This window comes from Balaenoptera musculus, chromosome 11, assembly GCF_009873245.2.
Source record: "Balaenoptera musculus isolate JJ_BM4_2016_0621 chromosome 11, mBalMus1.pri.v3, whole genome shotgun sequence".
Classification (NCBI taxonomy): Eukaryota; Metazoa; Chordata; class Mammalia; order Artiodactyla; family Balaenopteridae; genus Balaenoptera; species Balaenoptera musculus.
Window position 1 is genome coordinate 102,743,176 of NC_045795.1, and position 72,089 is coordinate 102,815,264.

General features: G+C 45.2%; 1 protein-coding gene and 1 non-coding gene across 2 annotated transcripts; one reads left to right on the forward strand and one right to left on the reverse strand.

The window, feature by feature from the left end:
• Positions 1-545: 545 nt before the first annotated feature.
• Positions 546-57,541, reverse strand: KBTBD12 (kelch repeat and BTB domain containing 12). Its single transcript, XM_036868537.1, is given in 7 exon segments — positions 546-3,619; positions 3,621-3,760; positions 18,051-18,248; positions 41,546-41,696; positions 43,776-44,046; positions 47,775-48,956; positions 57,455-57,541. Coding segments are annotated over 6 exon segments (1,872 nt in total). The 5' UTR covers positions 48,845-48,956; positions 57,455-57,541; the 3' UTR covers positions 546-3,577.
• On the forward strand, positions 29,149-29,251 carry LOC118904622. Its single transcript, XR_005022070.1, has one exon. It is a non-coding gene; the product is annotated as a U6 spliceosomal RNA (small nuclear RNA).
• Positions 57,542-72,089: the final 14,548 nt, after the last annotated feature.

The window sequence follows — 72,089 nt, forward strand, 5'->3', positions numbered from 1 at the left end:
TGGAAGGGGACTTGCCTGGTGCTCCAGTGGTTAAGACTCCGAGCTTCCAATGCAAGAGGCGTGGGTTCAATCTCTGGTCGGGGAACTAAGATCCCACATGCCACAGGGTGCAGCCAAGAAAATTAAAAAAAAAAAAAAAGAACAGCTGGAGGAAACAATGGAAACATCCACCACTTGGTGGTTTGTTAAAGAAATTATGCTGCATCAATGATGGAATCCTATGTAGCTGTTAAAAAGGGAGAGCGTATGAAATAGTCTCTGTAAGACACGCTGTTGAATGAAAGAAGAATGGAATAGAACCATGTTATATATATTTATATATATGTAAAATGTTATATGTGTAAAACTAGAGGAATATGCGTGTGTATTCCTTTATAATTTACATATTCCCTTAGCTCAGTATTTTTCCTCAAGAAAGTTTGATGGAATACACCAGAAGTTGGTAAACTTTTTCTGAAAGGGCCAGAGGTCTGTACTGCACTTCCAGGGCCCTGCTGTTGCAGTGTGAAACCAGTCACAGACAATACGTACACAGTAAGCATAACTGTGTTCCAATAAAATTTATTTACAAAAACACGTGGTGGGTGGGATATGCAGTAATCAACAACGTGTAAAGGTCAGAGAGAAAAGAAGTATCCTAGAGATAGCTAAGAAATGGCTCGGGATCGTGAACCACGGGCACTCACCAGGCGTGCACACCTCTCCTCACCGCAAGAACCAAAGCACCTCATCACCAGACGTCCCAGGGACCAGGGCTGAGCCCTCCCCTTTGGCAGAGGTGACATGTGTCCTCCCAGGAAAAAGCGACTTTGGCAGAGGAAGGCTGGAGTATCGTTCGGAAATCGCAGGCTGCAAGTAACTCCAGGCAGCCTGAACAATAAGGAACATTTATCCTAACAGTGAGCATCTAGCAGGAAGTCCTGTGGCTGGTTCATTCTGTGGCTCTGCTGTGTTGCCCAGGACCGGGGCCTTTCCATCCCCCGTCCCGCCTGGCTCTGTGGACCGGCTGCAGCCCGCTCCTCATGGCGGCGCAGTCTCTGCAGTTCCAGGGGGCCCGCAGCCTAGAAAAGTCTCAGCGGAAGAGCCCACAGAGCCTTCTCTGTCAAAGAGCAAGAAGGCCTCTCCCCGAAGCCCCTCCGTAGAGCTCCCTTATGTCTCCTTCCCTGAATGGTCCACGTGTTGTGCTAAGCTGACCGCCGGAGACGGGAACGGGATTGCGATGGCCAGTGAGCTGGGAACAAGAAGAGCCGGGGCCCCCCGGCGGGGTGTGCTGGTGTTGGCGGAGAAGTGGGGTGCCTTGACTGTGCACCCCGCAGCTTTTCTCTCTTGGCGCTCCAGCCGGGCCTGGGGTGGACAGCGTAGGCCATCCGGTCGGGGCTCTCTCTCAGGAGCCCTGGTGGAGGGGGCGCCACCCTTTGAAAGATTTTCTGGTCTTTGGGTTTGGCTGACCCACTGTGCTCTTGTGCTCAAAGTGCCGGCATCTCCGGCTCTGACTCGCGGCAGACTGCTGATGCCCTCCATCCGGCTGCACTGGCCCTGCACGGCTCCCACTGCTATGGGGCTGGTTCAGCTGAGACACGGGCTCCCGCGAGGCCTCCTGCCCATCTGCTGTGTCTGCTGTCATCCTGCTCGAATACACTGGACTGTGGGGGACGGTCTTAAAGGACTTCCTCACCGGGAGGTGTGTGGCTGACACACAAAGGCCGGGCTCTTGGGGTGGCCTTGGGGGTCTTCTGTGTGGCCCCATCTCCTTGTCTTGGCTTCTTCCGGTGCTTCAGCCACCCTGGGAACCGCACCCCTCCTGCCCTTGCCCACCTCACACGTCCTGGCCTCTGGGCCTCGCTCCCGATGTCCTTGAGGCTGGTCATCCCTGACTCTGGTTCCTGCCCAGGAAGTGCTGAGCGTCCCCTCCTCAGATGAAAATTACATTGGATTGCAGTACGAAAACCAAAATGAAAGCGATCTTCCATCAGTGACATTTTATTTAATATTCATTTTAGAGCATTTGCTCATTATGAAGTCAATCAGTGAGAACAGTGACGCCTCCTTGACGAGCACAGACTGAGCCGGCGTGACTGGCAGCTGCAGCTCCTGTCAGCATCCGGACCACTTCCCCCGTGCCCCCTGCTCAGCGCCTAACCGTCCTGTCTCACAAGGAGCAGAACTAGCAGACAGTCCCAGTTTTAGGAGTCCCCCGTGCCACATTGGGACAGCCTTCAATTAAGGTGAAGACAGGGAAGACAGGGAAAAGTTTGAGGCAGAATCTCTCACGCTATCCAACAGCAGGAGGGCGGAGTTACAAATACGGGTCAGCCGAGCAGCATCCAGGGCCGAAAAGAAACCCTGGGCTGTCAGCACCCCACCTGGACCTGGAGGGGCCGGGGCTTCAGAGCGAGCTCAGGCCCCACGCACGTCTCTCCCTGGAACCCCAGGACGCCACGCCAAGCCCGGGGGTTCTGGGCACTGCGCTTCGGGAGATGCTGATTACGACGATAATGAGAAGGAAAGTAGCAGCAGCTAAAGAACGCTTCCTGTTTCGCGTCTCACGGACAGTGTGCTCAGCGCTTTCTCACTCAATGCTCCACCAACCCTAGGGAGCACTTTCCTTCCCATTCTGCACGGGAGGAGAATAAGGCTTTAGAAGGGCTGGGCTGCCCAGGATCATGCAGCGTGCTAAGAAGCAGAGCTGGGACGAGAGCCTAGATCCCGAACTCAGTGCATCTAGAAAAGTCACGGCCCTCCTACGAGGCCCCCCCCCGCCGACGCCATCCAGGGAGACTGGCAGCTTCCACTGTGGTCACATGACTGGAGCAGGGGCATCCCCATGCTGACCACCCAAAGACCCACGCATGTACCAGGCACTGCCATGGGCACTTGGGATACACCTGCAAAGACACAGGTGTGGCCCTGCCTTCTGAGGGTCTAGCCTACTCGGGATAGCCCGCCCTGGGTCTGACTGGTCCTGTTCTGTGGTGGCAGAAGCAGGTTTCCAACTGGCTCCAGCTTCCATGGATCTGTCCCTCCTGCCTGGGTTAGCAGCTGGAACCTGGGGACACGGGGAGCGGTCATGACAGTCACACAGCTCTGCACTGAAGAAGTGTCTCAGTCTAGGATGGTCTTCCCCTGGAAAGCTCTAGGGAATTTACCGACCGTTCCTGCTTAAACAAGAGCCTTGTGCCTGTGAAACTCCTGGGAAATTGGTGAAGAATAGCTACCAAAATGCATTCTTTGAATCCACTGGGCTTCCAGAAGCATAGACAATAAGTAAAATAGATGGATTTCTATGTGTTGTTTAAATGTCATCCCTAAATTATATTTTGGGAGCAGCTGTTTTCTGATTCTGTTCAACTGTGGGTGAAGCAGGCGGTTCCATCCTTACCCTCCAAGCTTGGGGAAGACACTGCAAAGCCTGGGTACCGGAGGGCGGACTCTGCACACACCCCCTGCAGCGCCCAGCGCACGCCACTCTGCACAGGGTCGCGACACATGCAACGCACACGTCCCACACATGCTGTGGGCTCTCCATCCCTAGTGCCTCCTTGGCAGACACCTCGGGGGTCCTACAGAGGCACAGACCTCAGTGCCCCCCACCCTCCTCCACTGACTCTGAAGGCGGGGGGGATGAGGTCGCGGGGATTCTTCCTCGCCACCAGGCAGACATCATAGCTGTCGTGCATGAGGGCGTTGACGGCTATGACATTCCACTGGTTCTCCCAGGGGTCCAGCTCCAATATCTCTTTGGAGATAACTTCGTGGCGATCTGAAAAACAGCAAAGGAGGAGGACAAAATATCAAATATCACGCAGTATTAAATTCAGAGGTCATCATTGCTATTAAACAACTTCCTCTAAAAGGTATTATGCAGCAGAAATTAATTAACAAACAGACGAATACTGTACTGTGGAAGACACAGTGTTCCTGATGTTTAAGAAACCAAGAAAGGCCACGTGACCACTCACATTCAGGAGTTATTCAGACACACTGACAGGGCATACTGTTGTCTAAAGTGGAAGGGGTGTACCAGGGTCGTGCTAACGATTTATTAAAGATGCCAGCAAGCGGGGAGCCTGTCCTTAATTCTGCACCTGTGAGAGGAGGTCTCACGACCTCGTGTGAGTCACTGGCCTCCCTGCGCTTACGTTTCCTTAACTGCAGACAGGATGCTGGGGCACAGGCAGGGTCCTTGCCGGAGACAGATAGCACAGTCTAACTGGGCAATTTAAGAGAGTTTGGAAAGGTGTGGGTAGCATTTAGGAAGACCCACGAGGGATGGCACAGCCCCCAGGACTAAGAGCAGCTGGGCCATTGCCACCTGGAAGGCCGCAGGGGGAGGGGTGGGAACAGGAACTTGGAGAGGGCAGCTGCCTGGAGCTTAGCCATCCCCAGGGACCCTCCCGGCAGCCCCGCAGAGGGGTGGAGAGAACAAATACCCTTATTCTACCCTTCTTTCTCCCAGCAATTCTGGCTAGACCCAACCAGAGGCCAGAGGGGAACGGAGCCTGTGAATGCAGCCCACACAGGTCGGCTTTGCAGGACACAGAGTAAGATAGAGAAGGGGTGAGTGGGTTGGGAGGGCAGATGGGAGATTTCCAGCCCAGACGACTGTTTCACAACTTCATGATGATAAGAGGATATAAAGTATGGAAAAGTGCCCAGTCCTGGCATATAACAATCAATACTTGAAAATGGTCTATGTGCGCTTGTAAAGGATGTGGGTTTTATAGTTCATATATGTCCATTAGGTCATGTTATTCAAATCGTCTACATATTTACTGCTTTTTGTGGGCTTCTTCTGTCTGTTACTCAGAGAGCTGTGTGAAGCTATCCCACTAAGATTATCGATTTGTCTATTTCTCCTTTTAGTTCTGTCCATTTTTAGTGTACACATTTTGAGATATTAAGTAAATACAAATTTCATATAAAATATTTCATATAAAATATTTCATATATTTGTATTCATACAAATACAAAATACAAATTTTATCATTTATAAATTTATCATTTAATTGACCCTCTTACTCTAGAATAAGTTCCATTAGAATTCTTTTGACTAATATCATAACTAGCAAAAGGTACAATTTTAAAGAACATTCTGATAATTTTTGTCTTTTAACTGGAACATTTAGTCTATTTACATTTAATGCAATAACTGATATATTTTGGTTTAAATCTAACATCCCATTTGTGAACCGTCCTTGTCTCACTCGTTCTTTCTTTTCTCCTTTAATGCTGTCTTTTAGACTGAGTGTTTTTTATCATTCCATTTCTTCTCCTCCACTGATTCAGAAATTATAAACCCCATTTGTATTCGTTTTTTTTGGCCATGCTGTGTGGCTTGCAGGATCTTAGTTCCCCAACCAGGGATCGAACCTGGGCCCCGGCAGTGAAGGCACTGTGTCCTAACCATTGGATCTCCTGGGAATTCCCCCCATTTCTATTCTTTTGGTGGGGGTTACCCTAGATTAAAACTTGCACACCCAACTTACCAAGATCTGATTAATCAATACCTTGACTGTCCTCTTGGAACACCTTAGAATAGTTTAATTATATTTACTTCCCTCCCAATTTATTAGCCTTTGTTGATGTGCATTTTCATTCTGTCTGTAGACTGTGAAAGACATTATTATTATTGTTCTGTACAGTAAATGCTCACAGAATGACCCACGTATTTACACTTGCATTGCTCTTCATTCTTTCCTGCATCTTATACTTCATCAGGGACAATTTTCCTTATGCCTGAAGTACATACTGTAGGGGATGTCTTCTTACGGCAAACTCCTTCAGCTTTTGTTTGTCTGAAAATACCCTTTTTCACCTGCATTTCCTGAATGAATCTTCACTCCAAAAACACGAGAAAATAGTCGTAGCTGACACTCAGTGTGTGCTTACAGTGGGCTGCGTGTGCTGTGCTCACTGTGCGCCGGCTGCACTGAGATGTTATGTCATGTCAACCTGTGGGGCAAGCCCCCGTTTACCCCTGTTTTCAGACTAAGGGTTAAGACTCAGAGGACCTGCCTACAGGCACATGGTTAGAAGTGGCAGAGCCGGAATTCCCACCCAGATCTGCGAGCCTCAAAGCCTGTGCTGGAGACCACTGAGCCCTTTCGAATGAAGAAGGACGTGGTGGGACTGTGTTTCCTGAAGCTTGTTGATGAGGCGGGAGGAGACAGGCTCTGTGGGACCCAAAGCTTATATGACTTGGGAGGCCCTCTTTAAGGAAAGTGTTACAAAATTAGGTATGGAAGTGAGTATTTACTTTTTCCAGCTCTATTGGGGCACAATTGACAAATAAAAATTGTATACATTTAAGGTACACGATGTGATGATTGAGATGTGCACACGCTGTGAAACCATCACCCACAATCAAGCTAATTCACACACCCATCACCCCGCATGGTTACGTGTGTGTGTATGTGTGTGTGTATGTGTTGAGAACACTTAGCAAATTTCAGGTATACAATACAGTATTTTTTTTGTTTTTTTTTTGGCTGCGTTGGGCGGCTTGCAGGATCTTAGTTCCCTGACTAGAGACTGAACCTGGGCCACGGCAGTGAAAGCACCGAGTCTTAACCACTGGACCGCCAGGGAATTCCCAGTATTAACTAGAGTCACCAGCCATATATTAGATCCCCAGAACGTCTTCACCTTATAACGGGAGGTCTGTAGCTTTTGACCAATATCTCCCCATTTCCCCCTCCCCCAAGTCCCTGGCAATCACCATTTCTACTCTCTGCTTCTGTGAGTTTGATTATTGTGGATTCCACATGCAAGGGAGATCATATGGTACTTGTTTTTCTGTGTCTGGATTATCTCACTTAGCATAATGTCCTCCAGGTTCATCCTTGTGTGGCAAGTGGCAGGATTTCCTTCTTTTTTATGCTGAATAATATTCCATGGAATATAAATATATTTATATCACATCTTCTTGATATCAGCTCCGTCCAATACAACTCTGTGATAAAGGAAATGTTCTGTAATCTGCAGTGTCCAATACGGAAACCACTAGACACATTTGAAGTGTGAGACTGAGGAGCTGATTTTTAACTTTTATTTAATTGTAATTAGCTTAAATTAAAAACTTACGTAGACACGAAGCTCAAAATCTTTTTTTCCTTTAGTTTTTTTAAAAAAAATCTTTTGGGTCTGTGACTTGCTGAGACAGGTGTCTCAAAGTCCATGCAGTTCTTGAGGATTTATCCATTTATCTTGTGGTTTGTGTAGTTTCTGTTTTATATGTCTCTGAGTTGTGTTGTTAAGTGCAAAAGGAATCATGCTTGTTGAGTCTGTTAGAGTTCCTGGCGGCACCAGCAGGCACGAAGTTTGTCCGACTTTAGCAAAGTGGGGATTTACTGGACGGAACGTAGCTTGGCAGCTTTAGGGCAGCTGAGAGGGGTGTGGGTGGCCCAGTCAGGCTGGGGCCGCCACTGGCCTTCTCGCTGCGGCTGCTGGCAGGCGTCAGTGCTGGAAACCACCATTCCCCCAGAGTCCTGGCGGTGTGAGAGGCTGACGGGTCTGACCTGGGGCTGCCCATCGAGGGGCAGACGTCCAGGACGACCGTTTCCTCTTCCTGCCCGTCCTCCTGTTGAGGTGGAGGAGCCTTCTCTGACTCCTTTACTGCCAGTGTCTTGGAACATGTGTTTTACCACTCACACACCTGGGTTTCTGTTTCGTTTTGTTTTGGTTTAGCTGGATGAAGACTTGCAATGTCTTTATTCAAATTAATGCAGGCTGGGGCTTGTAAAATTTTAGAGTAGACAGAGTTTTCTTCGTTAATTTTGCTTCCTTTCGCTCATTTCAATGTTTATTGGGGAGATGTATTTTTTTAAACGATGTATGTAGAGATTTCCTAGAAATCTCTAGTTTACATGGAATGAAAATTACCGCATTAGTGCCAAAGAAGTAAAGAAGGTAATGAGTGAGCTTTCTTGACTGGGACGGGAGAGTGTACTGAGTCGTACCAGACTTGGGTGTGGCTGGGGACTCAGGAAGAAGGCACCCCGGGGGTCCGGGCTCCCGCCAGGACCGCCCTGACAGGGCACAACCACGGTGGGCCAGCCCGGTGGTCTCCTAAGCTCCCACCCTTACGGAGCTCAGAGAGCGAGCTGTGTACCTACCCATGTGTGTGAGCCTGGGCTCCTGAAACGCTGTCCTCTTACAAGGAAGAAGAAGAAACTGGTGGGCTTCCCTGGTGGCGCAGTGGTGAGAATCTGGCTGCCAATGCAGGGGACACGGGTTCGAGCCCTGGTCTGGAAAGATCCCCACATGCCGCGGAGTGGACTAGGCCCGTGAGCCACAGTTGCTGAGCCTGCGCGTCTGGAGCCTGTGCTCCGCAACAAGAGAGGTCGCGATAGTGAGAGGCCCGCGAACCGCGATGAAGAGTGGCCCCCACTTGCCGCAACTAGAGAAAGCCCTCGCACAGAAACGAAGACCCACACACAGCCATAAATAAATAAATAAATAAATAAATAAATAAAATTAAATTAAAAAAAAAAAAAAGAAACAGGTGGCCGAACTCAGTGTCAGCTCGTTTCAGTTCAGTTAATTCTCCAAAAACAGACCACTTAATGCAGCAGCATCTTACTCACTCGAGGAGGTCAGGAAACTCTCCCTGAGGTCGGCCGCCTCCAGGGGTCAGCAGTTGAAAACGTTATTTTATATGAAGCAAATGAAGAATTCGCGTGAGCGTTTGAAGATGAGAATGCCAAAGGCATGCCGTGGGTGTGGCAGACGCCTCAGCTGTAGCCCCACGTGCCTTAGGGCTGCTCCCTGTTATTGGAGATACTCCAGTGGACAAACTTGAGAAGCACCACCTTAGTCTAGATCTCATTGTTCAATCAGTGAGACTGTCAGAAACTGAAAGCGTGGGATATTTTTTAGTCCCTTATAGAGGTTTTTTTTTTTCTGACGTGCTCTTTGGTGAAAATGCTGACTTGCATTTTATTTATCACAGAAATATTACTGAGACATTTCCCTGTGCCCTATATGAGGCTACGGGGAGAAATTCTGCACGTTTAAAAGCTGTGCCCCTCTAGCAGTGGTTTGTTCCCTCTGAGGACACTGCAAATCCATAGCTGGGCGTGTGGGCCTTTCAACCCTGGCCTCTAGAGGGACCAGAGAGTGAACTGTGGTCCTTATACAGCCAGTGCATGAGAGCGCGGGCGACTTTACCCCCATCTGGCTTGCTTTTTTTTCCTCTTTTAAAAAAATTTTTATTTTATATTGGAGTATAGTTGATTTACAATGTTGTGTTAGTTTCAGGTGCGCAGCAAACTGAATCAGTTATACACACACATATATCCACTCTTTTTTAAATTCTTTTCCCATATAGGTCATTATAGAGTACTGAGTAGAATTCCCTGTGCTGTACAGTAGGTCCTTGTTGTTTATCTGTTTTATATATAGTGGTGTGTATATGTCTTTATTTTCCCTTCATCCCATTTCCTGATTTTTTTTTGGCTGCGTTGGGTCTTCGTTGCTGCACACTGGCTTTCTCTAGTTGTGGCGAGTGGGGGCTACTCTTCGTTGCGGTATGCAGGCTTCTCATTGTCATGGCTTCTCTTGTTGTGGAACACGGGCTCTAGGCTCGCAGGCTTCAGTAGTTGTGGCACGTGGGCTCAGTAGTTGTGGCTCGTGGGCTCTAGAGCGCAGGCTCAGTAGTTGTGGCGCACGGGCTTAGTTGCTCCACGGCATGTGGGATCTTCCGGGACCAGGGCTCGAACCTGTGTCCCTTGAATTGGCAGGCAAATTCTTAACCACTGCGCCACCAGGGAAGCCCCCTGATTTATTTTAATTTCTATCTTATTGTGTGCCTCTCTATAAGCCATCTCAAGTTCCATTGCATTTTGAATGAATAGGTATGTGAGTCAATCATAAATCATAAAATGGGTTACCGAGCGCAGGCTGACCTGGCCTGTCCAGCTGGTGGGCTTGTCCTCAGGCGGGGGTGTTACCTACCCTCTCTAGTGAGGGGGAGCCAACGGTCAGCAAAAAGGGTGATACAGCTGCCCCCGACTCAAGCAGGAAGGAGAGGGTGATGAGTGTCACCAAGGCACGGCCGCAGTGAGCACCTCTTAGAGGAGGGACCCGGTTTGGGCAAAACCAGAACCAAAGCCACACGACCGTCTGAGGACGTGCAGTTGCCCCTGCGAATGAGGTGGGATGGGGGGGGAGTCCTTTGCAGCCCGCTGTGGTACATCAGCGTGCTGTAAAGTCACGTGGCACAGAAACAGTCTTCCGCTGTCTGGAAATTCAGTTAGTTAATCAGAGATTTTATATTTTCCACCGATTGAAGGAATGGATGTACAAAACCACTTTGATCAAGGGGTAATTGGCATCCCAAGTAATGACTATAAACAAACTTCTGAGTATTCTGGGCCTTTTTTTTTTCCTTTGGCCGCGCCGTGCATTGCGCGGGATCTTAGTTCCCTGAACAGGGATTGAACCCCTGCCCCTGCACTGGAACGTGGGGTCTTAAATACTAGACCACCAGGGAATTCCCTGGGCTTATTTATAAGAAACATAGAATGTTGTTTTACCCTTCAAGATACACAGGAGTTCAAACAGGAAATGGTGCTTTCAAGAAAATTAGTTTTTTATTTCTTTTTCTTAAGAAAAATACTTAAAAAGATGAGATTAAGTAAGTGGAAGGTCTGTGAGGTGAAATGATTTGATAAAGACCACTGTATTGGGACTTCCTGGTGGCGCAGTGGTTAAGAATCCGCCTGCCATTGCAGGGGACACGGGTTCGAGCCCTGGTCCGGGCAGATCCCACACGCCGCGGAGCAACTAAGCCCGTGCACCACAACTACTGAGCCTGCGCTCTAGAGCCCACGAGCCACAACTACTGAAGCCTGCAAGCCACAACTACTGAAGCCCGCTCACCTAGAGCCTGCGCTACGCAACAAGAGAAGCCACCACAATGAGAAGACCATGCACCGCAACAAAGAGTAGCCCTCACTCACCACAACTAGAGAAAACCCGCACACAGCAACGAAGACCCAACGCAGCCAAAAATAAATAAATAAATTTATATATTAAAAAAGACCACTGTATTTCATGTAAATATCAACACACTGGGATTCAGGTCCACTGTTTTATTATTTCTTTTATGTTTTGCTCCTCTGTTTCCCCTTCCCTTCTTCTTTTTGGATTACGTGAATATTTTAAATATCCCATTTTAATTTATCTTGAATTTTTAAGCATACTTCTTTGTATAGTTTGTTTTTTGGTAGTTGTTCTAAGAATTACAGTAACTTTTTAAAAAATATATATTTATTTATTTATTTTTGGCTGCATTGGGTCTCCGTTGCTGTGCACGGGCTTTCTCTAGTTGCGGTGAGCGGGGGCTACTCTTTGTTGCGGTGCGTGGGCTTCTCATTGCAGTGGCTTCTCTTGTTGCGGAGCACGGGCTCTAGGCACGCGGGCTTCAGTAGTTGTGACACGTGGGCTCAGTAGCTGTGGCTTGCGGGCTCTAAAGCGCAGGCTCGGTAGTTGTGGCACACGGGCTTAGTTGCTCCGCGGCATGTGGGATCTTCCCGGGCCAGGGCTCAAACCCGTGTCCCCTTCATTGGCAGGCGGATTCTTAATGACTGCTCCACCAGGGAAGCCCAGGAGTACAGTAACTTTTAACAGACAATTTCACTGATACTTCATCACTTCAACGTGGGTGCAGGAACCCCCCTCACTCCCATCTAGTCCCTTAACCTACCTACCCCCATTACGTTTAATTGTCACCACAAGGAGACAGTCCTCTCTGTGTAACACTAACCCACACTGAGAACACTATCAGACAGTGTTAAAATTTTACTGTCGACTGCCATTCATGTGCTAAAGAATTGAAGAGGAGAAAACGTCCATTTATATTACTCGGGTATTCACTATTTCTCTTTTGTCTTCTTGGATTCCTGAGGTTCCAAGTTTCTCAGTGATACCGTTTGCCTTTCATTTGAAGAATTTTCTGTAACTTTCCTTTTTTAGAGCAGGTCTGCCTAATACAGTGTATTACACTGATTAATTTTTGTACGGTGAACCAACTTTTCATTCCTGGCATAAAGCCTGCTTGGTTAGAATGCATAATTCTTTTTGTATGTTGCTACATTCAGCTTGCTAGTATTTTACTGAGCATTTTTGCAACCGTATTCATAAGGGATATTGGCCCGTAGTTTTCTGGCATGTCTTTGTCCAGTTTTGCTATCAGGGATATTCCGGCCTCATAGAAAGAGTTGGGAAATGTTCCCTCCTCTTCTATATTCTGTAAGTGTGTGAAGAGTTGGTGTTATGAGCTCTGATCTTTTGGAAACATAATGTTGGCTTCCTCACTCTGTGCTGGGGTTCGAGAACAGAGTTTTTGATTCTGTCTTTCCTCTGCTGAGTCAAAGAACTCAACAGTTCTGTGAAGAACTGTGAAGAGTCTTAGACTTTACAACACGAAACTCCTGTCATAGAGGAAGGACAGGGTCACTCGTAGCAACAGCAGCAGCCAGCGTGTCTGCATTTTAAAAGTACAGTTATTTGAGCCGCACATCCCACAGGGCAGCATGGAGAGTGTCAGGCGACACCTGTACAATCAGTGGACTGCCTTGTAGGAGGGGAGCCTTAAGCTTAGGAACCGGAAGCTTTTATAATGGCCCTTGCAGTGGAGGGAGACACTGTCTCTCTCTTCTAAGGTTGTCTGCTGTACAGACACGCTTGAAAGGGTCATCCGGAACAAAGGCAGGCAGTGTCTCTGCTCCCAGATGCTCAGAGATGCATGAGACCCACAGAGGATTACCTCCCAGCAGGCTCACCTGCTAATATTTTCCTTAATACTCCCCTCGTTGTTCCTCTCTTACATGTACTCTATTTCTGTATCTCAAATTTGCTTTTGTTTTATCAGTTATACACGCGCACGATTTAAAGAGCCAAACAGCCTAACAAGGTTCAGGCCTTAAAAATGGTTGTCTCCTACCCACCTCCCCATTTTCTGCCTTTCAACCTGGCTGATTCTTCTGGCACTGAACACTGTCATCTATAAATAACATATTTTATACTATTGCAACTTCTTTTTTTAAAAAAAAAATTTATTTTCTTTATTTTTATTATTATTATTTTTTTTGGCTGTGTCGGGTCTTAGTTGCGGCACACGGGATCTTCACTGAGGCACGCGGAATCTTTAGTTTGCAGCACGCGGGCTTCTCTGTAGTTGAGGCGCTTGAGCTCAGCAGTTGTGGCACGTGGGCTTAGTTGCCCCGTGGCCCATAGGATCTTAGTTCCCCGACCAGGGATCGAACCCGCGTCCACTGGACCATGAGGGAAGTCCCTATTGCAACTTCTAGATTTCTCAGATGAAGCCATGCACTCCTGACTTCCACTGTAGAAAATGTGGTTTCAGCTTTCTTCCACATCCCCACCGTGTCTGCCCCACTCCCCCGAATGGTTGAGGCTCCGTGTTTACCACTGACATGATTAGATGTGATTGTTATCAATGCTATTCACACATGAACAGGTGGCACACTCCTTTCCTGCACAACTGCTTGTTTCCTCTCAAGTCAATTGTTTTATTTTTGTTAGTTTTCATTGCTCTTCTCCAAGTGTCTAAATCTTGCAGAACATTAAGATTTGATCAGTTTTCTCTTCTGGAAGTCCCCCCCCACCCAGAGCCTTTGACCAGCTGCCTTCTGAACTGGCTGTTCAGGCCACTGTACAAGCTGTCATCCCCGGATCTCCCCTCAACATCCTTCCCTCCACTGTGTTTAATCCTGTCTCCTGGCCCCCTGTCCACTAGTACTTGGCTTAGGTGTTCGTTTTTGGTGAAGCAAAACCTAACAGAAGGGAGCACAGGAGATAAATTTTGGGAACATTGCATGTTTGAAAACCTGCTCCCACACTTAGAGGTTCAGCAGGTACAGAAGTGTAGGTAGAAGATAACTTTCCTCTAGGGTTTTTGAAGGCCTTAGCTTAATTTTCTTCTAGCTTCCAGTGTCATGTTTCCTAAGTGTGGTGCTATTCTGATTCCTGACACTTTCTACGAGATGAGTCCTTTCTCTCCGGCAGCTTTTCAGGATCCTCATTTGTCCCCGGCATTCTGTGACATTGCAGGGATGTGCTTTACTTCGTGTCCGTTTTCTTCCATGCTGCTGGGGATGAGGTGTTTCCTTTCAACTGGTAACTTTAGTTCTGGGAAATTTTCCTAATTTATTTCATAGATGTTTTGTCCCTCCATTTTCTCTATTTATTTTTCACTGAAACTCCTATTCAACCATTGGACCTCATGGACTTACTTTCTCTTTCTCTCATTTTCTATCTAATTGCTTTTTTGCTCTGCTTCCTGAGAAGTTTCTTCCACTCTACACTCCAAGTTTTCTATTGTATATATAATTTCTGCTATCATATTTGTAACTCAAGAAATACTTTTAAGTATCCTTTTCCTGTTGCGCTGACAGACGTTTTCTTTCGTCTCTCCGAGGACGCTTCTCCTCCTGGCACAGCCTGTTTCCTCCAGGTGCTTTTCTTCTTTATGTTTTGATTTCTGTCTTTTCTGTACATGCTTTCCTCAAAGGTCTGATGAGCCCCAGCTGTTTGCTCATCTTTTAAGAGAGGGATACCACGGAAGCCTTTTCTGTGAGGTTCTCTATGGGGTGATTTGGCTTTGCCTTATTTTGGGGCTGGTCAGATCCCCAAAGAAGAATCTTCCAGTCTCCTGCCTGGAGGTTATGGCTGCCCACGTCTGGGAGCCAGAAAAGGAAGAAAGCTAATGATCTCAAGATTCAGTATGTAGCTGTTCTCTTCATCTCCCTGTTGTTGGTACTGATTGCCTGCCCCACCCCCATCCTTAGCTTCGGTCTTTGTTGGGGTGCAGGAGGGGCTTTATCTCAGGGTCGAGGGAAGGGCGGGAGATGGGGGTCTTCCTGTTTTGCTGCTGTCCTCGTGTTTTCAGCGTCACCCTCATTCCCTCTTCCAGACTTGTCGTCCACCCCCAAGACTCCCTGGGGTTCTGTGGTTCGTGCTTCCTTTCCTGTTGCCAGGTTAGCACTGAACTGTCTCATGTCTGGGCAGTTACTCATCCATCTGCTTTCCTGCTTCCAAAACTGTGTTGCTGTTGCCTTTTCTCCTCTTCTCTTTGTCTGGCTGTGTTCATTCCATTTACTGTCATTTTCGTGGGACGTGGGAGAAAATGAAGGTGTTCAACCTACTATTTTAACCAATATCCAATTACTATGTTTATTACGTGTTTTGGTGTCTATCTGTCCCATCAACCGTTGAGTGTCTCAAAATTGTAGCCCAAGTGCCTAAACAGTTTGTTTCAATACATTTTTATGGAATTAACTAAACAGATTAAAAGAGTACTTTCTTGACTGTGGTTTTTTGAGTAAATAAATGGGATGAGTAGGTTTGTGTCACACAAGGAGAGAAAATTCAGTGCCTGTTTTTAGGTCTGACGGTGAGATCTCTAGTTCGTAATGGGCACGCTATTATGCAATTGTTCTGTTTTCCGTAAAACCCCATTGACACCTCACTCAGCTAATCCCGGACAATCTTCTGCCTTAAAACCAAATAATTAAAAGGGACTTTGAGAGCTCGCATAGTAAATCCCTTTCCCTCTGGCTGGAAGCATTATTAGTCCATTAGAGTTCCAAGAAAAGACATTGGCTCAGAGCGTGAGTTCAGACATTCTTGAAAAACTGGGGATATCAATTCTCTAACTCAGTATTATACAAAGGAAGATAAGACAAGGAAACAAGACAAAAGAGAGTATCTTCTAGATCCTTAGACAGTAATTACCCCCCACTGCTCTGGAGGTCCTGAGGCCGCCCTCTGTATTCTCTGCCCTTCTCTTCTGGTCAAGAGAAAGCCCGCAGCCAGGGGATGGAGAGCAGGACCCTGGTGGGAGTCGGGGTGGAGTGGGGGATGGGGGGCGAGTGGTTCAGCACCTGGGCGCTCTCCTGTCTCCTCCAAGGCCTCCTCACTCATGGGGCTCCAACAAGGGTCTTTACAAGATCTCCATGCCCTGCCAGGTTTCCTGCTACTGTGACAGGTTACTACCTTTACACAAGCATGTGATGTGTAATATAAAAGATATTAGAACCGTTAAAAAAAAAAGTTTTGGAAAGTTCTCTGAAGAACAAATAGAGAAAGAAAAATTGAAGCTTCTTATCATGGGGACTTTCAAGAATACAAAAATCAGTAAATAAGGAATTCCCTGTCAGTCCAGTGGTTAGCACTCCACGCTTTCACTGCCAAGGGCCTGGGGTTCGATCCCTGGTCAGGGAACTAAGATCCCACAAGCTGAGTGGCACGGAAAGAAAAAAAAAATCTAGTAAAGAAAGCCCCTGTAGCCATTATCCAGCTTTCACAATGATCAACATTTTTCCAACGTTGTAAAATCTATTCTTGCCCCCCATCCCCATTCACTTTTTAAAAAATATTTGCTGGAGTAGATTAACACAAGTTCCAGACAGCATATCATTTTCATCCATGAAAACTTCTACACAGTCTCTCATCGTTCATAACGTTTTTCCTTTTTCTTCCTCTTTCATATAAAACTACAGTGCCATTATTATTGTGACCTGACAAAATTAACCATCCTTAATATCATCTAATACTCCAGTCCACACTCAGATTTCCCAGATTACCTGAAAAATATCTTTCTCCAGAAGATTTGTTTGAATCAAGAGCCAAATAAGGTCCACTCATTGTACTTGGTTCAAATACCTCCTAAGTCTCTTTTAATTTCTAAGGAAAACTTTATTCTTTAACTTACATATAATTATGTGCTTTAAAAATGAAGGGAGGTGTATAGCAGGCTTGGTTTTGCTGCAGGGACAGCTCTATTTTAATTGGGCATGCTTCCAAAATTGTAAGTACTCCTGGGGCATGTTTTTCCTGGATATGTCCTGGCCTAGTACTTCTATTAGGAAGGTTAGAATTAAACTGTTCGTCATTTTTACTGTAACTGCATTCTGCCTTACTTACTGATGCAACTAATCAAACTTTGGAGACAGTTACTTCTTAAATTTGTGCATATTTAAAAATCTCCCTGGACTTCCCTGGTGGTCCAGTGGGTAAGACTCCATGCTCCCAGGGCAGGGAGCCCCAGTTCAATCCCTGGTTGGGGAACTCGATTCTGCATGCCACCACCAACAGCCCGCATGCTTCGACTACAAGATCCCGTGTGCCACAACTAAGACCCGGCACAGCCAACCAAAATAAACAAATAAATAAACAAATATTAAAAAAAATAAAATAAAGAATAAAAATCTCCGTTACTTTAAAAAACTATAAATCCGTACTGTAGATTGCAATGATGGTAGCAATTAGATATGTGGAAGCTGAGTTTGGTAATAAACACGTAGATTAGGTATTATCTTAGAAAGGTCTTTCAAGCAATTTATTTCTCGTGTCAGTAATGGGGAGTAAGAGAGTTTTCCGAGGGCAGGATTTCAGTAAAGATCAATAAATGCAGAGCTAACCCCCCGCGTTTCTGGTCATTCCCCTATTTCCCTGTGTTCTTTATATTTTTATTTATTTAAAAAAAATATTTATTTATTTATTTTGGTTACCCCAGGTCTTAGATGCGGCAGGCGGGCTCCTTAGTTGCAGCATGTGGGCTCCTTACTTGCGGCATGCAAACTCTCAGTTGCAGCAAGCATGTGGAATCTAGTTCCCCGACCAGGGATTGAACCTGGGCCCCCGGCATTGGGAGCACAGAGTCTTATCACTGCCCCACCAGGGAGTCCCTCTTCATATTTTTAAATCTCTCCTTTAGTCCCTACAATCTGGCATTAGCTTTCCCTCCCCCATTTCTCCTCTTGTCGTGTTCAACTCATATTTATTGTGTGTCTGCTGTGTGCCAGACACATTACAGACCAGATCTCACTAATTCTTATGACAGCCCGTGAGGGAGTAGCCCCACTTTGTAGACGTGAAAACCAAGGTCAGAGGTTGGTGAGTCGCCCAAGGTCAACTGGCTTCTGCCAGTGCCCACCCTGCTCTTAGGATTGTTCGTTGGGTCAGTTAGGGAGGTCAAAATCGACATCAAAGGAGGTTACAAAACATTAAAACTCGACCAGTACCTGCTCCGTGGAAGCCCCCGCAGACGTACAGCTTCCCGTCCACGGCTCCTGCATTGGTAGAATTGGTGCGAAGTGAGAGCAGGGGGCTGGGCATGGGTGGGCCCTCCCTCCAGAAGTCCCCGTCCGGGTTGTAGATCTCCACCACGTCAAGGCACTTCCGAACCTGACCCTTGTCTCGACCTGTGCAGCCGATTCCACCTGCAGAGGGTGACACAGAAAGGAGGTGACCAGAGCTGAGACGTCCCCGTGGGCAGTGCCCCCTTTCTGCAGGGTCTGTGTCTCAGGCTCATGGACCTTGGTGTGCTCCTCTTGCCTGGTGCTTCTTCTGAGATAATTTGTAAGCAATGGTAATGTCTACTGTGCACTCCATAGCCAAGACTAATCTCGTTTTATCCATAGTGTTCTGTTTGTGCTCACCCATGAGGCTGATTCCAGCACAGGCTTTATAACCTACAACATCCAACACTGGCTCACACAATGACCCTCCCTTTAGAGGAAGAATTTCCGGTTTGAATGTGAGGGTGACCCGGTTCTGACATCTGCCTTCCTGTTCATTATGATTCCACAGACCTGGCTAGAGAGGCAAACATCCTTTCCATCCCCATCATTGCCAGCCTGTCTCTCCTTCTCTTCTTGTTTATTTTATTTTATTTTTTATTTTTGGCCACTCCGCACGGCATGCGGGATCATAGTTCCCCAACCAGGGGTCGAACCCGGGCCCCCTGCAGTGGAAGCGCAGAGTCCTAACCACTGGGCCGCCAGGGAAGTCCTTCTCCCTCTTTTCTTAAGTGGCAGGAATTTTTCCCCATTAGAGCAGGGCCAATCTTTGGTAAATTTCTGGTTTGGGGGTCAGAGGGAAGCCCCAAACACAAATGCGTGATGCGTCTTCCATTTTTGAGTGACACAGTTCATTCAATAGATATTCCCTGATTACCTGTTACACGCAAGGCAGCATGCTCGCGATGAGGAGCTGAGAAAGATGAGTGAGGTATGTTTCTTGCCGTTAAGAAGTTAATGGGGTGGGGACTTCCCTGGCGGTCCAGTGATTGGGACTTCGCCTTCCAGTGCCGGGGGTGAGGGTTCTATCCTTGGTCGGGGAGCTAGGATCCCACATGCCTCGCGGCCAAAAAATCAAGGCATAAAACAGAATCAATATTGTAACAAATTCAATAAAGACTTTAAAAATGGTCCACATCAAAAAAAATCTTAAAAAAAAAAAGAAATTAATGGGGTGCAAAGGGCCATATACACAAATAAACAGATAGCGACATCATGACAAGTACCTTAAAAGAGATACAAATTACACTCAGAAGTCCAGAGACTGTCACAAGTAGCAGAAATATTATTTACATAATTGTGACTTTTAAGTACAACGCTCCATGGGAAAGTAATGGCATAAGAATTTCCAATCCACTGTAATAAGAAGCACAAGTTTGTAGGTGACCTTTTTTGTACCACAATGAAAGGTCTTAAATGTCAGGGCTATATTTCCTGATCTGAAGCGTGGCTCCTGGGATGGAGGTGAATCCCTGGAAGGAGAGACAGTCCTCTCATTGGTGACCCTCATTCCATGCAGACCCAATCTGGTGACTTGTCTACACGACCAATCAAAGTTGGGAGAGTGCTGGCCTCAGGCTACCCGTGGAGGTCCTGGAAGGGTCAGTGCAGTGGGGTGTGGGTGAGGGCTTGGCTCTGTTGTTTATAGCACACCAAGACCAGAACCGAGACTGCTCTCATCACATGGCCTTTACCCAATGTGTCACTTAGAGATTAATCACGTGACACCTCATGGCATTTCCTCTTTTGTGTTATTTAATTCCTTTCCCATCATCATGCTGGTCGGATGGTCCTTCCGTCCATCATCATATGGTTTCCTATCTTCCTTCAGGGCTGCACCCCAGGACCTAGCACAGTGCCTGACATGTGCGGGTCTGGAATGAATGAACCAGAAAGTTAACTTCTCCTCAGCTTCCTCTGGCCTAGTGGATGTGTTACAGGCTCACTGAGGGCAAAGACCACTTTTCATCTGTCTTATATCTCACAGTGCCTGACACACGGTACTCAGTGAATCCGAGAAGATTGATGGGAACAGCTTATTTTCACCCTGGTTGGGACTCATGCAGACATAAGAGGACTTCAGAGGGAACCTTTTTGTTCTCTTTGCCTATGGAGCCTGACCTGTTTCCTGTCTCAGTACGAACCCAGGGATCAAGGCTATAAACTCGGGAAGCTCTTAGCTGCTTTCCCTCTTTTCCGCCTGGATAAATAATTTAGCCCGTTACCGTGCCAAGTCTGAGCAGCAGCGTTTCCAAGGAGGGGACACGCCGGCCTCAGTTAACTGCACACTCTGTTGTTCACAGGCCCTCTTCCAGTGTGGCACTGGGGCGGCTGGAGGCTTCTTAGTCCAACAAAAAGTGGAATTTCCTATCTGTGGGCCAGGATGGGCTTAAAGAAGAGGATTTATCTGTAGCAGTTGACCATGGCAACCACCCATCAGGTAAGAACAAGATGATTTAGCTACCTGCTCCGTAAGAGATACTATTAGGCTGGTTTATATTACGAGCACTTTAGAAGACCAGTCAGTGGGGGCAAACATGAAATGCAAGTCGCTCAGAGCCAGTCTGGGCACACCCAGCAGCCAGCAACCTGGGCGTAATCAGAAGTTCACATAAAAGCCCGTTAAGAAAGCTTCCCCAACGTAAAGCATATAAAGAATGGGTATTATTCTCTCGGTTGTTGAAATAATTAGAGTGCTTGTCATTTTCGGTTCCCTTTTACTAAGTGTATTTAATTATAACGTTCAGCCCTTACGCTACAAAACTAAACTTTTACGTAGGTGCCCTTTCTGTTTGGTTGTCAGGCAGTTCACAGGCTCCACTCGGGTGACACGGGCTTGCAGGCTCTGCCTTTGTTTCTGACCGTCCGCCCCTGAACACACTCTCTGTCTCACTTGGATGTAATTCTACCACCAAGTACACTCTCAGCACCACTCTGTTACCAGCGACTTAATGAGCTTAAACTGAAAGTGAATGCTGATTAGATAAATAATCAAATAAAAGCACGGTCTTTATTAATAAGTCAGCACCAGCACTACAAGAGAACTCTTTTGATCCTGGGGTAGGATCAGCACATCTTTAGAATTTCAATGAGATACCTCATATCTTTAATTTATATGCCATCAGAACCTCTGAGCCTGACTTTCCTTTATTCAGAAACAGGCAAATAGAAGTTATCTTTGCAAGTCATACCCCAGTGGACCTCCAGTGCAAAATATATACTTTAGTTTTTTTTGGTGGGGTCGGGGGGTGTGGATCATAGAAGAAGATGCTTCTCTCTCCTCTTTCATTTCTGCCAAGATGAAGACCTGCTCTCCTTGTGTTTGGTGGTCATAGAGTCTTTCCCTCTGCAGGGCGTGGGAGGAACCGTCTCCCCACACCAAGCCTGGCCGGGTGCTGACCGAGGGCGGGGGCGTGGTCCTTCCCTGGCATCCTCTAGGACTTGCTGTCCATGGGGCCTTGAACACAGCGGGGCTGGTTCCTGACATCCTTCTCCCTGCAGGCCTGCCTTCAGGTGGCAGGCTTATTCTTTCCTGCCTTCAGGTGGTAGGCTGCACCCCAAAGGGGAGGGTGAGTCTGGAGCAGTTCTGCCCAGCTCCCAAAGTTGCTTGCATGGCTCAACAAGCTTTAATAATATATTCACTGTTGTAAGCTCCCATGGGCCAGGGAAAAAGCATGTGGGCTTTTGGAAACAGACCATGGTTCATATGCCTGTGTCACCACTTATAGCTGGACAACTTTGGTCAGTATAATTTCTCTAAGTCTCAATTTTCTCATCTGTAAGTTTCGGATAATAATTCCAATTTCATAAGTTGTTGCAAAGGTTAACTTAATAGGTAACTATGTAAAGGCGGAGAAGGCTGAGGAGGATGGACATGTGCTGTAAACTATTCCCAAGTACTATGATAGGAATTTCCTTTTAGTTCTTCCCATGCACTCCATGTGATGGTCATTCTTCCTCCTTCGTGTTCCAGGACATTGTGTAAGTAAAGCAGGGCTCACTGAAGCCGCTGGTCTTAGGTTTGCTCGCTCTCAATTTAATTGTCCACTACATCTATGATTGATGGCTGTAGGGGCGAAGCTCTCTTAAATGTTTCCTTTGAGGTTGGATAGAGCTGATCAGAGGCTGAAGGGCTGAGAAATAAGCTGAGCCTTCAGGTGGGGAGAAAGTTTCGCTGACACGATGGATCAGAGTAATGCACTGGTCAAACACTCGAGAGGGATAGGAGCTGTCAGGTGGCAGCATAGGAGACAGACAAGGAGCCTGTGGGCTTCCAGGAGTGAGGCTGCCCCCGTGTCTGGGTGGAGGGGCCGCTCTGGCTCACGTGTGGAAGACGGTCTCTTCACGCTAATATAATGCTCGCGACAATGTCCTTCGCACCCTGGTTGTCTGTTCTCTGGTTTTCTTCTTCACTCATTTCGGAGCTCCAGATTTGGAGCCTAAAGCCCTAGAAGACATGACCTAGCTTCTTGTCCCTTCTTAGTTAACACAGGGCTCTCTTGGGTATTTTCAGAAAAAAAGCCCTTCAGAACAGGGTGGAAAGTAGGCTCATCTGCCTTTTACAAACTTCCGGGTCACGCCATAGGCCTGTCTAGGTGTGTTGGGCTCACAGGACACGGGTGGTGGCACTCTCTCGTGTGCGCGTACCCTTTTCACCCACTAACCCCTCCCTGTCCTTCGCCAGCCTTTTCTTGCTAAGAAAACGTCCATCTCCCTTCTGTTTGCTCCTCAAAACAGACGACCAGGAAAATCAAATAAAAGAGCCCAAAGGGCAGACCAAGTTCCACTGGTTAGAGCCTGGATTTGCTTGATTTTGGAGGGAAACTCAAGTGCTTGAAATGTCGTATCATTTCCAAGAGGAAATGTAGACAGTTGACCAGAAAGTTCTGGCACTGAGCCCTGGGTGCCAAATAAGCTGCAATTACAGAAGCGCTGTCCCATCTGTGGGATTCCACTGATTCCGGATGACCCCTGGGCTTCCGTCCGGCCCAGCCCTGGGCCTCGGATTTCAACGCGCCTCGCCTGTCAGTTCTTTCCAATTCTGGGCCCATCTTTTCCTTGTTTCTTCCCAATCCCACTTCCCCAGCCTGTCCTGCAGGTCCAAGAGCTGAGCCCACAGTGGGGAGGGAGAGCCTGGGGCCGTGGTTGGGAGCCCGAGTGTGGATGCCACAAGCTCAGACTAGTGTCACACTGTCCCCACACCTGCTCGTCACCCAGTTCCGCCAACAGGACCCCTCAGACATCTCAGGCCTGTCCCTCCCCCGTAGGTGTACAGAGCTTTGACGACTGGCCACCGCACTGCCCAGTCCTCACCTTCCTTCCCCTCCCATCTCCCCCCGCCCCCTCACCCCCAGCACCCTGTGCTCCAGGCTCTCCCAGCTTCCTGCAGTTCCCCAAGCAGTGAGGTTATTCATCTCCAGGCCTTTGCTTAGGCTGGTCTCTGCCTGGACTGGCCTCTCCTCCCCAACGTGACAAACTCCTCTTTCAAGGCTCAGCTCAGTAGCCGCCCCTAGGAAAGCCTTCGTACCTCTGCCAGCGGCCATTCCCTCCTGGAGCCTCTGCCGCCCTCTGAGCAGAGATCAAGGTTCCTATAAGTAGTGCTGCTCTTACTTATCTTCGTGTGCGTTTCCCTGTTGATGAGGCTGTGAGTCACTGGAGGGCAGAAGAGTGTCTAATCCACATCTGTGCGCCCCGCGCTTTGCACCCGGGCAGACAGGCAAGAAAACATAACTGAGTGCGTGAATGGACCAGCTCCTCACCTGCATTCCGGGTACTTTTTTTTCTTCTTACGCTCTTTTGTCAAAACAAAAAGCGATGACTAGCTTTCCAGAATGTGTCAAGTGCTGAGTCCAAACAGCTGAAAACTCACTTCCTGTCAGATTATAAACATTATCTTCTTAAGTATATAGGACTCTCAGCCCAGATATGGAGAGAACTTGTTGGTGTCTGTTGTTGGGCTCCTTTTTCCCCCAGGTCTGCCTGCCTGAACAGTCATGAACCTCCCTTAACTTGGGCTGGACATAACCTAACAGGACACAGGCCAAGTTTATACTAATACTTCTCTCAAGTGACCCTGCAAAGAACCATTAATCAAATATATTCCACCCCTTGCAAATGTAGACACACAAGATGTAAAGTACGGAGGCAAAGTATGCATCCTTCTGTTCCCTGAGTTTCTTCTAAAGGAGGCTTGACAGCATGTGCTGAATAACTACTGCAGAAAAAAGGTCTTGGGACTTCCCTGGCGGTGCAGTGGTTAGGACTCTGGTGCTTTCACTACCGGGACCCAGGTTTGATCCCTGGTTGGGGAACTAAGATCCCACAAGCCGCATGGCGTGGCCGAAAAAAAAAAGATCTTAATAAGTCTTTGGTGTATTTAGCTTGTGTGTAAATAAAATGATTTACAGAAAGTGATAATTTGTGCTCATTTCTATATTTACCCAAGAACAGGTGAAGGAAGGGAGTGATTAAAAAAATGATCACCTGTATAAGTTAGGATAAACTAGTTGAAGATAATACATTTTACTCAAAATGACAGGATTTTAAAATAATTGATATCTTCTTCAAAGCATCAAAGTTTTTCCATTTCAAGTCTTCATGCTGTTTTAAAACATATATTATGTTATTCCCTGCCGTAGTGAATTGACGATTCCAGAGTTAACATTTTCTTAAGGATTCAGAAGTAACAATACGATCTGTTTTCACAATATGCTATGGACATAGATGGTTCTATACACTAGGCTACATGGAGACATACCTAAGATTTGCTTTGTTGAACAAAATTCTTGCTATCGGTGTGGCTTTTAGCAATTTACCTCTTTTCATAAAAGCAAAGCATAGAACGTGTATTAGCACAAGGCTTTGGCTGTGTTGCCTTATGCTTTTCTGCAAACATAAACAACAAGTCAGAGGCCTGGACAACATCCTCCTAAGACATTTCTCGTCTGTTCTCAGTAACATTATCTTCTCTGTCCGTCAGGGGTTTTTACACTGTAGAAGCTTCCGAACATTCTCTCATTTCAGCATCAGAAACACTTTAAACTTCTAGTTAGTTTTAAGCAATCTGTAAGCATACTTTGGCTATCCACTTCATATCCGTACTACGTGTTAGAGAATAACAAGTTTAAGGTTTTTTTTTTTTTTTTCCGTAAGACACAGTCTACCGAGAAATCAAAGACAAATATGAAACCATTATAATACAGCATTGCAATTACACATTGATTCAATAGAGTGCAATTTCTCACTAATTGTCACAATGAAATGTGGAACTGCCCACTCTCTGTGAAGTTGTAGGATATCAATGATGAAAATGACTAAAGCTAAGTGGCGATTTCAGAGCCATAGGCAAACTTTGGCCTCTGAGAGTACTTATTTCTGGGTTCCCCACTGAGGGTGCCAGATAATCAAGGTGAAAATCCTTCATAGGATTAACTGCAAATACATTTCATGGACACTGACAGCAAAAACATGGTGAGTCATTCAGTGTAGTTCAAATCCAAGTCTTTTCTCAGAATAAAGCAGACACTGGCATTCCCTGGAGAACTTCTTTGGCCGTTGAAAAAGTACATTTCTTTACTTGTTCAGCCTGAGCTTAAGAAGTGTGTCTCTAAGCCCAGAACGCTCTTGGAGTGAGTTCAGAACGTACCCAACAGCCTGCTCTGATGACCTGTGAGTACAGGATGCTCTGACCAATGGCCTGACCTAGCTTCCTGGAACACACGTGCTGTCCAGGGGAAGACACCTTGCCTCATTCATCTCTGGGTCTCCCCTAAAAGCCAGCTCAGGGCCCGATTATGTACCATAAGCTTAGTCAATATTTTGAGCGTATAAAACCTCCATTAACATGATGTCACCTCTTCCTTTCCTCCCAGTATCTGTGTTTCTCAACGTGCAGTCCTGTAGGCATTCCCACCAGAATCGCCTGACGCTTCCCACAGCTCAGATCCCCAGGTCCCACTTCAGACCCACTAGCCCAGAATTGGCCAAGGGTGAGGGCCAGGAATCTGCCATTTTAATGAACAGCCTGGGTAATCTGAGGAAAAATTATATTTATTAAAAAACTGTTTGGAATTTTATTTATTTATTTTTTAATATTTATTTATTTGTTTGGTTGCGCAGGGTCTTAGTTGTGGCCGGCAGGCTCCTTAGTTGTGGCATGCGAACTCTTAGTTGCAGCAGGTGGGATCTAGTTCCCTGACCAGGGATCCAACCTGGGCCCCCTGCACTGGGAACGCGGAATCTTCACCACTGCGCCACCAGGGAAGTCTCCAGAATTTTATCAAAAGAAAGAAAAAGGCAAAACCTTAACCACGGTGAAACTTGGTCCTTGTATCTCACAACGTAATTCACCTCTCGACTGATCTCTGACATGCATTTACTGCAGTAACTGGAACCCTCTGTGTAACCCCCCTCGTGGTGCGCGGGGGCAGAGCGCTGTCCGCTGGAGAAAACAACACCTGTAGCCGCATGGGGAGACTTGCTATTAGCTGGCTCCTTGGGCAGGGAAGTGAAAAGTCCCTGCTTTAAAAAATTCTCCACAACCTGTAACTCTGATGATTTTTGAGGCTTTTGCCCTGATGGAAGAGCAGGATAGAAAGGTCAATTCAGTCAGCTGACGTTTGTAAGCACCTATCATGTGGAGCAGGCCTGGCGGCTGTCAGAAGAGACACAGACAAGAGTGAGGCAGGGTGTCTGCCCCTCGATGGTCCCAGGAGCATGGGGAGGGCCACGGGCAGAGGCAGAGCAGCCCTGCCAAGAACAGTGCCGTCCTGCCAAGAACAGTGCCACTAATTCACACAAACCACCTCGAGGACATGGCGTTTCTGCCAGACCCTGAAGGATGCGTTGTCCAGGGGCAGAGGCTTAAAAGCAGAGAGAAGAGCCTAAACAAAGTGCAGAAGGGAGGCTTGTTCAGGAATGATCCTCAGAGCCCAAGCCTGGGGCTGGGAGGGGTGTGGCTGCAGAGGCCGGCTGGGGCCAGCCTGAGAAAGGTCTAAACGTTTCCACAAATAGATTCCGGTGCTCACTTTCTATATTTGACTTCACCTGACCTGTCAAACTAAAGCAACTTCTGAATACAATTTGACTTTTTAAAAACACTTGATGGGGGGCTTCCCTGGTGGTGCAGTGGTTAAGAATCCGCCTGCCAATGCAGGGGACACGGGTTCGATCCCTGGTCCGGGAGGATCCCACATGCCGCGGAGCAACTAAGCCCGTGCGCCACTACTACCGAGCCTGCACTCCAGAGCCCGCGAGCCACAACTACTGAAGCCCGCGCACCTAGAGCCCGTGCTCTGCAACAAGAGAAGCCACCGCAATGAGAAGCCTGCACACCGCAACGAAGAGTAGCCCCCGCTCACCGCAGCTAGAGAAAGCTCTCGCACAGAAACAAAGACCCAGTGCAGCCCAAAATAAATACATTTATTTAAAAAAAAATAAAATTAAAATTAAAAAAAAAAAGTTAAAAAAAAAGCGCCACACTTGATGGAAACCCAAATTATATTTATGAATGTACATTGTCATTTCAGAAGCAAGCATAATATATTCAAAAGTGTAACTAATACTATGAGAACTAAAGTTTATCTCACAAAAACATTTTTCAAAGAGAGGACCTCTGGTACCATATTCAAATCAGTATTTTTATAACAGCATCAACAAGAGCTCACAATTGGGTTTAATGAGGTGGAGCCCAGAAGGTTCTGTGTTTCTCAAAACTTTACTAATAGTCTGCATCTAATTCGTTTCCTACTTGATTCTTCATAAAAGTAGGATTGAAAGCCTTTAAAACAAGGAGTTAACGTTTTCTCATAGCAATAGGATATATTAACCTAAAATTTTTTGGACTATCTTTTTAAAGAACTTTTTTTAGAAGATTAAGATATATTTTGGATTAAAGTATTTTGTCTCATAATGAGCTCTCATGGTACAAATGACAAAAGATCTTTCTTAAAACACAAAGCATCTTAAAATGCATGACCTTGAGCGGCACCCTTCTCAGTCTCCTCCCAGAGGATTTCACAGGGTTCTGTCATCAAGACACAGCCCCACTCTTTCCTGCTCTTCCTGAGAAAGGGCTACCCAAGAAAGCTCTGAGAAAAAAGTCAAAATGGAAATCAGCCCATTTTAAATACCTGGGTTTTTAGTGAGGGCCTCATTTATTCATAGGGCTCATATAGACTATTTAAATTATTTTAAGCTTTCCAGGAAGTTACCCACCAGAAGAGCCAGTCGCAGCGTGGGGAAGCTGGTAAAGTGCACACGTAACTGCATGAGCAATAGAACCACTTTAAGCAAACGATCTAGGCATATCTTTTTTTGCATTTTTAAGAAGGAAATACATAGTTTTCCAGGAAAAACCATCCAATAGCTGACTAATACACCCCTTGCTAGTTTGCCATAATTCTAGAAATCATTTTCATCTAAATTCAAATTACTCATGGTATCTGTGATGACATGGTTTTCAAAAACAAGCATTTCCACAGTGAAAATTTAGCGCAGATTTTAACTGAGGCCAACATTCTTAAATCTTTACAACTCAAATTAAATTAGGGTCAGCATTAGCCAGAGTGTCCAGCAGTCTGACGGGTTCACCTTTAGTTCCCATGGAAGAACACATCCTAGACAATATTTTAAGAGTCCCTCCCCACGCAGAAGTGCAGGCTGTGTGAATGTGCACTGGGCCATTGTGTGTGTTTGCAAGGAGAGGAAGCGAAGAGAGTAGAAAGAGACGGTCCTTAGACTCCAAATGCATGAGGACAGGGTGACCCCAGCACAAGGACGGCCCCTCAGTAGGCCACACGGCCAGCACAGAGACCTGTTGAGGGTGGAGCTGGAATACCGCAGGCTACTAGAGGAAGATTTTGAGCATGATTAGGGCACTAGAGTGTAAAAGGACCCCTTGCCACTTACTTCAGTAATAATAGTCACTGTCACTATCATTTATTGAGCACTTAAGTGCCTGGCACAGTATCCATCTCTCTCAAGTGTCACAGCTGTGTTACTAGCACCCTCGTTTTATGAGTGAGGAAAACAGACTCGGCGCGCGCTTCGGCAGCACATATACTAAAACTGGAACGATACAGAGAAGATTAGCATGGCCCCTGCGCGAGGATGACACGCAAATTCGTGAGGCGTTCCATATTTTTATAGCTGATACACTTTGTTATAAAGCAGAAACTAACATACCACTGTAAAGCAATTATACGCCAATAAAGATGTTAAAAAAAAAAAAGAAAAGAAATGGTGGTCTAATCAGCCAAACACCTTTGAAAAAAAAACAACAGACTCAGAGAAGTGACCCAACTTGCTTAAAATCATGGGGTGATAATAAGTTGCAGGGATAGGATTTGTCTGCAGGAGGACCTTTACTTTATTTCAAGCAAAGGAGACACCTGGGAAATCTTTGTATAGATGGGATTAACTCAGAAGGTTTTTTTTTGTTTTTTTGGCTGCATTGGGTCTTCGTTGCTGTGCGGGCTTTCTCTAGTTGCGGTGAGCAGGGGCAACTCTTTGTTGCGGTGTGCAAACTTCTTATTGCGGTGGCTTCTGTTTGTTGTGGAGCATGGGCTCTAGGCGTGCGAGCTTCAGTAGTTGTGGCACGTGGGCTCAGTAGTTGTGGCGCGCAGGCTCAGTAGTTGTGGCACATGGGCTTAGTTGCTCCGCGGCATGTGGGATCTTCCTGGACCAGGGCTTGAACCCGTGTCCCCTGCATTGGCAGGCGGATTCTTAACCACTGCGCCACCAGGGAAGTCCCCAGAAGATTTGTCAAAATATAATAAGGTAAAGGCAAGGGCCATTTATCAGCTGAGCTAGATTACCCCTCATGCCTATATCTACCCCCCTAGTAGTTAGATTCGAGGGCTTTCAGGCCCCTGGGGCTCAGGTGCTCCTGTTACAGTCACCCCTCATTGAACAGAAGCCACTGCACGCCACTAGTCAGAACATGGGTGCAAAGCCTGAACAAAGCCAATGGCAGTGCTGTGACAGAGATCTTGAATTTTATTCTGTAAAAACTGGAGCCACTGTTAAAGACCCGTGGCCTTCTGGCCTAATTGTAGGTACAGTCTGTATGCCTGCACAACTGTCTGCACGTGCAATCTGTAGGTTCAGTTTGCACCATCTTGCGTGGACAGTACGCTGACAGCAGTGAGAAGTGAAGAGACCATAACTGAGGAAAGGAAGAGCCATCAAAACGCAGCAGTCGGTGGCCTTCCAGCTCAGGGGACAAGCAGTCCTACGTAATCAACAGCCAGGGTATGGCACTCACGTTCAGAGGAGCATGATTTTTGATGTTCGTAATGACTGAGTTATTTTTAAAAGTTATTTTAACTTTGAAACGGGACAGATTTGGGTTTGCATCCTGGACTTAATCACACTATTTGTGTGATAAAAATAAACAAAGGCTTTCCTTTGTAGGCTATTGTGAGAACTGAGACCATACATGGACAGCACCTACCATTTAGTAGTTCTTCAACAATTATTGCTTTCCTCCAAAGCCATTTCTCATGAGGCAGAGAAGAGTGTGATAACTTAAAATATTTTTTTCTAGTTAAAAATGTTACCAAAATTTGACACTTAAAGGTGTTGGCTCAATTACTTGGAAAATGTAACTGTATAGACTGTTTTAATTTCCAATGCCGGGAGAACAGTTGCTGCACTACTTAGAACACAGACTGTCAAGGTGGATTATCTGCTCACTGTAAGGTACGTTTTACCCCTTAAGTAAAATGATAAACTTTTTGTAGACAGTGGCCTCGTCCATGTAATCATCTGAGTAGTGCTGGATAAGTAATAGAACACAAAGATTCAAAACGTAAACACCCATAAAGGTGAATCAACAGGAGACTTAAAAAAAACAGACTTTAGGAAACTTTCAAACAGTTTTCTTGGGTACACTCAATAGCTAAGGTAGAGCAAACCTTGTCCTCTCTTTTTGTAAATGGACTGAACCCTGAAAAAGGAGTCTCAGAAAAAATAAGTCGGAATGGAACATTGCTGATTTAGATCTAACATGGGATGAACATTTTCAGAGAGTTTTAGGAAGTAAACAGAACTGGACACACACCCATTAAACTGATCTTAAACTGAGGTTCTCCATAAAACTTCCAGGAGCATTTGGTCCACGGAAAATCCTTGAACTAAAGAGACCACTGCCCAAAGCAAACGCTTCTGCCTAAGACCATCAGAACAAGATCCTGCTAAAACCACTGTCACAATCTCTTTTGTGTATTTTTATTCTTTATGTCTCTGATGATATTTTCCTCTCTCCTGTCTTACTGAGGGATGATGACCATCGTAACTCTATTACTTGGCTCTCCCGAACTGTCGCTTGTGCAGCTAATTGGAAGTATGATATAGAGATAGGCTACACGAATGTTACCAATAATGATGCAATACGAAAATGAAAAACAATGTCCTTGCACTGACACAAAGGGATAACAGTTTTCTTGGGATGTAATAGTGGCAGTTTACCACGAGCCCTGAAGACAGTCTGCCTGTGGCCCCAGTGAGGCTGATCAGCTCTCTAATGCAGCCCCTGCTGCTCTCTTCCTAGGTGGGAGCCAGCCTCTGGGTACCAGTCCAGGGCCCGGACCAGTTGTCCTGTCAGCCTGTTAGTTAGACAGTGTGTCTCAGTGTCCGTGTCCCAGTACCCTCAGGGGTTCGCATCCTCTAACAGGGCCTGAAAGGGCAGGACGAACACTGGTGGAGTAGAGGCCTGAGGCTAACCATCCCATGCATGGCTGCTCTTCAGCTCAGGGGGTCCTCAACAATTTGACCCCTGCTTTGGCTGATGTAGAAAATAGTAAGCCAACCAGTTAAAATTCCTTTGCCCAGATAGTTACGGAAATCAGCAAAGCCTTGGATTTTTCGGTTGCTAACCAAGGGGAGTCTGTGCCATTGCTGACACTTCATTTTGTACCTGGATCAACGCCACAGATGAGGTACAACAATTTCTATCCACGCAAAAAGAAAAGTGGATTATCAAGGAGGGCTATCAAGGAAGACTCAGGCAGTTGTTGGGACGTGTTTTCATGGTCGGACCTGGGAAAATCCAGATGGTGCCTTTAGAGTGTCCTCCACCTCCTCCGTGTAATACTCTGTTACACTTGTATATTGCACAGCTTGATTTGTTTATCTGGAGTCTTAAATCTCCAGAGCCACTGTCCTAACAAATGTTCCAACAAATGACTTAGAGACAAAAACAGAATGGACTTATGCTGATGGACACGCAAACTGAAAATCAGACCCATAGATAAAATCTTGTCTTCAAGGAGAATCAAGCACAGTGGAGGACATCTGGATCACACTCATGGTCTCTCCTTTTGCTTTGGCTGATAGAAGACCAAAGGGGAGAGTGAGAATATATAAAAGGTCTGCACCCCTAAGAAAAAACTATTTTTACTACAGGCATTGTAACAAGCCAACATCAGAACTGGTTTTCAACCTGATTAATCAGTCGGTGACAACCTGCTTCAGTGAACTTGCCTCTGGAGCAGCCGGTCAGGTGGAGCCTTGCCCCTAAAGACAGCCGGTCAGAAGCTGACTCATCTCTGACCCCTCTGCCGAGGCTGACTTGACACTCCTGCCTCTGCAACGAACACAAACCACACGTCTAAGGCTGACAACAACCCACTCCCACCTTTGTGACAACACTAATCCAAAACAAACTCCTGCCCACAATCCTATGATTATCCATCTGCTTTGCCCAATGAGAAGGTCTCTGACCAGCTAACCCTCCTGCACGTAGGTGAGCAATAACGTCAGCGCTTTTGATTTCAGATGCTGAGTGGTGGTCTTATCCTTTAACAGCAACCAGTAGTCGGCATTTAATTGAGAAACAGACCAAATTAATATTCACTGGTGAAGTGAGATACTAGAGCATTAAAGTAACTCCATGTAATCTTTCTCTACCACATTCGGACTCATCCTGTTCCTGGTGCCAAGTGTATCATTCTCCTTTTTCTTCATTTGACTAATTCCTACCTGTGGCGTGAGTTAGTTACCATCCGCATAGGTGTTACCATGTGTCCACAAAGGTGTGCACTTAAGCCCTGTGTATGCACGGTTATCTGTCTGTACCTTGTCCTAGGCCGTCACTCCTCCTGGGCTCAGCGTGTGTCTCCCATCCCTGGGTCCTCAACACTCAGCCCAGGTCTGACACATCTTATGCCCCAACAGGTATTCGTTGAATCAAACTGCAGTATGATAAGAAAACACAGTATCTCTCTGATGGAAAGTATTAGTCTTATCTGACACCCATGTTACTCAATTGAATTTTACCTATTATTTAAAAAGACTTACTTTCCACTGAATTTTTTCTCCCTTCAGTTCTGAGAAGACCTCTCCTCGTTTGCACTCAGCTCCTAATAACTGTTTTCACTCATGAGTCTTGTGATGCTTTTTCTCCCCTCGAGCCCAGGGCTCTTGCTACCTTCTTCCTACTTCCTTCAATGTATAATTTTGAATTTCTACACCATATTTTCTCTCCTCAATATGTGTGTTTCCCCCACCCCTTTACATCTTTCTTACCTTAACAGCATGCTTCGTAATTTTAATTTTTTTAAATTTTATTTCATCGTGGTAAAAAACCTTAACATGAGGTTTACCGTCTTAACAAAATTTTAAGTGCACGATACAGTATTGTTCCTTTTTTTTGCTGTGGTGTGAGGTAATGGGCTCAACACATTTGTTGGAAAGTTCATCTTTCCCCACTGAAATTGCCCCGACACCTTTGTCAAAAATCAACTGAGTGAAAATGTAAAAATTTATTACTGAACTCTTATTTCTGTTCCATTGATATATGTGTCTGCCGTTGGTTCTATACCACTATAGCTCGATTACTGTAACTCTAGGTTTTAAAAGTGGGTTAAATAAGTCCTCAAACTTTCTTCTTTTTCACAATTATTTTGGCTATTCTAGGTTCCTTGCATTTACACGTAATTTTAGGACCAGCTCATCAACTTTAAAAAACAATGAATCTGTAGATCAATTTGGGGAATATTGCTATCTTAACAATATTGAGTCTTCAAATCCATACACAAGGAATATGTCTCTATTTATTTAGCTCTTTTTAATTTATTTTTATTTTTTTCAAACAAATGCAGAAGGAACCACTTTTTAAAATTAATTAATTAGTTTATTTATTTGGCTGCATCGCGTCTTAGTTGTGGCACATGGGATCTTTGTTGCAGCATGCGGGCTTCTCTAGTTGAGGCGCATGGGGACCAGAGCGCACAGGCTCAGTAGTTGTGGTGTGTGCAGGCTTAGTTGCCCCATGGCGTGTGGGATCTTAGTTCCCCAAAAAGGGATAGGAACCACATCCCTTGCATTGGATTCTTAACCATTGGATTCTTTTTTTTTTTTTTTTAACTTTTTTTGGGTTTATTTTATTTATTTATTTATTTATTTATGGCTGTGTTGGGTCTTCGTTTCTGTGCGAGGGCTTTCTCTAGTTGCGGCAAGCGGGGGCCACTCTTCATCGCGGTGCGCGGGCCTCTCACTATCGCGGCCTCTCTTGTTGCGGAGCACAGGCTCCAGACGCGCAGGCTCAGTAACTGTGGCTCACGGGCCTAGTTGCTCCGCGGCATGTGGGATCTTCCCAGACCAGGGCTCGAACCCGTGTCCCCTGCATTGGCAGGCAGATTCTCAACCACTGCGCCACCAGGGAAGCCCCAACCATTGGATTCTTAACTACTGGACCACCAGGGAAGTCCCCTATGTAGCTCTTTTTTAACTCTCTTGGGAGTGTTTTGTAGTTTTCTGTGTATGATTCTCACACTTTTTGGGTTGAATTTATTCATACATATCTTATTCATTTCGATGTTATTGGGAAGTATTGTTTTTCCAGTTTCATTTTTGGAATGTTCATAGCTAGCACATATAAATACAAATAAGTTTTTAAAAAATACTTATTTATTTGTTTGGTTGTACCAGGTCTTAGTTGTAGCTCGTGGGCTCCTTAGTCGCAGCTTGCCTGCTCCTTAGTTGTGGCATGTGGGCTCCTTAGTTGCTGCACATGGGCTCCTCAGTTGTGACATGTGAACTCTTAGTTGTGGCATGCATGTGGGATCTACTTCCCTGGCCAGGGATCAAACCCGGGACCCCTGCATTGGGAGCATGGAATCTTAACCACTGCGCCACCAGGGAAATCCCACAATTAATTTTTGTATACTGATTTTGTATCCTGTGACTTTGGCTAAAATTAATGATTAGTTCTAGTATTCTTTCTTCTTTGCTTTCTTTCTTTTACTTCCTTCCTTTCTCTCCCTCTCCCTCTCTCTCTCTTTTCTTGTAGCTTTCTTAGAATTTTCTACGTGTAGGATTATATGATCTGTGAATAAAGACTATTAAACTCTTCCTTTCCAATCTGTATGGCTTAATTTCTTTTTACTGCCTTATTGCACTGGCTAAAACCTCTGTTTCAATGTTAATAGGAGTAGCAAGAACAGGCACCTGTCTGTTGTTCCTGATCTTAGAAATAAGAGCTGTCTTTCACCACTACGTACCATAGCTGTAGTCTTTGCATAGATACCTTTTAATAAGTTGAGGAAATTCCCTTCTAGTCCTAATTTGTTGAGAATTTTTATTATGATAGGGGGTTGGATTTTGTCAAATGCTTTATCTTTTTTTTTTTAATTTTTATTTTATATTTGAGTGTAGTTGATTAACAATATTGTGTTAGTTTCAGGTGTACAGCAGAGTGATTCAGTTATACATATACGGTACCTGTTCTTTTTCAAATTCTTTTTCCATTTAGGTTGTTACATAATGTTGAGCAGAGTACCCTGTGCTATATAGTAGGTCCTTCTTGGTTATCCATTTTAAATATAGCAGGGTGTACATGTCAATCCCAAACTCCCTAACTATCCCTCCCCCTCCCCCTTCCCCCCTGGTAACCATGAGTTCATTCTCTAAGTCTGTGATGTTTTTGTTTTGTAAATAATTTCAAGTCAAATACTTTTTCTACATCTATGCGATGATCATTTGGTTTTTGTTCTATACTAATATGGTTTATTATATTAATTGAGTTTTTAATATTAAAGCCACCTTGCATTCCTGCACTCCTGAGATAAATTCCACTTGGTCATGGTATTATATATAATAATATTTTATGTTGCTGGATTCAATTCTTTCATTTTTTTTTTTTTTTTTTAAATTTTATAGCTACTTTATTTATTTATTTATTTTTGGCTGTGTTGGGTCTTCGTTTCTGTGCGAGGGCTTTCTCTAGTTGCGGCAAGTGGGGGCCACTCTTCATCGCGGTGCGGGGACCGCTCTTCATCGCGGTGCGCAGGCCTTTCACTATCGCGGCCCCTCCCGTTGCGGGGCACAGGCTCCAGACGCGCAGGCTCAGTAGTTGTGGCTCACGGGCCCAGCTGCTCCGTGGCATGTGGGATCTTCCCAGACCAGGGCTCGAACCCGTGTCCCCTGCATTAGCAGGCAGATTCTCAACCACTGCGCCACCAGGGAAGCCCAAAAATTTATTTATTTATTTATTTATGGCTGTGTTGGGTTTTCGTTTCTGTGCAAGAGCTTTCTCTAGTTGTGGCAAGTGGGGGCCACTCTTCATCGCGGTGCGCGCGCCACGCCTCTCACTATCGCGGCCTCTCTTGTTGCGGAGCACAGGCCCAAACACGCAGGCTCAGTAATTGTGGCTCACGGGCCCAGTTGCTCCAAGGCACGTGGGATCTTCCCAGACCAGGGCTCGAACCCGTGTCCCCTGCATTGGCAGGCAGATTCTCAACCACTGCGCCACCAGGGAAGCCCTCATTTTTTTCTTAAGAATTTTTGATGACATATAATTCTTTTTAGCAGTTTTTTTTTTTTGTAATTTTATTTATTTTATTTTTGGCTGTGTTGGGTCTTTGTTTCTGTGCGAGGGCTTTCTCTAGTTGCGGCAGGTGGGGGCCACTATTCATCGCGGTGTGCGGGCCTTTCACTATCGCGGCCTCTCTTGTTGCGGAGCACAGGCTCCAGACGCGCAGGCTCAGTAATTGTGGCTCATGGGCCTAGTTGCTCCGCGTCATGTGGGATCTTCCCAGACCAGGGCTTGAACCCATGTCCCCTGCATTGGCAGGCAGATTCTCAACCACTGCGCCACCAGGGAAGCCCATAATCATTTTTTATGTTGTTAGACTCAGTTGCTAATTGTTTCGTTTTTTAAAAATTAACTAATTAATTTATTTTTGGCTGGGTTTGGTCTTCGTTGCCGTACGCAGGCTTTCTCTAGTTGTGGCGAGAGGGGGCTACTCTTCATTGTGGTGCGTGGGCTTCTCATTGCGGTGGCTTCTCTTGTTGCGGAGCACGGGCTCTAGAGTGCAGGCTCAGTAGTTGTGGCACATGGGCTTCGTTGCTCTGCAGCATGTGGGATCCTCCCAAACCAGGGATCGAACCCGTGTGCTCTGCATTGGCAGGCAGATTCTTAACCACTGTGCCACCAGGGAAGCCCTCTACTGCCTTCTTGCCTCCACTATTTCTGATAAGTCACTGGCTGAGCGTATTGTTGTTCCCCTCTATGTGATGTCATTCTTTTCTTGCTGCTTTTAAGAATTTTCTGGGGACTTCCCTGGTGGCACAGTGGTTAAGAATCCACCTGCCTATGCAGGGGACACGGGTTTGATCCCTGGTCCAGGAAGATACCACATGCTGCAGAGTACCTGAGCCCGTGCGCCACAACTACTGAGCCTGCACTCTAGAGCCTGCGAGCCACAACTACTGAAGCCCATCTGCCGAGAGTCCGTGCTCCACAACAAGAGAAGCCACCAGAATGAGAAGCCTGCACACCGCAACAAAGAGTAGCCCCCGTTCGCCACAACTAGAGAAAGCCCGGGCGCAGCAACAAAGACCCAATGCAGACAAACATAAATTAATTAATTAATTTTTTAAAAAAAGGATTTTCTGTCTTTCAAAAGTTTGTGTATGATGTGTTATGGTGAGGATCTCTGTGAAGTTATCTTACTTGGGATTTGATGAGCTTCTTGGAACTGTAGATTAATGTTTTTCCGTCAAGTTTGGGAAGTTTTTGACAAATACTCATTTGAAAAGAGATTTCCTGCCCCTTTCCCTCTCTCCTTTCAGGATCCCCATTATACCTATATTGGTAGGTTTCATGTTATTCCGTATGTCTCTGAGGCTCTGCTAATTTTTCGTCAATTTTTTCCCCCTCTCTTCTTCAGATTATATAATTTCTATTGATCTGTTTCAAGTTCACAGATTCTTTCTTCAGACTTCTCAAATCTGCTCTTATTCTAGGATTTCCCTAGAAGATCTCTGTTACATTTCTGGCTCGTTTTCTTATCTGCTGCTGTCCCAACCAGGACTAAAAGCTCAAGCTTAGGAGAGCTGCAGGCTTTTTCCATTTGCCACTCTGAGCGTGGGTTTTCCACCCTCCGCTCCCAAACATATCAGCCCCCTTTGGCAAACAAAGCTGCTAGGATTCACAGCTAGCCCCACTCCAGTAGAACTACCACGCTGAATGCTCTGGGCTGTGAAGTCCGGGCAGCCTCAGGCCAGGATGTCACAGGCTGCCTGAAGACTGACTTCAAGTTCAGCAGTGTCGAGAAATTAAGCTCTTCTCAAATTGTTGTTTATCTTTGGTTGATTTCCAGAGATCTGAAATTGTTGTTTTTGACAAATTTATCTGTCTTTATAGTTGCTTTTTGGGGAGGGGATGTCTCCCTTTTCACTTCTCCATAGCTAGAAGTCTCTTGCTTTCACTTAGATTCTGGCCCACTGAATGTTTACTGCCATAACAGTTCTTAGTTCAGGGGATTTTAAACACGTTTCACCTAACGTTTTTTGGTATTTTCAGTGGGAAGTTCCGTCTAGATAGCTAGTCGGCCATACAGAGAGTGTTAATACTTTGTCAGTTTTTTATGACCGTTAAATGAAATTTTTTATGTAAAGAATTAAGCAAAGTGTAACACGAAGGGCTCAAGGAACTTTAGTTATAACATCTGAATACTTATATTGTAGGGATTTTACATACATTAATCATATCTCTAAGAGGCAGGCATTCAAAGTTCAATATTACCCCCCCCCCCCCAAAAAAAAAGATTTACTAGACTAGGGACATACAGGTAGTAAATGATGGAGTCAGGATCTGGTGCCTTCCCCCTCGATCATACTCCCTCCATGGTGAAGGAGATTTCAGTGGCTGCTCTTTTGGAGTAGCCTGTAGACTATCTAGGAGATCTTAAGGAATTAAATCCAACACAGGTATTAGGGAGCGGGCTCATTGCTATACTAGTTGGCAGTGACTCCAATCACAGTGGGACACATATGGATTCCCAAAAGTAGACAGGGCTTTTGCTAAGACAATTAACACATGAGTGCATGGTACCTGTGTGAGTCATTGAGAAGGTTTTAGGGCTCTGTATGATATTTGCCCACATTCCAGTTATATTTGCAATGAACAATTAAATCTGAACCAAGTGTACCACAAAAATACCTAAACAACTGAAATTCATTCCATTTGAAAGCTTATTCATATATCTGGGAGTTAAGTAGCAAACGTTGGGAAAGTGGAACCTTTTGGATTGAATCTGCCAAGATGGTAAAATTATTTGAGAGACTGTGAATCTGGTCCCCAGCCCTGAATATCCAGAAACTAAATTTGATGCTACTGCAGAAGACTTTCTAATTGATCTCCCCACTAACATTTTCTTCTCACCTTTGATGCGTTCTTTATATCCTCACCTCGGCAACCTTCTCAGGCATTCTCTCATCGTGTTTCTGTGCACCTTCTCACTGCTCCCTCTTGTTCTCCTAATTCTTCATCCACCAGCCTCTGTAATCTGCTCCCATGCACGTGTCCATCTCTCAGCCCCACCTGCTCTTGTGGGCTCATTCACTCATCCTCCTCACATCCTCTACTCCTAGCATCTTCTTCTCACCTCCAAACCTCTGCTTCTGCCTTTCTTTCTACTGTACTCCCCAGCCTTCCCCAGCGCCTCCTTTCTTGGAGCACACTCTTTCCTCTATTTCTCTTACCCACATCTTACAAGTCCTTTAAAATCTACTCCCTTCCATTCACTCAGTGGACGTTTGTTCATGCTGTGAAGCGTGAGCTCCAAAGGGTGTCTTGGGTGTCCTTTCCAGGCAATTTACAAGAAAATGACACTATCAGTTGTATTCCACATTTAGCCTAGTTGTGGCTCCACAGTGGGGGAAATCTCATTTTGCTTCAATTGACACATCATTTTTTCCCACTTTTGACTTCCTCCAACTTTAATATAATAAGTGGATCAGCCCTTCACTCCTGAGTTATACATCCATCCCATGTAATCGATCCTAGTTTAGATGTTATCTTTACTGGGCCTGTGACACTGCATACGGTTATAATGAACGTAACAAATATATACCCAGAGGAAAAACTCAATTATAATCACAAGTGAGTCTCATAACTGAGGCAGTCATAAATTATGTTGCATAATGTTCTTGTTCTTAAAATCATAGAACTATTAATGTTTGAGTGCATTAATTATTTTGCTTCATGCTGTGCAGGCAGCCAAGAGATAATGGCTTCCCTTTAGTTTAAAAAAAAAAAAAAGCTGCTCAAGTGCTCGGTTTGCTTTCAGCCCATATTTCTTTTTTTGGCCATCTTTTTGTTACCCATCATCTTCCCCGTGTTGTCTTTGCCAGTTAGGCATCGATGCAGATGGGACAAAATAAAGAATCGGCATCACCATCAATTTACCAGTCCACTCAGCCTCCTGTCTCAGCCTCTATCTTCCCATACTCATGGGAAAGTGATGGAGGGGTGGGAAGCGAGGTGACAGAGGGTGACGTTAGGGAGCAGGAAGGGGATTAGACGAGCAAAGGACTTAATACAAGGAGTGGGAAGGATGGGGAGACACAGAGGATGTTCAGAGTCACTCTAACCCCCATTAGTGGGAAGGAACCAGTCTCTCACCAGTGCCTAGTGGGGGGTGCAGGACCACACATACCAGAGATAAGGAAAAATGCATTCGGATAAAAAATTACTTAATAAGCTCTGTGGAAGTTTGGTGGGTGAGGCAACACGAAGAGGCCTGGCGTAACCTGTGGCGTCGTCTTATGTCTGCTGCCTTCCTCCTCTGTTAGGACAGAGAATCAGTTGGTTGCAAAAGCCCACGTTTCATCGTCTGAAGGCGGCCAAGGGCTTACTGCCTTGTCACCGTATTTTACTTGGTGGGTAGATAAGGGTGTATCACTACTGTTCTTGCATTCCAGGAGACTCAAAAATTTGATAAAAATAACTTTGCTTTCAACAAGTCAATGGACTTTCATTTCATCTTATCTGACTGTGCTCTAGAAATTAAGAAACAAAAGAGAATTGGGGGCTGTTTGTGTATATAGTTGAACTGAAATGCAAGAGGAAGGGAGAGAATATTTCATTTTCACTGAGACCAACTGCTGAGAAAAATAAAAGGAGTTACACTCTTTTAGCTGCTTCTTACCCAGAACATAAATCTCACTGTTGACCACAGCTGTGCTGAATCGGTACTTTGAGTACTTCATGGGCGCCTGCTCTGTCCATTGGTCTTGGCGGGGGTCATACTTCAACAGCTTGTTGCTTAATCGATCAGGTTCTTCATCAGGAAGATCCATCTGTATGAAATTATGACAGCCAGTATAATAACATACCACTTAGAGATCTTTGTGAGTGCATGAATGCAATTAATCCAAGCAGACAGCCAAGGAGATAAATAGAGGTTAACTGTAGTGACTCATACTCACAGACACACCAAATCCCATGACTTGAGGTTGTAAGTACACTGTCAATATCGGAGGAATTTATATTCTACGATAATGGGGCTAAGGTGTTGGGTTATAGCAAACAATCTGTGATCTGAGCAGTGAGACAATACAGCATTTTTTTAAAAAAATGAAGCACTGCAAAGCCTTAAAAATAAAACCAAGCTTTTTGAATAGTATTTAAAGTATAATTTTATTTTACCAAGCTTTATAGTGGCGGCTTAAATAATACTTGTGAGAAACTAATTTTAATAATTTATAAGGCATTTTTCTTTATAATATTTTTCTAATCCAAATGGAACAAAATTACAAAAACATATTTGAGTGTTTTAGTAATGAGGGTATTTTTATACCATAATACAGGAGTGGTCTGAATTTAATTTTAAAGATACATGGATTAATAGAAATTATTTGCAGTTATTTTTATGTATTTATTTTATGTACATATATATATATATATTTTTTTTAATGACCAGAGAAAGTAGAAGTTGAATACGCACAGATGTATGTGGCTTTTCCTACTCCTAAACTTCAGGTCAAGTAATATTTTTTGTCTACAATGTGTTAGGAACTTCTATGACTTCAAGCTAAAGATGCTTAAGTGTCTTTTGCTTTTTGTTTTGGATGCAGGTGTTCAACAGAGAAATAATTTCCATACTTAAGAAAGTTGTATGCAATTAGTTTTAGCTCAGTGTTATAATCACTGTAGTGCAATCACTACCCCGTGCTTTCTTGCAATTTAATGTATTGTATTCGGTACAGACTAGCAAAAGCTTTCGTTAATGCAGTAAATACTGACATGTTTGAAGACATTATAAATTAGGAAATACTGACTTTATTGTTTTAATTTTCCTTCTAATTTAAGTATTTAATATTTGCTTTAGTGGAAAAAAGCAAAGAAAAGCTTTTCTTTGGAGCATATTCATGCAAAATTAACTATGTAATGAATAGTTCTGAAAAAGCTTTGTTACAAATAATTTGTCACGTTTCAGCTACTAGCTGTGATTAAATCTAAGCTACTTTTTGATATATAGCATGAATTTTAAAATGTATTAAATGTGAAGTTTGTTTTTAAAACAAGTATGATATATCATAAAAGGCAAAATTTAAGCTTATGAAATGATTTAAAAAGCACCAGTTTTATCATGAAGCGAATCTGGTGAAAGAAGAAATCATATAGGCTAAAATAAAATTAGTTTATGTCATGGGGACAGAAAGTGAGCTGGTAAGATTAATCTTTACTAGAAAGACTGGTTGGCCACGGCAGAAGGCAGCTGGAGTGAAACTTCTGGGAGAGCCCCAGGGCGCTCGGAGGGACACCAAAGAGAAGAGAAAGGGCCACTGTGGTCCCACTCCGCTGACTTCTCCATCCTGTCTTGCATCCCTTCGCTGGGCTTCAAGGCAGTCTCTGGTTTCTCTATCTGCTGATGCCCAGCAAAGACATGAAGAGGTTAAAATTGCAGTATACTTTTGTGGAGATGGTTGTGCCATCACAGGATGAACATTCTGGTTCCCCACTTAGAGTAAGAACTTTAATATGAAAAAGACCTAAGAATTACTCGCCTCAGGTCATACAGCTATAAAGCAGAGAGAACTGGGATGAGGATCCAGCTTCTTTGCCTCCTACTTAGATGCTCCGTACAGATAACCCCTCAGCATGAGCATCCTTCATAGTCAGCGAGAATGGGGAGGGTTATGAAGAACACAGCACAAATACTGAATGAAGTCATGCCTATGAATAACACACTTTAAAATTCATTCTCCTAAGCTGCTTTAACACTTTAAAGTCTTCCATTTAATATTCTATAACACAGAAGGCATTTTACCGAAATGTGAGTCACACTCTTAGTATTCAACAACTACAACACTTTTCAGCAGGGCAGCCAGACTCAGCACAGCCATGCCAGTTGGGTACACAGGAAATTTCTTAACCTGAGGGGTCCAGCCTCCAGTCGCGTAAAGTGTATTATTCACTGTTACTACAGCATGACACGCCAACTGTAGTGGAAGGGGGGACACCCTTTTCCAAGTGTCTCGTTCTACAGAGTACTTATCAACACAGTTTGTAATAAGATACTGGTTTTTAACTTTCATCTGTCCTCCTATAACATAGAGGTCGTTATGGACGGTGCCCAGAGCATAGAGCTCTCGAAATTCTGTTGTGCATAACTTTTCCCAAAACTGGTTTCCTCTATCATGATACCTGTAAATAGAGAGAGAACCCAGAATTAGATTTAATATAAAAACAACTTGCCAAAAAAACGCACTTGTTTCTTTCCAACGAAAAACAATATGATTTGGTTCTTCTAATTGGAGAAGAAAAAAACATTAATATAAGATAGTGATACAGGTTTGTGTTTTTTGGGGGAAAGAAATGCTGAACAAAATATAATTACACAGAAACAGTCAACCACACCTACCTAGAGAATTTTAGAAAAAAACAATATATTGAAAAAGTATAGATTATCCAGGGACTAGCCTTCATTTCCTAATTCTGGGAAAGAAAATTAAAAATAGGAAAGTCTTTTAGCAAGTCATTTGCTAAAAGAGAATACGTAAAAATAAAGAAAAATAAAAAATGTCCTATTCTGTTGACTAGAAGTCTCATTTCAATACTACATTAAAGAAATCTGTTTACAGCGGAAAATCTGGAAATATTTAAATTCAGGTTTCTAATGGGATGATGCAGGATATATAGAATTTTAAGGATTGTTCTTGTGGTTCTGACTGGCTTGGAACAGAGTCAAGAGCATGCTAGTGTATAAAAACCCACTGTAGGTGTCTGCTGGGCGTCTCACAGCTATTCTAATCTACTAGGCATGGTAGTTTCAGTAATTTCTACCACGAATAATTATGTTGGTCTGAGAAGAGTCTTGGGAGAAGAGCAGGGACACTAGGTGATATGGTCTCAACACCTCCTAGAGTCCAGCACATTAAGTAATTATCTGTGTGTGTGCATGTGTGTGTGTGTGTGTGTGTGTGTGTGTGTGTAGCATTACATGGTCACCAAATGGATGAGTCTGTGCCCATCTTTCGTCTTGCCTCTTGACAGTGGTAAGTCTACTTTCTTGAATCATGATCAGGACAGATAGTCTAAGGAGGACAAAAGTACCCATAGGGACAGTGGGATAAAATATGTGAAATTAGTTCTGTCCTAGAAAATCCAGAAAGTATAATTGGAATTCAAAACTAAAACAAAACAAAAAACAAAAACCAGAAAACATATGGAAAATAAGAAAAAAAATTTGTTGTTTGGAAACAAATTTTGCATCAAACATGTGACAGTTAATCATATTACAGAAGTTTTCCCCATTGTTCTAGGCCAACTCTTACGTTCTTCCCCAGAGACACCGTTTTACTTCAGGCTGGACAGGGAAGTTGGAAGATGGTGCTTTTTTTCCTGCAGGCATGTCTGCAGGACATTAAGCCTCAAGCAATGCTTCTGATAATCTTTTTATTTGCCCTGCTGACAGTTTCATTATTGCAAGAAATGAGGAGGGCAACTGATACTTTTACCCTAATTCTGACCAACGTGGAAGAGCCGTTGGTGATGGGAACCAGGGTGAGTTCAAGACAGGAAAGAAAGGAAACAAGGGGTGTGTAGTTAGACACACGCATAGAAAGGGAAGCAGGCATTCAAAAACAGTTGAGAGGAAAGACTTTGAAGGATGAAAACACACACTTTGAGAGGGTTGGACGTTTGTTAAGAATTAACTCTGATGGCAAAATTGTGGACTACCTTTATTTTTAAAAATTTATTCATTTTATTTTTGGCTGCATTGGGTCTTCGTTGCTGCACGCGGGCTTTCTCTAGTTGCGGCGAGCGGGGGCTACTTTTCGTTGCGGTGTGCAGGCTTCTCATTGCGGTGGCTTCTCTTGTTGCAGAGCATGGGCTCTAGGCGCGTGGGCTTCAGTAGTTGTGGTACACGGGCTCAATAGTTGTGGCTTGCGGGCTCTAGAGTGCAGGCTCAGTAGTTGTGGTGCACAGGCTTAGTTGCTCTGCAGCATGTGGGATCTTCCCGGACCAGGGCTCAAACCCATGTCCCCTGCATTGGCAGGTGGATTCTTAACCACTGAGCCACCAGGGAAGCCCTGCACTACCTTTAAGAGGAAGAAAATAGGTATCTATAGAACCCGAGTTTCTTGTACAGGAGGCTCTAAGGTGAAAAGAAGGGCACCCAGCCAAGAGCAAGTAGGAAACAAGTATCAGGGACCCAGAGGACCTGTCCCAGGAGACCCATGCCCCCTTTCCCACAAGCACCTGAGGGCCTGTACCTGTTGCTGCTCAGTGACAGTTCTGTCACCACAGGCAGAGGGCCAGTCACTATCCAGGGCTTGTGTTCCCGCCCCCACTGCTGGGAAGAAGGGACACTTGCTCAACGTGTGAAGGTGACAGCGGGACGGGCCGAGAGCCTGAAGCAGGTACTGCGATGAGGAGAGATGACAGGAAAATAGCAGACCTCTCATTCTTTCTCTGTCCCCACTTTGCTGTCGAGAATCACTTCCCAACTGAAAAGTCTGAGAAACCCTGCTATGAGGGCCCAGAGAGTGGAGGGAGTGTAAGGAGAGCTCAAGGACCTACACGTACAACTCTTACTCAAACAGGTAGATTTAAGGGTTGAATTCTTGCTGAATAACAGGAAACAAATCTTTTTGTCCTCACATGCACCTAGACATACACTACTTCTTAGCCAGGTACTCCTGTTCCTCTTACAGTTCTAGGATTGAAGAAGTCTTAGGCTACAAACATTTTACACTATTAGAGGTTTAGGAAAGACCCACTCATTAAGGGTACAGAATGAAGGACTTCCCTGGTGGTGCAGTGGTTAAGAACCCGCCTGCCAATGCAGGGGACACGGGTTCAAGCCTTGGTCCGGGAAGATCTCACATGCTGTGGAGCAGCTAAGCCCCTGCGCCACAACTACTGAGCCTGCGCTCTAGAGCCTGCGAGCCACAACTACTGAGCCCACAAGCCGCAACTACTGAAGCCCGCACGCCTAGAGCCCATGCTCTGCAACAAAGAGAAGCCACCGCAATGAGAAGCCCACACACCGCAATGAAGAGTAGCCCCCCCGCTCGCCACAAGTAGAGAAAGCCTGCGTGCAGCAATAAAGACCCAACACAGCCAAAAATAAATAAATTAAAAAAAAAAAAAGTACAGAATGAAAACTGACAGATAAATAGTACTTTTTGGTCAAGAAAAAAAATTACTTATTACTCTGAATTGTGAACTAATAAAAGTCAGTTCAAAGGCGTCAGTGTTAATAAACTTTTCGTCTTGTTAAAAGTTATATTCAGCTTTTCAAAAACAAAGCAATTATAGCATATGAATAGTGAAAGCTAAGAGTGAAAATATACAGAGGAATCATAAAGTATATACATTTAACTTATGCACATTCAACTATATGTTCTTTTTTTTTTTTTTTTTTTTTAAAGATTTCTTTATTTTATTGATTGATTACTATGTTGGGTCTTCGTTTCTGTGCTAGGGCTTTCTCTAGTTGCGGCAAGCGGGGGCCACTGTTCATCGCGGTGCGCGGGCCTCTCACTATCGCGGCCTCTCTTGTTGCGGAGCACAGGCTCCAGACGCGCAGGCTCAGCAGTTGTGGCTCACGGGCCCACTTGCTCCGCGGCATGTGGGATCCTCCCAGACCAGGGCTCGAACCTGTGTCCCCTGCCTTAGCAGGCAGATTCTCAACCACTGCGCCACCAGGGAAGCCCTCAACTATATGTTCTTAATAATGAAAGGGAGAGAAAAATAATTTTAAAATGTGGATGATTTTGTTCTGAATTTTACATCTATGTAAAATACGTGATTACAGGGTAATTCTGACCACATGTAACTTAAGATGTGATCACTCAGCAGTACTTCTGCTAATGTCAAAGCAAGATAATTAAAACAAAGTTACAAGTATATGGCTAGATACAAACCTGTAGATTTCCACATTCTTGCTCTTCTGTCTGGAGAGTTTAGAGACACTTGCTTCTCCAGCCACAATGATAGTGTTGTTTTCCATGACAACACCAGTACACACAGTGCCTAAACCCTCCCCATACTTGGGAGATGAGATGAAATAGGTCTTGCGCGATGCAGGATCATAGCAAAAACTGGCATCTCCGTAGTTCCTACGTCTCGACCTGATTCCTGAAGAATTGTTGCCAATGCACAGCAAAAGACTGGTAGTCTCCATGCCATAACGAAGATTGAGAGAGTGCTGTTGACGGGTCTTGATGGCTTTGAATGCGTTTTGAATGATGTCAATGCAATTTGCATCACACAGAAGCATTGTGTTCCTTTTCAGGGCTTGTCTTAAAGAAGAAGGATTTACCAGTTGCAACCTAACTTGCTTCAGAAGTTCCGCAAGATGCTCTGTGCGCAGTTCTCGGTTATGATTTACCCATCTCAGAACTAGGTCCAGAATGCTCTCCTCTCTGGATATGTTCAGGTCATCTGATTTAATAAGCGTCAGAAATTGGTGCACTTCAATTTCTAGTATCTCTTCATGTAAGCTCACCTCAGCAAAGTGCTGATATAAATACCTCTTCGATTGATCAGCTAAATCTTCAGCTCCAATCTGCTTTGCAAAATGATAGATACCCACACAGTTCGAGGCATCCATACGGTCCATCATATACTTCTGACACACACTGAAGACCTCCTCCATCTGCATAAAATAGGCGGCCACAGCCACAGTCTGTACATTGGCGTTACTGATCTCCAAAGCCGCGTGGTACATATAATTTAATATCACCGACACACTTTCTGCTGTGATGTCATAAAGTACGACTTCCCTCTGAGTACACTCAAGTAGTCCACAGGTAAACATCGCTTTGAAATAAGGACTAAATGCAGCCAGAACGAGCCTGTGGCAAGGGAATTTCTCCCCTTCTGCGATGAGTACAACATCAATCATCTCTGCTAGTTCTTTCATGTTCTTAATTTTATTCAGTAAATTCAAGCTGTGTTGGTATTTTTCTTTTCCCTCAGTCTTGCACTCCATGGTGTCCTCTCCAGTGTTTCTAAGTAAGTCTTCTTTAAATGTAGCTTGATTCTTGAGGTCCTGTTTACATGTCTGATTACTCACCAAGCAACAGAGATGTCATGTAACATTCCTGAAGGAAAGAAAAGAGGGAGTTTTCTTCTAAGAAAATAAATTCTCTGTAATTTAAATATGCAGCATTAGTTCTAAGAAGTATTTATAAGTAAATATTATTCATTCCAAGCAGAGTAGTTTAACATTAAGACAACTACTTTGGTATCTAAAAATAACGTCATTGATTGTAAAATTAAAAACAGTAAATTATTAACCACTAACAATATTTTCCTAATTAGCGGCAGAGATTTTTCTAGTGGAGGCTGGAAAGTCCTCCCTCTCAAGGTGAATGAAGAGAAAAGGGATAAGGTGAGCACCTTTCGCATTTCCACTTCCAGTTACCAAATTCAGCTGACCCGTAGATGGAGGATACAGAGGCATTAGGAAGCATCCTCTCTGAGGGGATGCCGCATCACCGGAAGGGTTATGTGCACCGTCCCCCAAAATGCACCCAAATGCTGTCAGCAGCAATCTGAAAAATCACAAGGGGGCCTTGCAGGCTGGCTGAAAAAAAAGTCCACTAAAATTCTGCTCGAACTTTGCTATGTGGCAAATAATTCAAAACAGTGCTTTGGAAAGCGCAACCAAATACGTGCTGATGTGAGAATTCACAATACTTGAAACTTACAACTAAATCATCCTAAGCTTAGAAAACACAAAAAGTCCTCCCGTTTCTCTGCCCTTCCTGCTCAGCTTCTTTCTCTTCCCTATCTCACAGAGGCAGAGGCGGAATCACTTCTTGCCTGAAAAAGCACTAGTCTAATTAAAAATCTCTTTAAGCTGGTTGTCTCAGCTTCCCCTTCCCCAGGGAACTGCAAACAGATGTTTCAAGGAAGCTAATCAGCTCTTTTGATTTAAAGAAGGACACTCCTAGAGCCAGAAGCCTTAATGGGAGGAGCGGATCTCAAACTCTGTCACCCTGTCCAGGTCTAACGCCACTGTAAGTCGCACGCAGTGAGAATAAACCTTGATGGTAGAAAAGTCAGCACGCGGAGCTAAGAAAGGCAGGGAGGTGACCATTTCAACACTGTGAAAGCAAAATCTGTCAGCCGTAAAGCTTATAAATTTTTTAAATTTCTGTAATCCTGTAAAGGATTAGAAATCTCATGTCTCAATGAGACTTGGCACTTTTTCAGTGTTGAATTAAAGTTCATTTTAGGAAACAAGTGTTAAGCATGATAGGAATGTTTAATTATATAATGGCAACTGTAAGACCTAAAAACCACTGTGCTGAAGGGTGTGGAATCATAATAACTAGCCAGTCTTGGAATCCGTATACTTGAAATAGAAAGAAATAAAACCCTCCTCACTGGATTTTCTGGCATTAATGGCTCAGTTTTATTTCAATAAGAACTTAAGACTTTCTGTGCAAGGGTTTGCAGGTTAAAAGTGATCTTTGCTTTTTCGCTTTATTTGTTTTAGATTTTTACAAAGAGAATCCAATTATGGGTAATTAAGAGGTCATTATATTTCTAAATTCTCCTATAACATATTATGATTAGCCCAAATCATATTATGTAGGCTTCTTTACACATAAACACCTCAATCAACTTTATAGATGACAGCTGTTACTTCAAACTAAAAACGGTAAAAGCTTTCTTATAAGGAAATATTTTTAAATTTCTATTCCATTTGTACTGATATACAAGAATCCCTCAAAGGGTACCAGTACCCACAATGCTAGAAGGCCAAGGGTAGCTTCCAGATCGGATCACGTGATCTAACACAGTGCAGGTAGTTCTGACTCATTAGTTCTTGATGTTGCTGGAAAGAAACCGGATGCTGGGGACCCAAATGTTAGGACTACAACCTAGGGTTTTGTATCTTTAAGGCAGGAACCAAGCTACCCTCGTTGAACTTTTTGGCATAGGGCTAGTTTAATGAAAACAAAAGTGGCATTAGTTTCAAAGAGAGGTTAAAAATGAGATACCTGGTACATTATGGACTGGTTTTCTTGATAAAGATGTTATAGGTAATATCTTATTTTTTTTTTTTTTAAAGAAGTTTGAACACTAAGACCTTGAGCTCTTAGTGGTCTTCTCTCTCCTAGGGGCATTTGCTTTATTTAATTTAATTTAATTTAATTAATTTATTTATTTATTTTTGGCTGTGTTGGGTCTTCGTTTCTGTGCGAGGGCTTTCTCTAGTTGCGGCGAGCGGGGGCCACTCTTCATCGCGGTGCGCAGGCCTCTCACTATCGCGGCCTCTCTTGTTGCGGAGCACAGGCTCCAGACGCGCAGGCTCAGTAGTTGTGGCTCACGGGCCCAGTCGCTCCGCGGCATGTGGGATCTTCCCAGACCAGGGCTCGAACCCGTGTGCCCTGCATTGGCAGGCAGATTCTCAACCACTGCGCCACCAGGGAAGCCCCTATGGGTAATATCTTATACACAACTCTATAGTGGACAATGTTGGCTTTCTCCCCACATCCAGCCTGCCTTTCCTTGGTGCCACTGGGGTGGGACTGACTCCCGTTCTCCTTACCACTGAGGCTGGTGGGAGACCTGAGATTGGCCCGACTGGAGTGAAGCTCAGTCTCTGGTTCACTGGTTGGGGGTGTCCACGTGTTACAAAGATGAGAGGTCTGGATCCGCTGCAGCCGTGTCCCCACAGCCAGCATGAGGACACAGCCAGTACAGGAAAGAAGGCAGAGATTTCAGAGCAGTGGAGCTTGAAACATGCCTTAAACATGCCTTAAAACATGTGTTTTTCAGTTTTGAGAGAGAAACCATTCCCCTCATTGTTTAAGCTAGTTTGAGTTGGGAGTGCTGGTACTGGCACTCAGGAGTCCTCTCTGAGTATAAGAGGCATGTGCAAATATTGAGACAAGGTTGCTTAAGGTAACAGCAATTATATATTTCATAAAGTTTCACTTTAGGTATATTCTTATATTCCCTATTATTACACTGTCAAGTAAAAGAACTGTAGAAACTTCTCATTATGCTCATTTCTCCTTGATAGAAGGCAAAAGTCCCTACGTCAACTCTTCTGAGTTTACCTCTTCTCATTAAATGGCTACAGCATTTTACAGGCACACGAACTGAGTCTTGAGCCCAGTTCCATCTGACTCCAGAGTCTGCACTCTAAGTCACTCCCTCTAGACCAAGCACCAAACTAGGGCCAGAGAGAAAACATCTCAGCCTTTGTAGGGTTTCTGTCTTAACAGTTCAGCTCTGCCGTCGCAATGCAGGAGCAGCCAGAGGTGACACGTAAACCAATGAGCATCACTCTGTGCCAAAAAATGCGTTTCACGGACACTGAGACTTGAACTTCATACATTTCCACATCTTCTTTTGATTGTAAAAAGCCACTTAAAATTATAAAATTCATTCTTAGCTCATGGGTGATATAAAGCAGGCAACAGGGCAACAACTCCTGTGCCACTGTCATAAATAAATCCACTTTCTAGATTATGTCTGGTGCCTAATCTCCAGTTCTCTGCTTAAAACTCCAGCTGAAGAGTTTTGAGAAGGGGAACAGTCAAATTCCTGTTTTAAAAAGATCATCTGGTGTCCCCAAGATTCCCAAAGATAAATCAGTTTCTTGAATAAATACTTTACTTGGGTACAGTTTCTCTGCCCCAAATGCTGGCTTCAACAACAAAAAATACTTTTAAAAAGGAAATAAGAAACATTTATGAATTTTTTAGATGGGCACATATATTTAAGTATCCCTTCCTTCTAATTGCCTTTTATAAAACTCTTGAAAGCTACTCTAATTGCTGTGGATTTACAGACCAAGTGAATTTACTGGTGGAAATCCTGAGAGATACCTGGTCAGTTAAATTAGCCACCATACTTCAATAAGAATTCTCAGCATTGTTCCTTGTATACATAAGGTACACAGAAGATGCTGGCATTGCAGATGGGGCTTTGAAGTGAGATAGTCCTGGGCCTGAATCTCAGTTTAGCCACTGCTTTCTGTCATCCTAAAATTATGTAACCTTTCTTTTTTTTTTTTTTAATTTATTTATTATTATTATTTTTTATTTGTTGGCTGCATTGGGCCTTTGTTGCTGTGCGCGAGCTCTCTCTAGTTGGGGTGAGTGGGGGCTACTCTTTGTTGTGGTGCGCAGGCTTCTCATTGTGGTGGCTTCTCTTGTTGCAAAGCATGGGCTCTAGGTGCCCGGTCTTCAGCAGTTGCAGCACGCGGGCTCAGTAGTTGTGGCTCGTGGGCTCTAGAGTGCAGCCTCAGTAGTTGTGGCACACGGGCTTAGTTGCTCCACGGCATGTGGGATCTTCCCGGACCAGGGCTTGAACCCGTGTCCCCTGCATTGGCAGGCGGATTCTTAACCACTGCACCACCAGGGAAGTCCCATAAAATTATGTAACCTTTCTGAACCTTGGTTTCTGCATGTGTAAATTGGGGTTTCTGTATATAAATAAAGTAGTTGGATCAGTCCTTTGTATCCAAGTGCTCACAGTGGGGTAGCAGAGGGTAGCTCAGAGGTTCGGAACGTGGGCTTTGACTTGGGTTCCTGAGACCTGGGTTCTGAGACCTCGCCCTACCATTTACAACATGAGCAAGTTTCTCAGCCTCTTTTCGATTCCTCGCTTGGAATTAGTTTTGAGAATTATATAAGAATAGTTGGGAGAATTAAATAAGGCCATGCATGTATAACATGTAATTTGCTTGGTAAAGCTGAAACTGGATACACCTGTACAAACATTTTTTGAACAATAACAATGTTTGGGTTCATATACAAACTCCTTGTGGGTACAGACACAGCTCACAAATAAAAGAGAGCTGACAGCAACTTTTTCTTGTAATGAGGGCACAGAGGGCATTCTCCTTTCATCAGCAAAATAAAATTGTATAAATGTTCTCAGTGATATCAGTGGGAAGTTATTCTCTGCTCCAATTTATAGAAGACTGAATTGTGCATTCATATTAATAGTACCCATAATAATGGAGAAAAAATGAGTAGCAAAAATAAATATAAATCACAAGAATAAAGCCTAATTACTTTGCAAATCCAAAATGCAGTTTTACTCATGTCCAGTATACTTAGTTTTAAGAAATGGATTGCTATAAATTTTAATGTGGGGCTTCCCTGGTGGCGCAGTGGTTAAGAATCCACCTGCCAACGGAGAGGACACGGGTTCAAGCCCTGGTCCAGGAAGATCCCACATGCCTCGGAGCAACTAAGCCCGTGCGCCACAACTACTGAGGCTGCACTCTAGAGCCCACTAGCCACAACTACTGAGCCCACGTGCCTAGAGCTTGTGCTCCGCAACAAGAGAAGCCACCGCAATGAGAAGCCCACTCACCACAACGAAGAGTAGCCCCCGCTCGCCACAACTAGAGAAAGCCTGAGCACAACAATGAAGACCCAACACAGCCAATAACTAACTAAATAAATAAATTTATTAAAAAAATAAAATAGAATTTAATGTGGCATAAAAATGTTAGTTTACTTAAACTACCAATGTTTTGCTTTTACAATGTTTAATTTTATAATCTTTATATTATCTTTAAAGTTGCTACTTTTTCTAAATAATGATTGATACATGACCATGACTCCATGTTTTGCTGAAGTTAAAACTAGTTTAAATTCATAGCAGCACTGTTTGAAATAGTAAAAATTTGGAAATAACCTAAATATTCGTTAACAGGAGAACAGACTGTAGCATATTCACTCAAGAGAATATTGTACAGCAAAAAAAAAAAAAAAAAAAAAGAATGAACTAGAGCTGCATGTATCGACATGGATGAATTTCACAAACATCAATGTGTGAAACAGACTAAAAGAATAGGTGCTGCCCGCCACTGATATCTTCTTTAAATTATGCAGAACAATACTATATATTCTAATAGAGTAAATGTAGGTGATATATTATGACAAAATAAATATAAATGGTGAATCTGGTAAACGGTCTATGGGAGTTTTTTGTCCTACTGTTAGAACTTTCCTGTAAGTTTGAAATTATATCAAAAGAAAAAGTTAAAAGAATTGTATATTCTTTAAGGGTATGTACAACTGTAGTGGAATATAAAGAAGTGAAAGGTAATTCTAAACACCAAGTTCCGGACAGTGGTTGCTTTCCGGAGGCGTGGAAGGAGGGCACACAGCTGGAGGAGGGTGACAGGAGTTCCAGCTGCGTAATCAGTGTTCGACTTCATCAGCTGCATGGCGGGAACCCGATAACATAACTTTATTATTCATTAGGCCTTTTTGCACGTCTTAAATATTGCATAAACTAAGTTTAAAATTAAAAATTGTATTAACATTAGAGTAACTTATAACTTTGAAAACCTAACCTATTGGGTTGGCCAAAAGTTTTGTTCGGGTTTTTCCATAACATCAAAACCCAAACGAACTTTTTGGCCAGCCCCATACAGTGTAAACCACATCACTGCGTGTACATATATAGAGAGAGGCAGACAGACAGGCAGACAGGATACGTAGATACATTGAGAATTTTCTTTTTAACCTGTCAAAGTGTAGGCAGCCCAACTTATGAGTCATTGGAAAATACAAATGCTTACAACCTGCTTCTCCAGTCTTAATGAGAACTGCTCTGGGAGAAAGAAACAATTCCTTCCTACTTGTGCTTTGGTGGGAAAAGAAGTTACTGGATTCCAGAATTAGTGTATACATTTTTTTCCCATAGAAATGTTCAGTATGTGAGTAGGTCATAATATGAAATGACAGAGTTGATCAACAGCAAAGCCTTGAATTTTATCGATGAAAAAAACTGAAGACCTGAGAAATTACTTGGTAAGGGTCCTACATTCCAGCCTAAAACCCCCTTCAACAGATTTTGATTGGCAAGCCAAGGAATGTCAAGATGACGCAATGATGTCTCAGTTCCAAAGCTTAAAACACAGCCCTTCTGTAAGTTGGTGACTCTCATGTATGAAATCATTACCCCACATTTAAAAAAATACCTCAAGCCTATTTGCACCAGCACTACCCGTCCTCCAGGCATCAGGAGGCCCTTCCTAGCCTGGCACCTCCCAGCCCTTCCTGCCCCATTTCCGGATTTTCCTTCCTCATATTTTCCAATCTCTTTAGTAGTACTGAACCACTCACTATTCTAATGCTATGTGGCTACACATGTTGTTCCCTGTGTCTGGAATATTCTTCACCTGCTTCCACCTGAAAAAATGTAACTGGCTCTTCAAAATTCAGTCCAGACGTCACTTCCTCAGTGAAGCCTTCTCTGCCCTTCCTTGCTTGTACCTTGAACATGGTGGTTATTGCACCGTTGTTACTGCAATTTATTTACGCATTCGCCCTCCTCTCCTTTCACTGATGCGCACATTGAGGGTAGGGGGTCAGGTCTTAACCCTTTCTGTATTCTTAGCGTCTGTCTGTGACAATGCCTGGCACAGAAGAGTTGCTCAAGACGGTTTGTGCAATTAAATGAATGCGTTGCTTAGTCCTAAATTACAACTTCATAACTTTTTTTTCTTTTAGGTTTTATACATGTTATTAACCACTGTCTTGAAGATATTTTGATTCTTGAAGTTGCTATCCGTTTGTCCAAGTCAAATAAATCACCCAGAATCATTAACTTGATTTCCTTGCCTACAGCCTGACACATTCTGACACCCGCTTCTCCCATCCTCAAAATTAATTCCCCGTCACCACTGCGCTCAGGAATTTGGCCCCCATTCTTAGAGAACTGAGGCCAGAGATAGCACATTGGCTGCTCAGACTTTTTTTTTGTGTGTGTAAATTAATTGTCAACATGCAGAGCTGAAACATTCCAGCATCTATTGAAAAAAAAAACGCAAGATAGGGCAACAGTGGGTTCTTAATTCCCATGGCGACAACCACCAGCAGGACCTGAGTAGCCCCACCTCTCAGATGGCACACCTCCTCCCCATTCCCAGCCCCCTCGCCCTAATGGAGACCTGATAGTTCTCATTTATAATTTTTTTCACCCTTGCCCCTTTAGTTATCCTACAACATTTACCTTGGTGACCCATGGCTTTTCCCATTGCTCCCCACACCCTGGTTTGCTTCAGCATCACCGTCTTGTGCAGACCCTGGCTGAAAATGGCTCAGAACACCTGCCCCACCCTGAACGCACTCCGAGTCTCCCAGGAGCATTGGAAAATACTGGATTTTTTGCAAAGTAATAATCCGCTCCACACACCTGGCTTTTAATGACGGCCAGGATGGAGATGAAGCTAAATAAGGCAAGTTTCCTTTTTCCTTTCCTTTGAAGAGCTGACGTTTTGCATTCTTACCAGAGCCTTTAACATGCATCGAGCTCGTTAGTTACTCTTAAGAACCCCGCGGGGGTGGGGGGTGGGGTGGGAAACGCAGGGCGATTAGACTCCTCAGTCTACGGTTCAGAGAGCGGATCCTGTCGAGTGCCGGGCACTGTTCTCGGTTCCAGGAGGACCCCCGGGACGGGCAGACACAGGCGCCCCCTCCACGGCCGCCAGGGCCGGCGAGGGCGGCCCAGGACCAGGCGGTCAGGGGCGCGGGGCTGCACGCGCGGCGGGGGCGCAGGTGCCAGAGGGGCCCCCGGTGGTCCCCGCGGCCCAGTCACCGTTACTTACGGGGCTACCCCGACGGGAGGCACGGCCGCACTCGCTCCGCAGGGGCCGCCGCAATGGCGCCGCGACCCGGCCTGGGGCGCCTGACCTGCTGGCGCTGCCCAATATGGGCAGAGCCGGCGAGCGATATAAATAGACGGCGCGGGGAGGGGGCGCGGCGCCCGCGGGCAGGAGGCGGCCTGGCAGCTCCGCGGGCGGACAGGTGCTCGCGCTCCGCACCCACTCTCCCGCCCCGGGCTGCAGGGACTACGCGCCGCAGCGCCTGCGTGTGTATGTGTGTACATGTGTACACATGTGTGGAGGTGTGGGTACACGTGTGGGTACAGCGTGTGCGCAGGTGCAGGGCATCAGTGCCTGAGGCTTCATGCTCAGCACCCGTGGGCACGGGAGGACGGGATTCCAGCAGTTGCCACAAACTCATTTTTTTGGGTCCTTACTGGCTGTTCTGGCCTGAAGGGCTGGGAGCATGTGGCCTGTGCCCATCACACGGTGCTCACCCTGCAGAGCGCCACACTGTAGCCAGGTGTGCAAACCTGTCACATCTCCCCACACCCCCGAAAGCTCCCAGAGGTCAAGAGCTCTGTCCTGTCCACCTTGGCGGCCCACTCACATGCTGGCTGGGGCCCTCCAGAGAACGGATGGTCAGGGAGCGGTCACTGATTTGGGTGATGGAGGGGCAAAGCTGGTAAGTGACAGGAAGGAGGGCCTTACCTGGTGTCCTAGCTCCGCTCTGCCCCTGGAAGCCTCATGATCTCCTGTGATTAGCTCAGATTCTTGGAGGACAGTAGACAAGACCATATTGCACCTGGCTCACACCCAAGTTATTAGGAGAATGAAATAGGAGAGCCAATAGGTGTGAAAGTGCTTTGATAACTATCAGGTAACCCAAGTCGTTTTCTCCCGATGGGGCAGGTATTATTAAATGCAGACTCCTCTCCCCAAAGGTCTTGAAAGTGGGGCAGAAGGCCACCTCTTACTGATAGTACTGATTGTATCCTGTCCTGAGGCAGAGACAGGGACATTTCTTTTGGAGGCTCTTCTGCTTTAAGAATCTGTCAGAGGGGAACTTCCTTGGTGGCGCAGTGGTTAAGAATCTGCCTGCCAATGCAGGGGACATGGGTTTGAGCCCTGGTCCAGGAAGATCCCATATGCTGCGGAGCAACTAAGCCCGTGTGCCACAACTACCGAGCCTGCGCTCTAGAGCCCGCCAGCCACAACTACTGAGCTCACGTGCAGCCATAAATAAATAAATACATGAATAAATAAATAAGAATCTGTCAGAGGGAAGCTGGGGAAGGGAGGTACTGTCTGTCTACTAAGCCTCACCTGCCCACTCCTGTGATGATAAACCACCCAGAGAGCCCAGCCTTGGGGCACTCAAGGCTGCACACAACTTAATCTAATAGATTTCAGGGTTTTTGAAAGGTCACAAACCTTCTGGACGCCAAATTTCTCTCCACATCCCAAGATTATTTCATTTCCCCTAAGCAATGAAATCCTCAAATCCTGAGTCTATGAATCATCAGATCTTGCGGTGAGGCAGAGTCCAAGTACACTAACTGTTATTTTCTGTTGCTTTATTAAGCAGTGGTTAGTATCTTGCATACGGTGTGAGTCAGTATGTATAGGTTCAGCTGCTCTAACAGAGAATTCCAGTGATAGTTCCCTAACAGGAAGGAACGCAAGTTTTCCTTCATACGGTGCCTGGTGGAAGGGCTCCAAGGCTCCTCAGGCAGCTCCACAGTCACTGCCCCGGGCACCTCCCCTCCACCCTTCCTTACTCCACCTTCCCTAGAGTACTGCCCTGGTCCACATGCTCCAAGACAGCTCACCACCACCTGCAGCTGGGAGGCACAGGAGAGGGGGGAAGCCAACCCCCTTTAAGGACACACCCAGAATTCACTCTTCAGATACTGCTGTCCGTAACTTAGTTACATGGTCAAACCTCGCCCATGGCGGTGGGACTGGGAATTCTAGTCTCTCCTGGGTGGCCAGTAGCTCTGTTATTTACATTATGATCCAGCTGGCAGTCTTTGCCCTACACATTCTCTGTAGATTCGTCAATCTACAAACGTTTATTTCACCTTCCATAAAACCTTGCACCACTCCTTTCTAGCCCTGTTTTCAGGTTTAGTTTTGCATTTGTTGGTGTAATTGTGAGATCAACGGCCCTTCTCCCCACGAAGTGAGGGCAGGGCTGTATCTGTTTCTGCTCACCCTTGTGCCCAGAGCCTGGCACCAAGCTGGTGCTCAGTAAACGGTTGCGGACCCAATGGATGCACATAATTAGGGAATTATCTCCCAAGTCCAGCTCAGATGTCACCTCCTCCGTGTATCTTTCCCAGAACACATCTCCAGCAGAATGACTGACGCCACTGTCTGTGTTCCCAGGGCCCTCCCCCTCTGCTGCTGACAGGTAGCATTGGGCCCATGGCCTGATGACTGTGGTTTTGGGCCTCACATGCTGCTGGGTGGTGGGCATCTCCAGGCAGAGAGTGGCTGCTCTCATCCCTGCATCCCCAGAGCTCAACAATGGCTGGCACGTAGGAGACCCTCAACAACCTTGTGTTGAATTTTTTTGTGCTTGAAAACAATTGGCTTCTATAGAGAGCAAATGTTTTTGCTTTCCCGTTCTCTGCTTTTGCCCACCACTGCTCATGTAGCTCCTCTCCCGAAGCATTCTTTAATTAAGTCCCCAGGCCTTTCCTTCCGCCTGCTGGCGCTCACACCACATTGCACGAGAAAGGCTGGGGTCGTGCAGTGCATGACTCACCAGTGACACGGTGTGATCCCAATTGCTCTCTAAACTCCCAGCCGAACTCTGGATTTTGTCCTTCCCCATTATCAGGGTGTTGCCATTGGAAGAGTAATGCCTCCCTTGCCGTCTGTGCATTTGTCTGGTCATTTAACAGATACTAATTGAGCAACTATTCTGTGCCAGGCATAACTAGATGCTAATGAACAGCTGTGAATAAAACAGGCTTGGTCCCTGGAAGAATATACTCTGGTGAGGTGACAGTTAATCTCTCAGCTCTCCCTTCTCCCTCTCTTTCCTTGGATGAGATGGTAGAAGCCACGAGATCAGAGATGAAGCCATGTTAGAGAAGCAAGGGGACCGAAGACACACCCAGGCTGGGGATGGAGGTGAGGAAGAGAGGGCGATGGAGAGGAAAAGAATATTCCGTGGATAAAAGCAACAGGAACGGACAGAGCATGGCTGCAGAGGAGGAAGTGGTCGGATTATGGGAAGAATTAAGAACAAAGGCCAGACCCCAGGATCTGGCCAAACGTCACTGACAACGGTGGCAAAGTGAGAGCTGGGCTGAAGTAAGAACAGGCTGCAGCCCTTCAGGGCTTAACATAGAGAGGCTCACCTGCCTTCTGCTTCTGCGGGAGCCCTTCAGGTGTTTGCATCGTCCAGGTGGCTGTCCTCCTCCGCTTAGTTGTTCGGACACCTCGCCGGTGGAGGCTCTGCCTAGTCCCCTGGGTGTTTGTTGGTCTCCAGACAGAGGGAAAGAGTGGGGGAACAAGTGCACAGCAGATCTGTGGGGATCAGGCCTGGAAGAGGCCAATCTCAGGCCGCTCACTCCCTTTGGAAAGATGGAGGCCACATGGTCACACCTCACTGTGAGGGAGATTGGGAAATAGAGTCTCGCTCTGTGACCAAGAGGAAGGGAAAAGGATTTGCTAGACAGACGGCCGTGTCCGTCACAGACCAACTGGAAGCAGAGACACTGGGTGCAGACCAGCACTCGTGGAAGCCGGACGCTAGTCCCTCAAGAGTTTCCAGAAGACGGAGTTCTAAACCCATGAGAACTGGTTTAGAACCATTTGGGAAATGCATTCCATGTCCCTTTGGGGAGAATCAAAATACAGTATTAAAGGCTCTAATGAATCCTGCAGTAAAGAGACAAGCATTTCCTAACCGTTCTTGACTTTGGGACCTCTGGGTCTATGATGTGAATATGGGTCCCCATGGGACACACCTGGGAAATGCTGATTGGGCAGAAGGAGGCCTCAGGTAACCTGAGGATGTGTTAAGATAGAAGCTTTAAGTCTGTATAAAGACAAAAACCAAGACACCCTTGGAAAGGGGGAGGCTCCAAATGTTAGAGGGGAGAGAAGATGCAGGATCTAGGCTGGAGAAGTAGGAAGGAACGGAAACCAAAGTGGAAGCAGAGATGCCAGCTGTCTTTGCTGGGTGCAGAGAAATCGACTCAGTTCCTGGAAGGAAGCGTGAGACCCTCTGGCTGATGGAGGGGCTGAGGGGCAGCTGGGGGTCTGAGAAGACACCATCTAGAAGGAAACTGTGGAGAATCCTTAAAGGACTGCCTGTCTCCACTCTTCCGAAGAATAATGGCGGGAAATGGGTGGAAATCTCCTAAGTATGTTTTATAAATTAGCCCACAGTTAGATTTGTAGATGAGTAACCCCCTGTCTCCGAACCTGATAAAGATGACTGTAAAAGATGTGATGACGGGTCTCGCCCGCTTGCGGACCCTGTCTCATCCCCCCCAGCCCTCTCGCGTGCTGGAGCACTGGCTGCCTCCCAGCAGGTGGTGGTCCTGAGTTCAGGGGGCTATGGGGGGCTTGCAGTTTGCACAGTGCCTTTGCTTGTTTTTCCGTTTAATCCTCACACCACCCGGGAGCAGGCTGAGTCTCAGGACGGCCAGTGATGAATGACAGGATGGCACAGTGAGCGTGTGAGGGGCCTGGCTTGGACCACCCCCCATCATTCCATGTCTGTTACACCATCTGTCTTATCATCCCCTGAGATAGGGTCTGTACAGGGGCAGTCGGGTCAGGAGGAGGTCATTAGGGTGCGCCCTAATTCCGTGTGACTGGTGTCTTTAGAAGAAGGAGGATTTGGAGACGGACATGCACACAGGGAGAACACCGTATGACTATGAAGACAGCTGTCTGTGATAGGGAAGAAGAAATCTGACTCCGTATTGGATGTGTTTCTTTTAACTTTTGTATTCTATTGCTTTTGCTAAAAGTTAATCACTAAAGGGATGTTGCCTGTAGGCTTAAATTCTACATAATGGCCCATCTCTGGGGAACCCTGCCTCTTCCGGGAAGGAGGAAATTAACACTTCCCCTCCACAGTCTGACCAGAACTAGGACTTTACCCCCTCCCCTTTCAGTATAAAAGAGAAGCCTGAATTCTAACTCAGAGCAGATGGGTCTTTGGGACACTCGTCTACCATCTTCTCGGTCTGCTGGCTTTCTGAATAAAGTCGCTATTCTTTGCCCCAGCAAGTCGTCTCTCGATTTGTTGGCCTGTGTGGCGAGCAGGACGAGCTTGGACTGGGTAACAGTCTACCAGCCAATGAGAGAGGCCTGGGGCAGAGCCTTCCCTCACGGCCTCAGAAGGGACCAACCCTGCCGACACCATAATCTTGACTTCCAGCCTCCAGAATTGTGACACAGGAAATTTCTGTTGTTTACGCCGCCACTCAGTGGAACTTTGTTACAGTGGCCCTAGGAAACTATTACCACTGCCCCCCCCACCCCGATTCAGTCAGTTTTCTGGGTGGTGCTGTTCAGGTTGCTATAAAAATGCCAAGTGCGGCATCATTTTATCCATGAGCATGTCATGCACAGCTTACCCCAAAACTTTGCCAAATCAAGATACACTATGCTGATGACCATTTCTTTAATTTACTTTAGAAAAGAAAATAAGGCTAGTTTGACCTAATTTGCATTTATTTATTTAGTGGGGGAAGTTGATGTTGACCACTAGAGAGCCTCACTATCCTTAATCACAATGCATCCATTTGAAAATACAATAGAATTTTTCCCAGAATCAACTTCAAGTTTACAGTCTATAATGATCATAATCCACTTTTTATCTATTGCAACATTTGTCCATTAGGAGCCTTATCAGATGTGAGTTCCTTTAGTGTGGCTGGGCACTCTCCTCCTACTGGCTTTCTATTGTGGGAAGTTTCTTTCTCCTTTTATTTTGAAAGAATTTCAAGCATTCAAAATAGTTGCAAGACTATTACAATGAACTCTCGTATACCTTTCAGCTAGTTCACCAATTATTAATGTTTTGTCATATTTACTTTTTCTCTCTCAGGATTTAAATTATATAATTTTATTTTTTCTGAATATTTGAGAGCAAATTCCAGATGAGACCCTTCACCCCTGAACACTTACTCATGTAATCCTAAGAACAAGGATATTATTTTACACATCCATGGAGTGATTATCAAAGTCAGGAAATTTAACATCAATAACAAAACTATTATCGTACCTCCAATCTACATTTGAATTTTGCCCAAGTCCTAATCTTGTTCTTCACACAATCCACTATCCAGGATCACACACTGCATTTTCTTGTGTTTCTTTGGTCTCCTTCAGTCTGGAATATTTCCTAGGTCTCCTTTGCCTTTTATGACCTTGACGTTTTGGAAATGTTCAAGCCAGTTACTTTGTAGAGTCTTTCCATTTGGGTCTGTCTAGTGTTTTCTCTTGCTTAGGCTCAGGTTCATACCTTGCCATACTTAGGTTTAGTTTTAAGACTATTCTCTTTTCTGAGGAAGATTTGAAGAAAAATAGTGGTTGCATACAGTGGTTCTGTGTAAAGTGACATTTCTGATTTTCCTCTGTTTCCTTCTCCAGCTCCAGGCCATGCCTTTCTATCCCTGGTGTCGTGTACACTGCAGCCCACCACATAGAACCCCCTTCAGCAGGGAGACACTTTACACCTGCTGAGTGTTAGCTGCTGAGCCCCCGTAGCTTGGTCCCCTCCTGGAATTTCTCTGGGCCCAGAGGAGCTGCCTTGCCCAAGCTTTCACCCCTCCCCGGAGGCAGTCTGCCTCCAATGACTGGTCTTTGAGGGGGTAAAGGCCCTCAATTTGGGAGACTCTGAAGGGCTGTTCCAGATCCAGAGCCTCCCGTGGGTCACATGTCTTTCAACAAGAAGTCTCTGGCCTTCAATTTCATGTACATCATTCATTTTGGAAAAGAAGCTATACTGAAAAATACATCCATTTCCAAAAATTCAATCAATACGAAAAGTTCAAGGAAGTAAGCAAAACTCACCCAAAGTCCCAATATTTTTCAAGCGTCCTCCCATTGTCCAGGTGCACGTGTGTGAATGCTGGGGGTGTATCTTATACAAATGGGATCATGCGGTACATGCTAGGCTGCAATATCCATCCTCTCTTGCTCCCATAGTACTATCACCTATGCGCGAGACTTCCCAGGATAAAGACGGCGTCTCCCCGCCTTCCCGGCAGCCACGTATGGCATCTGAGAGGAAGAGGTGTGGGCAACTTCTGGAGTGACCCCCAGGAGGAAGCGACACGCCCTGCCCTTTCCCCTTCCCGCTGATTGTTACCGACCTTTCCAGTTAGTTCCCCACAAGGGTCCTTCTGCCCCACGCCATTGGAGCCAATAAAAGGAGACCAAGTTCACTTCAGAAGCAAAAGAAAGCTTTATCCTTTGACCAAATGATGGAGAGGTGGGGGCTCCTGGGCGGGGCCGCTTTACAGGTTCTCACTGGCATCAGGGGGAAGAGGGCAGAGTTCTTGTGGATCTTGTGGATCTGGCGCAGCTCAGCTGCTCACTCTCGGCATCGCGGTGCAGGTGCGGCGCCTCTGCACACGGCCCGCGGCCGTCTTCCAGTGTTGTGGGCGGTGCTTCTGCACACGGCCCGCCGCCGTCTTCCCGTGTTGTGGGCGGGGCTTCTGCACACGGTCCGCCGCCGCCGTCCTGAACGGAGCTCTTGGTGGCGTCTCTGGGGTCTCTGCGCGGCTGTTTCCCACGAGGAGTTGGCCTCAGGTGTCGGGGTGCGAGGTGGCCTCCTGTGAGCGAGTGAAAGGAGACTACGCACAAAGGAAAAAAAAGGTTGGACTTCATTTTATTACCCAGATTCTATTGTTATTTCCCAGGACCTGTGATTGGGCTTTGAGACATGATGGGTATTGAAGAGCTTTGAGCAAAAACTGGCAGGCCCTGTCCTTCCTCGAGTGGCACATTTGAACCTCCGTGTGGACGTCATGGTTTGGTCCGAGCTCAGGGTCTCACCCCCTCCCCAGGAGGTGGCACGGCGTTCCAATGGGGTCTGGGGGCGTAGAGACCCGGTGGAGGGCCCGCGTGGGAAACGGCTTCCTTTCCTTCTCTTCTAAGCTTCGAAAGTCCTGCTCTTCATGCCCTATTTCAAACATTTTTGTGAATAATTTTATTTCCTTCCAAATTTTTTTGGTTTTAATTTTTTAAAAAGAGTTTTGGTTTACTTATAAAAGTTTTTATTCAATGGCAAAAATTAAGAAAATACAAAACATTATGAAGAAAACAAAATGGCCCATAACCATGGCTTTATGTCTTTCCAGGAAGACTTTGTTACATTGCTAATAAATACTGTATTTTTCATTGTATGAGATTTGTATTTTAATTTGGTTTATGGCACCTTTTCATATAGGATTTAAAATTTGTTATAGAATCAAATTTATTAATCTTTGCTTTTTAAGGCCTCTGGGATTCTCAGAAGACCCCTCTCCCATCACACACCTGAAGATTGTAAAAACTTCCTTCTGTTGTATTTTCTAGTACTCTGTATAAAAAATAAATTTTAAAAATTTAAAGGTTACACTCCATTTACAGTAATTACAAAATACCAAAACACTGACTGTATTCCCCGTGTTGTGCGATACATCCTTATAGCCTATCGTCTCTTTTGTCTTTATTTCTTACATTTAAATTCTAACCCAGCTGGAATCAATTGTGGTGAGAGGAGAGAAGCCATCTTTTTCCTAATTGATGCCGTAGTTTTTCCACCACTGTTTGTTAATAATTCACCTTTTTCTTATGGACTCGGAAAGCCACCCTAATCACACACGAAACTCCCACCTGTAGTTGGATCACTTTCTGGACCCCCTAGTCACTTTCTTCAGTTCGAAGTTTGGCCTGGCTTTTCTTACCTGTTTATTCTTAACTTGTTTTTTTTTTTTGGAAAACATTGGTTATGGAAATTTTTATGTAAGCATAGTAAACTAAATCAAATTATACCAAAAAGATAACAACCACAGCACCCTTTTGACAAGCCTTGTTCTAGAAAACAACGTCATGTGCCCTTTGAGACAGACACGCACCCTGTTTCCTAAAAGGAACCACACTTCTTCTGTGGCTTGGTTTTATGCTTTGACAACTTACAGGCAGCTTTTCATGTCAGTAAACACAGATCATAACCTGTGGTGTTTGCATGGTATGGTACAAACTGTACCAGAATTTACTTAAGTGTTTTTAATCAATGGTCATCTCAGTCCTTTCTTACTTTTTTTTAGCAATTGTCAATACTGTGATGAAAATCCTTGTACCTAAAGCTTATTGAACTTCTAACGATTTTCTTCCTCTGATTCTTAGAAATGGCATTTCTTGGGCGAAAGGTGTGCGTACTTTACATCAGAGGTTTTGCCAGCAGCCTGCACCCACCGAACGTGTAAGTACCTACCTCTTAGCCAGCACTGGCCTTTGCAGTCTTTTTCACCTGTGATATTCTGTTGGGCTGGAAATATTATCCTGTTTTTATTTTAACTGTTTATTGTTAACAGAGTTGAATATGTTTTCATATGGCTATTGTTCATTTGTATCCATTTGTAGTTTTCTTGTCCAGCTTCTTTCCCTGTTTGTTTTATTATTGGTTTATTTGAGGTTTGAGATATAAATGATAATTACGTTTTTTTCTTGTAATGCATTACCAATGTCCCCTTCCTACTCCTGTTGTGTTTCAACTTTATGGAATTTTTAGAAGGGTTTTTTGTTCTTTTCTGGTTTTGCAACATGTTTAGAAATGTTTTTCCAACCCAAGATTATTTAAAAATGCATCAGTTTCTCTTCTAGTGTGTTTAGGGCTTTGTCTATTTGAAAATCTTTAAATGTTAACCCTCTCGGGATTTGTTTCCGTGTAAAGAGTGATGTGGGAATCCAGGTTTGTTTTGTTTTTTCTGAGTGTTGAGCTGGTTGTCCCAATCCAATATTGAACACTCCCTCTGCAGTGTCTGGTTTGAAATTCTAACTTTCTCCTGTAGTAGATTTCCTTATTTACTTCTGTCCGTTTCTACACGCTCTTTTTTCCTACTGGGCGATGTGTCTATCCTGTCTCAGTAACATTCTACTTTAATTCTTACAGCTTTATAATGTCCTTTAACTTTTTATGGACCCTGGTTCGTTTGCCCGACATGCAGCAAGCCAAACGCTGAGATGCCGAGGTTTGCAGCAGAGAAGGGGTTTATTTGCAAGGCAACCAAGTGAGGAGATAGGAGAACCAGTCTCAAATCCTCCTCCCTGAAGGCGAGGGGTTCAGGATATTTATGAGTGAAGAGTATAGGGTGGTTGGAGGTGCAGAGGGAGGTGATTAGAGGAAGGAAGAAGGTGAGGTAATCAGTGGTCTGTGCACGTGTATTTGAGTAACATGCCTCTTCATGGGAAGCATGTTCAGAAAATGGCAGCATTAGCATGATCTGAGGGTGGAGTTCTTGGCCCTCTGACGTCAAAAGGTCATCCATCGGACACTTGCACAGGCCCAGCTGAATGGTCTGTGGTCTTGACCGGTTTGAACTGGGGAAGACTAGCTCCCTGTTCCTGAAAAACAATGGAAGCAACTGTTACTATAGTGACCCTGTGTCAGAGGCGTTATCTATAGGGAGTCTTGTGATGCTTTGTCTGAGCTACCTGAAGCTTGGAGGGTATGCAATTTGCAAGAACAATTAGTGAAGGCAGGTTACAGGATATTGTTTATTAAGCAAGTTACAGTTGAAGGAATCTAGTTGATGACTGCTTGGCTTCAGACTCAGGATAAGTTTTTCTTCTTTGTCAGTATTTCTTGACTACCGTTACATGTTTACTTTTCCACTTCAATCTTAGAGTCATTTGTCAAATTTCCAAGAAAAATCACTTCGTAATTTTATTTAGGATTGCTAAAAAACCCCAGTATGCTAGTCTGGGGAAACTAAGCAATTTTACAATGTTGAGTGTTCTGTCCAAGACCCAGGCAGGCCTTTCCATTTGTCAGAGTTACCTGTTGTGTCCCCTGATAACGTTACTTTTCTCTCCGTGGAAAATGCCTCTAACTCTCGGCCTCGGTGGCTCTCACTGAGGGAGCAGTACTGCAGGCACAAACCACATGTCATGCACCTTGGAGAAAAGAGATTTTTAAGGGCAGTTTGGTCTGTCACTGATTTTTCCATACATGCAGACTTTTGAAACCAACCCATGCGGGTCCAAGGTCATGCATGCTATTCCCATGACCTCTGGAGGACCAAGTGGGCTAGAGGCCTTTTTCATTCTTGCTTTTGTATTTGTGTTTGTTTTGAAATAACTCTAAAATTTTTAAAATTAATTAATTAATTTATTTTTTGGCTGCTTTGGGTCTTTGTTGCTGTGTGCACGGGCTTTCTCTAGTTGCGGTGAGCGGGGGCCACTCTTCGTTGTGGAGCATGGGCTCTAGGCGTGCAGGCTTCAGTAGTTGAGGCACACGGGCTCAGTAGTTGAGGCACGTGGGCTCAGTAGTTGTAGCTCGCGGGCTCTAGAGCATAGGCTCGGTAGTAGTGGCACACGGGCTTAGTTGCTCTGCGGCATGTGGGATCTTCCTGGACCAGGGCTTGAATCCGTGTCCCCTGCATTGGCAGGCGGATTCTTAACCACTGTGCCACCAGGGAAGTCCCAATAACTAAATTAAGCAGAGTACAGTTGAAAAAATCGGTGACCTGTTTGGATATCATTTAATCGGCCATGTTTATGTAGTTTGGGGGCTGTGTAATTTGCCCCGATTGGCTCTTTGGTTTCCCTCTGGTTTTCGGGGAGCTCGCAGCAATGCTGTGACTTCTGAGGACAGGTGTGCTGTTAAATCTTGAGCCTGTGTGAATTTGTTTTGCTCCAAGTTCGTCTGTGTGCCGCCACAGCAATGATCAGGTTGTGAGATGCAGGATGGTGCTTGTTCACAACAGGAGTGAAAGGGTGTCTTGTAACCTGTGCCGGTGCCAGCGCCCAGGGTTCCCTGAGCTCTTCAAAGCTGTCCTCGTTAGTGCAGCTCCAGCCACAAGTCTAGTCCAAGACCCAGTGTCACAGGGTGAATAGCGAGGTAACCATGGACTGTTTACAGACCTGTGAGACTTTGTGCAGCTGAAGAAGGGTTTTCACTGCAATCATTTCGGACCTGTTTAGTGGCTTCCTACCCAGCTCCCCCCGCCTCCCCCCCCCCCACCTTGATCCTTTTCTTTCCTTCAAGTGTGCTGTAGCCATAAAAAGAGTACCAACCACCGGGGTGGTCAATTTAGGGCCAGGAAGGTGGAATTTAAATGTAACTGTGTAACTGACAAAATGATTCATTACTTTGTAGGCCATTGGAAAAGAGCAGAAATTTTCCAACTGTTCCATGGGCTGGTATCAATCATACCAATGCCCTAAGCACAAGAAGTTCTCAGCGTTCCAGGGCCAAGTTGGCTTAGGAAATGCGGTGTACTGATTCCCCCTCTCAGAGCTTTACAATGTGCATTAGCATATTAAAAGTTCTGAGAAGTAGGCAGTAAAGAATCCAGCTTTAGTTCTGCTGAGTGATTAAGCAAGTGTACTAGTGCAGGGACAGATTTCTTTCAGGCCAAATGGGTTTCTCTTGATACTAACTTCAGAAGCTAGAGGACATTTAGGGGAATTTTACCTTCTCTTTTGTCACAGCGTCCTACCAGCCTTCACAACGTGTGTCAGTGTTGGAATCCTGGAGCTAGATTTTAAATGAAATGCAATCAAAATCAAATTCCACTGAAAATATAATTATGCTTATTTGTTCATAATATCAGTGATGTATTGAAGTGCATTAGATACGATGTGGACCTTTTAACTCACGTGACACTTTCAGAAAATGACCTTGCAATGCATTCACTGATTAATTTATTCAAATAATAGGTCTTAAGGGACTCCTGCGTCTTCAGCACTGTGCCAAGTGGGAAAGAGCTGGGGTGTTTTAGAGTCTGGGAGTGGTGAGGACTGAGAGAACTGGGGGAATAAAGGAAGCCCAGAGCCTTATGGGGCTCTGGCTACTCCAGGGGCAGAACCCTGCCGTCAGCTGTGAGAGGAGAGGCTCCAGCGGGGGCCTGAGAGGGCCGTGGTCCAAGCCAGAATGTAGGTCGCCTTTTCCCTGGGGCCCTTGAGGGTTTTTCCAGGGTCACCGACACTCACAGACTACATTCTCAGTGATGACAACACTGCTGTGTAACAAACCACCTCACAACTCAGCTGCTTAAGACAATACTCAGGATCGCAGCGTGGCTTGGGCTGGCGTGGCTGGCTCGGCTGGGGGCCCCTGCTCTGCTCACAGACCTCTCGGCTTCCTCGGACCAATGGACTGGCCAGGAATGTTCTCCTCACGGAAACGGAAGAGGCACAGATGGCAGTCCGAGCACGCAGGCACTTTCAAGCCTCTGCTAAAATCTCATTGGCCCAAGCATGTGGAAGGATAGGAAATACCTTGCCGTTGAGGGTGGAAGTTACTTACAAAAGGGCACGGGTGTGTCCTGCTCTAACTGGGGAGCAAGTGAATCCAGGAACCGTGGGTCGGTGATGCTGGCTCCCCTGCAGGAATGTAAATTCCGCCCCCTGCCCCAGAGACCTCAGTGCTGGCTCCTGGATGCGAAAACGTTCTGTCCTAATCCAGTGAGACCTGGGGCCTGGCAGCTGACTTTGAATGAAACACAGCAGTGCAGGGATGGAAGTTTGGCCATCGCCAGCCCGTGTATTGTAGCCACATCCTCCTCCTCCTTAGATTCAGCTGCGAGGCAGCACCGCCGCAGCCGGCATACACCGTGCCTTCGCGCAGGTTAGAAGAAGGTTCCTCCCCCACCCTACAGCCGCCTTCATGAGTCCCTCTTCAGGGGACACTGGAGGATGAACTCCAGAGGGAACTTCAGAAAAGGATTGAATGTCGAATACATTTGGCAAGAGACATTAGGCAAAAATAAGGGAACCAGATTAATGGGATAGGGCACGGGGTAGACTGCAAAACGGCCCTTCTCCAGCACTGACTCTGGCCTTGGCCATGTGACTTGTTTGGTCAGCAGAACAAGAATGATGTAACACAAGCAGAGACTTGACATGTGCTTGTGTGTTGGGGCCTGCCCTCTCTTGCTGCTGAAAGCCCCTCTGCCTTCATCTGAACAAGCCCAGGCTAGCCTGCTGGATGATTAGGGGCGTCTGGCTGTTGCCTCAGCTGACATCAAGTCAGCTAACTGCCAGACCTGTGAATGAGGCCTCTCAGGACCACCCCCATCGCCAGCCTCATGACTGGATGATGTGGCCAAGCTGGCCGCCAGGAGCTGCTCAGCTGTGACGAATAATGAATGTTCATTGTTTTAAACTACCACATTTTGAGGTGATTTGTTAAACAGAGAAAACTGATGCATAGTATAAATGTCATATGCCCTGGCAGTGTATAAATGAGATAGAACAAGCTTGTGGATTGCCTTGTCTTTAATGCTGACACGTTGTGTTGTCCACATTTAAGAATATTTAAGAATGAAAAGATAAACGTTAATAGAAACAGTGTCATTGACTAGCTTTGGGTTGTGGAAGATGGGAAGGGGTTAGGGAGGAAGAGACAAGAGCTAATTCTATTGTTCACTTTTCCAGGAACCAA